The following is a 56,816-nucleotide window of genomic DNA, read 5'->3' as shown; positions in this document are numbered from 1 at the left end:
GTGGTCAAGGCTTGGCAAAGCCCCCAGATGGCCGAGGGGCCTTCTGTTGGAGAGGGGGGTGGGCAATGGCAGCAGGGAGCCAGGTTCTGCTGCTGGTGGTACCCAAAGGCTGCTGGAGCCCCCAGAGGACTTAGTGGGCATTTTGGGTGGCAGGGGGTGGTAAGGATCAATGGGGAACTGGGTTCTCCCATCTGAAGAGGACTCAGTGAGCCTATTGAGAGGTGAGGGGTTGGCAGTGGTAGTGGGGATGGTGTGCATGCTGCTTCCACCACCAAAGGGCCGCTGAAGCCATCAGAGTTCTCCGTGGCCTTCTCTTGGGGAGGGGGTTAGGTAGGAAGCGGCAGCAGGAAGCGGGATTCTGCCATCGCTGGTGCAAAAGGGCCACTAAAGGGCCCAGAGGGCTCAGCGGGGTTCTTCTGGGGCAAGGGGGGTGGGAAGCACTGGTGGGTGCTCGGCTTCTCCTGCTGCTGGCTGCAAAAGGGCCAGTGAGCCCTCTGTTGGCCACAGGGGCCATTTGGGTAGAAGCACGGGGGGGGGCAGGCTGACTTTTCTCCTGCAGCACTGAGCAGCTCAGGCCTCCTGGACCTTCGCAGCCCCACATCGCAGCTCTGGATGCCAAATGTCAATTCACGTGCATGTGACTACTACACAAAATACTCCTCCAGTCTCTCTTCCCATCCCTTGACGTTTTGTGTCCAGATATGCAATGTGGGCCTGCAAGTAGCTGGGCTATTTTCAAGACAGATTCTTGTAGCAATTGTTTCTTTTTCAGAAAATGTGTGTGTGTGTGTGTGTGTCTGTGTGTGTAGAAGATGAGCAAGTAAGAAAAAGTAGAAGGTACAAAGATAATCCTGGATGTAGGTGACACAGCCACGGTGGTTGCAAAAAGCAAGGGTTAAGTACCCCCCTCAAATCATGGAGGGAGCTTTCATGAGACACTGCTCACTTCTTCAGATCTGCTAAGAGTAAGAGTCATGAGCATCCTGCACACTAATGCCAATGCTGACAGGGTAGAAGCTCTAGTGTCTTCACATAATATCATGTGATAATTGGATCCCTACAATTTTCTTTTATATCAGCCCTCTAGTACTACTGTAGGCAAGGCTGAGTATCTGGTAAGAGGGAAAGTGCTTCTCTGTTTCCTGTTCCCAAGGTTATAGAGATAGGTGATTGAAGCTGTTACATATTTGTTCCCATCTGATGCTAGGAAACCAGAGGAATCACTTATATCCATAGGAAAGAACAGACTATTAAAAGGGATTTTCAAACCTGTCACAAAGCCTTCTCACAGGAAGGCCACTGGTTTTCTGTTTGGATAAACTACACAAAACGTTTCCAACAGTTTTAGGTGAACTATGGAATGTGCTAAAGCTAAACACAACCTTTCTGCATTAAAATCATTATTGTGAGCAGTTGGAAACATTGGGGCATGTACCAGAGCAAAACAACACCTTTTCCAAGAAAATATTATTTTGAGTCATTGGAAGCACTGGAATTATCTAATGCGGCCTCCTTTTTTCTGCTGCCATTAGAAAAAGACCGGGATGCTCAAAATGGCATTGTGAGAGCAAGACAGCTTTAGATGCAGCCCAAAACAGGCATGTTGTTGTTATGTGCGAAGTCGTGTCCGACCCATCGCGACCCCATGGACAATGATCCTCCAGGCCTTCCTGTCCTCTACCATTCCCTGGAGTCCTTTTAAGTTTGCACCTACTGCTTCAGTGACGCCATCCATCCACCTCATTCTCTGTCGTCCCCTTCTTCTTTTGCCCTCGATCACTCCCAGCATTAGGCTCTTCTCCAGGGAGTTCTTCCTTCTCATGAGGTGGCCAAAGTATTTGAGTTTCATCTTCAGGATCTGGCCTTCTAAAGAGCAGTCAGGGCTGATCTCCTCTAGGACTGACCGGTTTGTTCGCCTTGCAGCCCAAGGGACTTGCAAGAGTCTTCTCCAGCACCAGAGTTCAAAAGCCTCAATTCTTTGACGCTCGGCCTTCCTTATGGTCCAACTTTCGCAGCCATACATTGCAACTGGGAATACCATAGCCTTGACTAAACGCACTTTTGTTGGTAGGGTGATGTCTCTGCTTTTTAGGATGCTGTCTAGATTTGCCATAGCTTTCCTCCCAAGGAGCAAGCGTCTTTTAATTTCTTTGCTGCAGTCCCCATCTGCAGTGATCTTGGAGCCGAGGAAAATAAAATCTGTCACTATCTCCATTTCTTCGCCATCTATTTGCCAGGAATTGAGAGGGCCGGCTGCCATGATCTTTGTTTTCTTGATGTTGAGTTTCAAGCCAACTTTTGCACTCTCCTCCTTCACCCGCATCAACAGGCTCTTTAGTTCCTCTTCACTTTCTGCCATTAGAGTGGTATCATCTGCATATCTGAGGTTGTTGATATTTCTCCCTGCAATCTTGATCCCAATTTGTGACTCCTCTAATCCCGCCTTTCTCATGATGTGCTCTGCATACAAGTTAAATAGGCAAGGCGACAGTATACAGCCTTGCCGAACTCCTTTCTCAATTTTGAACCAATCCGTGATTCCATGTTCAGTTCTCACTGTTGCTTCTTGACCTGCATATAAATTTCTCAAGAGACAAATAAGATGTGACTTTATATTTTAAGTAAAGAAAAAACTTCAATGTAACACTGATATTGGTATCGATAGTAACAGTTTTATTAAGGGGAATTATGGGGTTTTATTGTATTTTATCTTTTTATCTTGTAAACCGCCATGAGCCCCATCGGGAATGGCGGTATAGAAGTGCAATAATAAATAAATAATAAATAAATAATCTCCATCCATGATATGCTCCTGGATCTCCCTAGGGTAGTGGTTTGCAAACTGGAGGTCGGGACCCCTTTGGGGGTCGAACGACCCTTTCACAGGGGTCATGGCAGGGCAAGCAGCTGGGCCAGGGGGGGGAACGCTGCCACTGTTGCCGCTCCTCCTGCCGGTGCCCTTGCTCAGCCGCCAGCTGCTCCAGCAGTGCCTCCAGTGCAGTGCAGTCTTCCGCCAGGGGCTCCAGGTGGCAGCACAGCTCTGATGGCCCAAGGCCTGGTCTGGGCATTTTGGGATCGTTTGCCTAGTGTGTAGTACCCAAACAGAGTGACCACTAGACTGGAAAACCTTTTATAATTTTATTCAACTGCAGAAGAACAAAATGACACAGGGGGGTTGTCCCAGAAAAGCTTGTGTGACACACAAAGGATTACATGAGATTTTATAATATTCCATTGAAGGCAGGGAAAGATGAGGCTTTTCAGGTCAAACCAATAATCTGGGGTCTCCACCCCTCTTGCATGTCCCACAGGACCACCCCATTGCCATTATGCTAAGTAACTGGAAAAAGGTTACAAAAGGCAATTTCCCATTCTTTCTCAATCTTCTGGTAACATAAACAATGGTATGATATAAACAATTGTCTCTGGCCTTGAGAATAGAACATATCAGCCTTGGTAACATTTCAAAATACAGTCAAGAATAAAAATAAGTTTCTGGGCTTTCTTTTACGAAACAGTCTGGTACACTAAACTTCTCTTTACAGAACAATAAAGAAAATATTCCTCCACATTCCCTATTGCAGGTCAGGGGGCCCAGGTCAGGCCAGGGCTCTGTGGCGCCTTGGGTGGCGGTAGCATAAGGTATAATCCCCAAAGCATTGCCATCACCATCTCAGGTGTTCCACCCCGTGCATAATCAGTCAAGGTCTGTAGTCCTCAGCTGCATGGGTGAATTATCCACCTGGGCTTCACTTATGACATTTCCAGGGATGGGCTTTTTTAGTCTTGGCATACCTAGACCTCCCTAGTGCTGGATTGCTTTATCACCTGGCCCCAGAAGTCACCAAAGCAGAACCAGATTTGTCCTGGTGTGAATTCTTGGCTAAATTGTTAACTGGCTTAGCTTTTGCAGGTATTCTCGGCAAGGTGCATACAAGTCCTCACTGCTTTTGCCTTGCTAGTGGAGGCTGTATTTTTAGAAGTCATCTTGCCAGAGGCTTAACACCAACTTAAAATGAAAGCAGTAAGGGAAGCAGACAAGGTACCTCTACTTGTTACACACAAATGATATTGCCTGCAGGAGTACTGCAATACAGCTAAAATTCCTCATGGTTCCTGTGGGCAGCTGTGTTCTGGACAAGTAGTAATTTCCAGGTAAAGGGTAAGAGTAAGCCCATATAGTGCAAGGTACAGAAGTCAGCTCTTGCAGTTTGTGGCCATTTTGTGTTAAGTCATGACTATGTTTCATGAGTATCACCAAATATATACAGAGACATCTAAATAGGAATTCTCAACTAAAAAAAAACAACCCCAAACTGATTTGTTTCCTTTTTTTACTATGAAAAACTGGATGCTATGGTGGAAGATGTATGGCAGTAACTGTAAGAATCAGTATTGATTGGGCAAAATGGATGCAGCTGAATTCACTCAAAAGTGTCCAAACTTGTCCCCTGTGACTGGCAAGCAGGACATGAGCTGAAACAGCAGGTGATCAAGCCTGTCCAACAGGGAGCTAGAGGGATACTAGGAAGTCAGAGTAAATAAATTTCTCTCTTATCTAGAATGTCTTGTGTTTTTTAAAGGTAAGAAATACACACATGCACACATATATATACATACATACCTAATTGAAGTGTACATGGAAATAGAAATGGATTACAAGCAAACTTCATCAATTTCTAAGTCAATTGAAATAAACTGTTTTGGAATAAATAATTTTTTACATATAGTTTGTTATTGCATCTATATGCAATTCTTTCAAACAGTCATATAATTTTAAGGTCCTCATTGTATGAATTTACCAGAGGTGGGCATTTATCTTTCCAGCATTGTAATACAAGCCTATTATTGTTGTTGTTATTATTATTATTATTTGAATTTATTGTCCACCACTCTCGGCAAAGCTGGCTGATGGCAGGTTACAAGGTAAAATAAGTAAAATACAAAACCCTTAAAAAAAAAACCCTTAAACAGAACAGTTAATAAAATACAAACCCAGCAAGAACACAATGGCAGACCAACCCCCCACCTCCTCCCGCTGGGGACCAGAGGGAAAGAGCTGGCCACCATTAGTAGAATATGGTGGGGTAATCTTCCCTCCTTACTCCTCCTTTGGAGGGGGGGCACAGATCTTCTCTTTGTCCTGGCCTCAACTGCAGACCTGGTGGAAGAGCTCCATTTTGCAGGCCCTGTGAAAAGCCGAAAACTCCTGTAGGGCTTTGGGGATCCATTGTAATTGACATCAATTAGGCTCCAAGAGATGGGCAGATTCTTTAATAGTGCACAAGCAGCTTTTAAAATCAATCAGCATTCTAATGTAAATTTGAGAACAGTTTTCAGATGCTGGGCATTGCATTGCTTTTCAAACTACCTATGCTGTTTCACACAGGGCTGTAATGTGGCTGGTTGCAGCAGCAATATGTTTAATCCAACAGACTACACCCTCAGAAGAAATAGGAAGACATTTGAATCCTCAAGGGTTCATGACAATAGTAAGTAATTCATATGCACTTTGAAACTGGTCATTATATTATTGTGAAAGCAAATTGTATAATTTCCTTTTCATCTGGGTTTCAAGAAGTAATTTCACATCTATACCCAGGATATCTGTTTTAGGAGGCTAATGTCAGAAGACCATTCTGCCATATGGTCTGTAACTGATTTTTTGTGATTGATGTTTGATGCTGTCTATCCTGCCTGGCCTGTGATGTTTTCCAGTTACTGTACCAGCTAGCACCTCAAGGCCGAATTCTCTAACTTGCAGTTTATTCTCTAACTTGCAGTTTATGGCTTGAGCTTCCCACCACAATGTTGTGCTGAGATAGCCTCCTCCCTTCCACTCCCTTATCCACCTGTGACTAGCGCCTTGAATGTAGGAATGTTTGGCCTCCTTTCAAACCTGAGTCATCACCTTCCCATGGGAGGGAGGGGGATGGGCCTGTGTTTTATATATGTGAATCCTTGTGTGTAAACTTAATTCTGCCTATGTTCATGAAGGAAGTCTTTGAATCGAGGTCGGTCTGCGGGCCTTTCCACACAAGTATTGGGAGCAGCCAGAGCATTCTGCACTCCCTCATGGAGTGAAAGTGTGGTCTTGAGGCATGTTACTGAATGGAGAGGACAGCGTTGTTTGACCCGGTACGATGAGGAGCCGGCTGGCTGGTCGTACGGGGGCCCCCGTGGTCAACCAGATGCAGAGACCAGGGCAGCCAAAGAGGTCATGGAACTATGTGGCCAGTTGAACCAAGTGACTGACTGGTTGTCAGCCATCATGGCAGGAGAGAATGATGGGGCCTAGAGAATTGCCTGTCAACTCCTCGCGGACGCGTGTAAGCCAATCCATGAGGGTACAGATTGCGATGATCAAGGACACAGTGCCCGAGAAGAGGAATTGGAGGAGGTGACCGCAGCATGTGATTCAGACTAAGGAGGCCAAGCCACATCCACTTCTCAGGCAGTGATGGGAGCAGGATGGGGAACCCCTCATTGGCTGATGCGTGAAAGGGCCCTGCCACTGGACCTGGACCCTGAACCATGGAGAAAGGTGTGCAAATTCCAAGTGAAGTTTGATGGCTTTCCTGATAAGCTGGCACATTTCCTGATTTCCAATTACAAGGATATATGATGAATCACAGCTACCTGTTTCTAGACAGGGCTGAATGGGCCTGCTTATTGGGGGATTTTCTGGAAGGCATAGCCGCAGAATAGTATGTGGACCTTTTTGATTTTGATGCCCCCGAACTGATGGACTATGATTTATTCTTACATGCCTTCTGCAACCAATTTGAGGATCCACTGGCAAGAGACTTGGCTTGAGAGGAACTCTACAGTCTCTGCCAGGGCACCAAGACTGTCTCCCAATAAGTATGAGAATTTTGGTGCCTTACAGCCCATGTTGGCGACTGGTCTGAAACCAATTGTGTCCATGCTTTCCGTGACGGGCTCTGTACAGATCTGCTGCAGCAGTGCCTGGGACAGTCCACCCAGCCACCTTGATGGGATTGATCCAGCTGGTGGGAGAAATAGAAGGGAGAATCTGAATCCTGGATCTAGTGGATGCCAGAGATGCGGTAGAGAAGGAGGCCAAGCGTGCCAACGCTCCCCGCAAGACCAGCACACTGAAGTTGGCCTCCTATGGTGCGGCAGAAAGGGCTCACGACCATTAAAAGGGTTTGTGCTTAGGCTGTGGGAGTCAGGGGCACTTTCTGGCTGAGTGTCCAATGAAAAAACTAAGGAGGCCTGCCTCAGACAACTCAGCGGAGGAGGCTGGACCCTGCAAGCCGGTGGGAAACGGGGCTGACCTGTTGTGAGACAGCCCTGCCGGCAGATCCGTGGTAGGGGTGAATGCTTGGTAAGTCCCATTCCCCTTCTGCGGATCCCAGTGACTCTTTAAGACCCACAGACTGGGTAGGGGTATGAGTGCAAGGAGTCTTAGACTGTGGGTGCACTAGAACACTGATAAACCCCAAAATGGTACGGATTTTAGGTGTGGGGTTAGTGCCGTTAAAGCACCCATTAAGATTTTCCCAGATGGATGGTGAATTCTCCAAAGGGGTGGGTAGCAGTGGATCGTACAGCCCCACTGAACTTAGACATAGAGGAACATTGGGAACATATCCAGCCCATAGTGGCCTCCTGGACTGGCTGAGAAAGCATGATCCTAGTGTGCAGTGGAGGGCCAGAGTACTCACAGTTAATGATCAGGGATGTCGGACCCACTGCCGGGGATTGGCCCCCCTTCCTGTGTGGGATGAGCAGCTGGAGCATGCTGCTGTGGGTGAGGAAACGATGGTGGGGCTCCCTGAGGAGTACTGGGACCTGCGATCTGCCTTTGAGGAGCACGATTGTGATAAGCTTCCCCCTCATTGGAAAGCGGATTGTGCCATTGAATTAAAGGCCGGGGAGCTGCTACCCAAAGCAAAGATTTAGTCCATGAGTCCGCGTGAGATGATGGAATTGAGAGCCTTCCTAGACAAGAATTTGGTGAGAGGTTTCATTCATCCCACGACCCCTCACATGGCAGCCCCGGCTCATTAAGGTTGTGCGTGGACCACCGGGGTTTAAATGCTCTGTCCAATGTATACTCCCTCCCCCTTATAAAGGATTAACTGAGACAGCTGGGGAAGGTGTTCACAAAGTTGGACTTGAGGGAAGCATACTATCGAGTGCGCATAAAAAGGGAGCATAAACCATTCATGGGTTTTAACAACACCCTCGGGCAGTTTGAGTACCTCATGATGCTGTTTGGGTTTTCCTGTCCACCCAGGGTGTTAATGAATTTAATTAATTAAGTGTTGCATGATTTGCTCTATAAAGGAGTCCTGGTTTATTTAGATTATATTTTGTTATACTCTGAATCCATGGAGGGGCATGTGGCTTTAGTGCAGAAAGTCCTGATGAGGCTGAGAGAAAACCATCTGCAATCTAAGCTTCCAAAATATGAATTTCACAAAGAATGTATAGACTTCTTGGGCCTCTGCATCTCACCACAGGGGTTGAGCATGGACCCTAACAAAGTTAAGGATCTATTGGGCTGGGAAGCACCACAGACCTGTAAACAATAGCAAAGCTTCCTGGGGTACACTAATTCCTACAGAACCTTTATTTCAAATTTCGCCAGGGTGGCGATCCCCCTCAGAGACTTGTTAAAGACCAAAGCGGGTAAGGCCAAGATGGCAAAACCAAGTGCCCTGCTACTGTGGATGGCAGAGTACCGACAGGCTTTTGATGAACTAACAAGGCTTTTCACCTTGGAACCAGTGCTACAACACATGGACCCAGCAAAGCCATTTATCCTGCAAGTAGATTCTAGTGATGTGGTCATGGGTGCGGTGATCCTACAGAAGGGGAAGGATGGGCATTTACTTACCCTGGCATGCATTTCTAAGAAATTTAATATACAAAGTAAAACTGGGCTATTTGGGAAAAAGAGGCTGCGCTATTAAACTGGCCCTGACTACATGGCGGTACTGGCTAGAGGGATCTCCCATCGCGTTCGAAGTGTGGTCCGACCATAAAAACCTGCAGGCACTGAGCCAGTCAAGCAAATATGGTGGGCTGAATTATTCTCCCATTTCTTGTTTACTTTAAAGCACTTGCTGGGGAAAATGAACTTTTTGGCTGATGCCCTTTCATGACTTCCCCAGCATGGAAGTAAATTGAACCATTGGTGTACTCGGTGTTTAGTCCCTCCCAGTTGGGACTGGCTGCAGTGATGCATAGCAAGACATCAGCTGCTGAATCTGCCCTGGGGGTTTGTCTCCAAAAGGATTTGGGAGGGGACAGTGAATTTCCTTGGCTCTGCCCCCCTTGCAGGAAAAGGAAGGTTCTTTTGTAAGGGGGATAAGATGTACGTTCCCACAGCGGCGCGGGGGAGGTTCTTCGGCTTTTCCATGATTCTAAACCTGATGGACACTTCGGCTTTGTAAAAACTTTACACCTGTTCAGGCGGCATAATTGGTGGCTTACTTTGTGTACCAATGTAGAGAATTATGTAAAGGAGTGTTCTGTTGGTATAACCGCAAAGAGCCCCGGAGGCAAACTGAAAGGCCTGTTACAACCCCACAAAATGCCCAAAGGCCCCTGGAGGGAAATTACCATGGACTTCATTACTGATTTACCTCCCAGTCAAGGGAAAACAGTAGTATGGGTGCTGGTGGATGCATTTTCTAAGCAAGCCCATTTCATTTCATGCACCACCATACCAATGACACCAAAACTGGCTGCGCTTTTTGTGCTACACGTGTACAAACTCCATAGTTTGCTGACTCTTTGCCTTTTGGATCAGAGCCCATAATTCATTGCTAATTTCTTGAAAGAACTTCTCAAGATGTTGGGGGTGGAGCAGGCTCTGACATCAGGCTACCATCCAGAGTCCAATGGAGTGGATTAACCAAGTGCTTTATTAACTATCAACAAATGGATTGGGTGTCCTTACTCCCCTTAGCTGAATTTGCATACAATAATGGGGGGTATTCTACAACGGGGAATTCTCCATACAGACTGGTGTACGACACAGATATTCTGGCCACACCTACATGGACACCGGTTTCAGGAAGCCCCCCAAAGTTAAAAGCATGGGCAGATCGTATTGCAGAAACCTGGCCCAGCATTGTTCAAGTGCTAGAGCCAGCAAAAGTGGATTACAAGAAACAAGCTGACAGAAAACAGAGCCCCGCACCTGAATGGAAGATGGGGGATGAAGTGAATTTATCCACAAAGAATCTCCGTTGCCAGCAGCCCTCATTCTGTTTCATTCTAGCCTGCTGTGAAAGGCCCCCACTCCAGACCAGTGGCACCCTACCCTTGCTACACCTAGCCCTGTCTTTGTGGATAAGCAGACACATTATGAAGTCAGGCAAATCCTGGATTCCCACTGGCACTGTGGCAAGCTTCAGTATCTCATGGACTGGAGAGAGTTTCCCATGAAGAATTTCCACTGAAACTGTTTCCCCCAGTGGGGGGATGAAGGGGGGGGGTGTTCTTGGGGCAGCAGGATGTCAGAATCCATGGTATTCTTCCATATGTCTGTAATTAATTTCTGATGTCTGATGCTGGCTATCCTGCCTGGTCTGTGATGTTTTCCAGTTACTGTCCCGGCTAGCACCTCAAGGCCAAATTCTCTAACTTGCAATTTATGGTTTGAGCTTCCACCACAATGTTGCCCTGAGATAGCCTCCTCCCTTCTGCTCCTTTATCCGCCTATGCCTAGCACCCTGAATGTAGGAATGTTTGGCCTCCTTTGAAACCTGTCATCACCTTCCCATGGGAGGGAGGGAGAGGGATGAGCCTGTGTTTTATATATGTAAATCCTTGTATGTAACCTTAATTCTGCCTATGTTCCTGAAGGAAGTATTCAAAATTTGGTGGATAAAGAGAGGAAAATGAAAAGCTAGCAGCAGATACAACAAAAAGAAAAAAAGAGTAGACTGGGTTATTTATATGCAATAGTCATCCAAGATGAAAGAAGATTTCAAAGAACCTTGAGAAAGCTTTTAAGCAGAGACTAGATAGAAATCTGACAGAAATGCAGATTTTATGAACTTAGGCAGATTGTGAGTGGATGGGCAGGAAGGGATGTGCCAGTGTTTACCTCTTGTGGCCCTTCCTTGCATGCCCAGGGAATTGCTAATTGCTGCTATGGGATGGTAGGTGAATTTCCTCCAGGCCATTCATGGTGTAAAAATGTAAAATTGATGCAATGTCAAGCATCGCATGAAAATTGGTATAAAATGTTTTATAGATGGCATTTGCCATCTAAAGTTGACTTGCAGGAGGGCATTCTGCTCAGAAAGGAGACGCACACTCCAAGTAACATTTGGCAAAACAGGCCACAGCTTTTATTAACACAACCAAAAAACACTAACATTGTGTTGGCCAGCAAGGGGAGAGGGAGCCTGACCCTGACCCAAAGGCTCTCTTCCCAGACCCCACAGCCTCTGGAGAACTCGACAGAATCCCCCTGGATCTGCGGGGAGCCCTGCTGCGAGGTTTTGACCCAAGGAATGGATGCCTGTGATGCCTCAGGAGGCGTGGACCTCCCTTGGCCCATCCCAGGTCATCCACTTCTGTATCCCGTTGAGCTTCCCAGCTGGGTTATCTCAACCCAATTTTGCCCCTCACTCCTGAGGCAGCATTACTTCCAGGGAGTCCCTTCTTCCTTCTAGACTCCCTGACCCATCTTCAGGCTCCATCCCCTTGCCATCCCCACCCAGCTGTGACATTTTATTTGTTTATCTTTCAACCACGTAAGTGCCAACATGGCAGCCCCAAAACTTAAGGGAGGGAGGGAGGGTCGTAGCTTGCTCAGCTGCCGGGGGAGAAAAGGCCGGGCTCGCAGCACGTGGCACCTTTTAAAGCGCCGCGAGCCCACGCCTTTCACGTGCTGCGGCTCCCTGAGCCGCACACGCCGCCCCGACGCTCCTGGGAGCGTCTTCCTTTCCCTCCCGCCCCGCCACCACGTCAATGGCGGCTTCTGGTGAGTCTTCGGCCGCTTTTTATCAGTAACGGATGGTGAATATTGGAAATGTCAAGATGCCATTGGATCCTTTTATCATATTTGGTGGAATTGTAAATTGATTTAAAAGTTTGGATAAAAGTTTATGACAAGCTGCAAACTATGTTTAAATGTAAATTTGCATTGGACCCCAAAATATGTTGTTAAGCATTCTACCCACAGGTATACCTAAACAGGAAGCCAAATTCTTCTTTCATGCAACAGCAGCAGCGAGACTCATCATCACCACCAGTTGGAAATTGAAAAAAATTAAGTTTCAAATACACTGGACCAAAAAGAATGGAACATGAGATGGGGACAGAATCCAAAGTCAGAGCCGGCTTACTGCTCTGAAAATCTGCAGTAAGGTGTCTGGGTATAATGGGCCTTGACGGGAAGAAGGTTTTATCATGGAATGGCTTCTTTATTAATTTAATTCAATTCAATATTCAGTCGATAACATTATGAGGGCCTAGGGTCAGTAAAGACCTTTATGAACCAGTTAGTTCTGGCAATTGCTCAAACAAGATAATAGTAAGGGTCTGATTTCTCCCTAAGGATTTTTTTTTTGTTTCCTTACAGCCTGAAATTATCCAGTTCTGGGGATATCCCAGCAAACAATATGAGGTGCAGACTGATGATGGTTATTTCCTGCAATTAAACAGAATTCCTTATGGATTACACAGTCCTGAGAAGAATGGTATTTGGTTTACTGTGATTCCAAAGATGATTGAGAGTATGGCTCAGTATCCTCTTTGCTGCTTTAGCCAGGAGAAAGGGCACAGAGTTCACATGCACACTGTCTCTGGTCTTCTATATCTGCTAATGAAAAGCTAAGGGTAAATGGAAAGAACAAAGCTACAGAACTAGCTTGAAATCAGGGGTAGTCAAACTGTGGCCCTTCAGATGGCAATGGACTACAATTCCCATGAGCCCCTGCCAGTGACTGCTGGCAGGGGCAAATGGTAATTGTAGTCCATGGACATATGGACGGCCACAGTTTGACTACCCCTGAGCTAGATTAATGAGGAAAGGGGCATAATCTTTTGTGTGTAGTCTTACTTCACCTTCCTTTTCTCATATGATTATGTGTCTGAGAATACTTGAGTTGGCATGGAAGGTCTATGCTAAGTTTACTCAGGAGTCTTGGGTGGGGTACCTTGTTAAAGCCTTTATAAAGTCCAAGTATATAACATCCACCAGGTCACATTTGTCTACATGTTTGTTCCTTTTCTCAAAGGACTCAAAAACTTTGATGGGTCAGGACTTCCCTTTGTGGAAACCAAACTGATGTTCCCTCAGTAGGCTTGTCTCTCTATGTGCCTAACAATTCTGTCTTTGATTACAGTGTCAACTAATTTGTCTGTGACTGACATTAGGCTGACTGGCTTGTAATTTCCTAGTTTTCCTCTTGAGCCCTTGTAAAAACTGGAAGGGTGAGGTTCCGCTGAGAGTTAGCTGCTGCTGCAAATAACTTATTCAGGTCAGGAGATCAGAAGTTCATGTCCCATCAACTCAGCGTCAGCTTTGGTCTCCCATCTAAGAAACTTCACACTATGCTCTAGCCTCACAGGGATGCAATACATTTCCCAGGAGGGGAGTGGGGTGGCAGAAAGCAGTTGTCAGATGATTCCCCAACCAGCTGAGAAACAGCTTCTGATCAATACCTCCCATTAAATATGTCACTATATCTGTGGGATGCTGGAGGGGAAACTGCACATGTTGGATTCAATGTGCTTTTGCAGCTGGATTTTGCTATGCAAATATACTTCTAAGGTGTATCGAAAGTGCATTATCTCGTGTGCTGAATGTGTGGGACAAATTTGGAAGAATAGGACACTACGAAGTTTCCAGTACTTGCTGTAGAAATACAAGTGGGCAACGAACAGCTGAGCAGTCAATAAATCAGATCTCTCATTGTCTCAGTTGACCATAAGAGCATTACTTGAACCAGCGGGTGCTTATACATCCCTAGCTGTGGCTACTCACTGGCTATCAGACATTCTTTGAGTTCTTCATGTTACTCCTGAGCTAGCTCCCCTTGCTCTTTAACAACGTGCATGCTAGCAGTATTTTACATCAGTGGTCCCCAACCCGCGGGCCGCAGCCCGACGCTGGGCCGTGAAGGCCTCGGTGCCGGGCTGCGGCTCCTTCTTCCCTCACCCCCCGAAGCGAGAAGCTCACCAGGCCGCTTCGGGAGGAGAGGGAAGAGAAGCTTGCCGAGCCGCAAGCTAATCAGCCGGAGGGGCTGGAAGGGGAAGCCGCGGCCGCTGGCATGGCGGCGGCGCAAACGCGCATGCGTGGACTGCTGCGCTCGTGCGTTTGCGCCCCTGTCGGGCGCAAACTCACGTGCACGGCAGTCCACGCATGCGCTGGGGCTGCCGTGCATGCGCGGGCCCCCGGGCCGCCCTCTCCCCCCACTATGCCGCAGCGGTCCGCAGCAAGCGGAAGCTTGCAAACCGCTGTTTTACATGGTACCTTTGCCTTGTGCAGTAGTAGACAGAAGTGAGTTAGACTTGAAAATTAAGAAGAAGAAGAAGAAGAAGAAGAAGAAGAAGAAGAAGAGTTGGTTATTAGATGCCACTTTTCTCTACCCGAAGGAGGCTCAAAGCAGCTTCCCTTTCCTTTCCGCACAACAGACACCCTATGAGGTAGGTGAGGCTGAGAGAGCCCTGATATCACTGCTCGATCAGAACAGCTTTATCAGTGCTGTGGTGAGCCCAAGGTCACCCAGCTGTCTGCATGTCGGTGAGTGCAGAATTGAACCTAGCATGCTAGATTAGAAGTCCACACTCCTAACGAGTACACCAAACTGGCCCTCTACACCAAACTGGCTCTCTAACCAATAATAAGAAATTATTTCTGGTTTAGAAAGCACAGTGCATTTTAAAGAGATGATGGTGACACCTCATTTATTCATCAAAAACTCTAATGACTGTTATAGCATTACATTGTTTTGTAATAAACTGAAGGGGATGGGATTTCCTAACCTCAAGGGGAGTCTGTGCTGAAGCCTAGGAATTCTTGAACTGGCTAGAGCAGATCTCACAGAACTGAGTAATAGTAGAACCAGTAAGAAGTGCTGAGACAACCCTTGCACAAGTTCATATAGAGATAGGCAGTCCTTTAAATGCAGAATTTTTTTGCATCCAGCCAAGCTCACCACTGGTTATGGAAGAATTTCTCCATCCTTGAGTTGGGTGTCTGCCAATTACATTTGGGAATTGTGTTCTAAATAATCCCATAATCCCAGGGCCCTCCGCATAAAGCCTTATATTCCCTCTTTTTGGTTTCCCAAACCCACTTAACTGGTAGCACCTGAAAAGGTCTTTCTGTCTTTCCTCTTCCCATCTCTCACTGTTTCATCCTAAATATGGAAGTGGTACCATATTTAGGATACCCCATCTGCCCCACTGCTTCCTGCATCCCCACAGGGGATGTTTTTGGATAGTGCACCAGATCCACCCCAGATTACTGCTTCTATATGAAGTTGGCTGGGGTGGAAAGATTCCACCAACCAGGGGGTGGCATTTTTTTAAAAAAATTGCATAAAGATGGGATTGAGCAACCCCACCTTCATGCAAATAAAAAAAATGACCCATTCAGCCCTGTGACACTGTGAAGCCCCGTGGAACTGAGTGAGGCATTTTTTGTCCTCTCTGGGCCACTGTAGGAAGGGAAGGAGATGAGCCTCAAAGGTCCAGCTCTTTCCCCTCCACATGGGCCTGTTGTTGGACAGGCCCCTTTGGCCCCTGTGGCAGACCAGAGAATGATTTATATTGTGGGTTTGTCAGGTGATATAAATATGGTGATCCGTGGTCCAAATATAGTGTTACTCATAGAGCATCACTGCAGGCCATTTTCCTGTCCCATACATGTAAAAAAAGTATTTGAGGAGATGCTTTGTTCAGATGGTTTCTATGCTCCCATTTCTGTCTCTTCTAGGACATAACCCAGCTGTGCTACTGGTACCTGGTGTCCTTGCTGACAGTAGGTGCTGGATTGCAAATCTTCCCAGCAACAGTATAGGATTTGTCCTAGCAGATGCAGGCTATGATGTTTGGCTGCTAAATAACAGAGGGACCACCTGGTCTAGAAGACACCAGAACTTGTCAATTGAGCAAGAAGAATTTTGGGATTTCAGGTGAGTTTGGAAAAAGAGTCTATAGGTTGGATAGACTGCAATCTTCTTTCTAACATCTATGGCAATCTTACATCATTTTATCTTGTGATGAAAATGCTTTGATGCAGAATGGGCCTTTGACTAAGTATTCTGGATGCTTTATTTTGACTTCAAATCACTTCCATTTGATATCACTTGCTGCTCAGTCCAGAATTTTCTGCTTTTGAAAACTGATGGATAAGAAATATTACCTATTTCACTCTTGTATTGCCTTACAGGTTTGTTCTGTTCAATGTTCTATTCCAGTTCAATCCTGGTTTCAGTTCTTCACATTCACTCCAGAATTTGGGATGTGTATAAATTATTGTAGTTTTTATTTATCACAGGCAATTTGATCTAAGTAGTTTAAAAATTATGCTAATATTACAGTTGCCTTAAACAGTATATTTTTCTCTCTGCTAGCAAGAGTAAATGTCACCAGTTAGTAAGATGAGGAGGAACATGATCTTGGACATACATGACCCCCACAGCCGTTTGCCTGCAATCACCCGGAGCCCAGAGGTGCCCTGGTACTGCCCCTCCCAGCCAGGAGGACAGACCTTGTTTCTGGAGTTCTCTATGTGGGAAGCAACCTTGCGGAGAGCCAATGGATGCCCATCTTATTTGGCTCCCCAGGACGTTTGGCTTTTGAGCCTTGGCCACCCAGCAGGATCAGCCGCGCTCCTTTCAGCCAACCCCTTAATGGGACCCCCAACCCCTCAGGGAGTCTGGTATACAAACCAGCTAACTGCCAAACAGGCTCCTCCTCGTGCCTCTAATCCGCTGCTGTGACAACAATAAGAACTCCTTAAGAACTTGAACGGCCAAACAGGGTAACTAGGGAGGGGGGGGGAGGCAAGCTGTCCTGATGGCGTTCTCTGGCAAAGAGCCCCCCCCCCGCCACACGTGGTGCCTTTTAAAGCACTGGTCGGCCCCTCCCACCTGCTCCATACATGCCGACAGCATGCACTCTCCAGCTGTCGTCCTTTCTTGGGCGGCCAGCTGCGGCTTCAACTGGTGGCCACCCTTAATGGCAGCCGCTCTTTGTTGTTTTTCTCCTTAGGTTACAATGGATAGGAAACATCAGTGCACTGATTATAAGTCAGAACTATACTGATGCAAATTAATCAAGTTCAGTTCTGTGATTTGTACCACCTCTTCTGCCACAAGGAACTTGCACATTCCCTGGCCAATTCACCCCTGGCCAATTCACTTCATTCACCCCACACAATTCCAATTCCAGTTCAAAATTCCAGCTTCCTTAGCTGGCCCCCATACCTTGAAAAATAAGGATTCTTCTATAACCAGCAACTTTCAAACTAATAGCCCACACAAGCTTTTTGATTACTGTGATTTTTGTAGTTTTGTGGGAGGCATTTCACCCCCACTATATCCTTTTCCTTTCTGAAAGCCCCATAACCTTTTTTCTGTTCCTGCAATCAACAGTGTGACATCATTGTGTTTCCCAAAGATTTCAGTAAAACTCTATGATAAAATGATTTTTTGCCCAAACCCTAAAGCTTTGTACTGATATTCCACCGGTGATGCGATATGATTACAAGGTATTAGTTGGAAGTGGCTTTGCACCATTGGTGTGGCAAATACCCCACTCTCCCTGCCACTCTGAATGACACCCCTAGCTTCCTTTCATACTGCATAAACTGCTAGTTGACATCCTTCTCTTAAGCCCAGCTCTCTCTACCTATGCCTGCAGCAGTAACATGCAGTAACATGCAGGGCAACAAGGCTTCTAATCTGACATGTGAATCCCTTTCCTTTGAGTCTTTCTTGGTGCTTACTTTACTTTAGGTGACATGAGAAAGCACAGCTTTACACCCAGACTTCGAACAAAGGAGTACCATATTTTTAGATGTATTATGGTCTGCTCCTAATTTGTGGATTGTGTTAATAATATCATTTTAGATTGCTTTCTTGTGCTTTTAGAAGAAGAAGAAGAAGAGTTGGTTCTTATATGCAGCTTTTCTCTATTCGAAGGAGGCTCAAAGTGGCTTATAGTTGCCTTTCCCCACAACAGACACCCTGTTAGGTAGGTGAGGATGGGAGAGCCCTGATATCACTGCTTGATCAGAACAGCTTTATCAGTGCTGTGGTGAGCCCAAGGTCACCCAGCTGGCTGCAAGTGAGGCAGTGCAGAACTGAACCCGGCATGCCAGATTAGAAGTCCACACTCCTAACCACTACACCAAACTGGCTTTCTCTTTTATGCCTTGGCTTGACCACCAAGGAAGATTCTGCGGTGAAAGGCAATAATAGAGCACCTCTGCTTTTCATTGCTCTTGAAAGCCCCTTGCTGGGTCCGCAAGTCAGTTGTGTTTTGATGGCACTTGTGTGTGTACGCCTTGGGTTGCTTTTAATAGTGGTTTTAATTTTTGAGAGGAAAGGGAAGGCGACTGTAAGCCACTTTGAGCCTCTTTCGGGTAGGGAAAAGCAGCATATAAGAACCAACTCTTCTTCTTCTTCTTCTTCTTCTTCTTCTTCTTTTTAAAAAATTGATTATATTGTTTTGTATTGCTATGATTTGCTTTGATTATTTGTTTTGTTTATAATTTTGTGCTGTTCCGAGTAGGTCCAGAGAGGTCCAGAGAGGTGGAATGTAACATACTTTCCCCCTTAATATACTGAAAGCATTAATACCTTTTGTGGACTCATGTTCCAAAAAGTTACCAAGCTCATTACTTACTTGAGCCAGTTTTGTAATTTGAAAAATCCTTAGAGTGGGTTAGAAATATTGGGTTTTATTTTGAAGTTCATTTTTTTTAAATTTAAACACGCTTTTGAGATGTTAGTCAAAAGACAAGTACAAATCATTTCAGCTGTCATTTGTTCATACCTGTGTTACAGTTTTCATGAAATGGGGATTTATGATATTCCAGCAACAATGAAATTTATTTTGATGCAAACTAAACAGGAAGCATTATATTATATTGGCCATTCTCAGGGTGCCTCAATGGGTAAGTTGAAAGGAATATAATTAAACTATAATTAAATTTTTCTTGATGAGTGGTGGGAAAACAATTCCCTTCTATCTCATCTAATAAAGTAGTGGTTGCATCTACTGTTTTTTACTTTTTATTCCTGAGAAATCATCAACCTAATGCCTGGTGGAAGAGCTCCATATTGCAGGCTCTGCAGATGACAACCCAGCTGTGCAAGCATCTCACTCTACTTTCTTTTAATTTCTCTGAAATCTTTTTTTACTGTGTTTAGCTATTGGGTCAAATCTAACCCTGACCCTCCGTTTAAGAAGTAAAGAATGTGAGATTTCCTTGCCCCTCATTTCTGTGTAAATTTTACTCCTTCCCTCCATAAATCTGTGGGCACAAATAAATTATTCTGTGCACATCTTGGATCCAAAAATCTAAACAAGTTCATTCAAAACTGAAGAGACACATCTCCACATCACACCCCTTTTGATAACGTGGAAATTTCTTTTGTTCCACTGAGGTAATTTCTACACTTGTCTAAGGAAGTAGCAATTCCTCCCTTAACCTAATTTCCTTCAACTTCTTATTATACATTCACTAGAGGCAAAGCCCATTGCACCCAGGGAAACAACAGGTGCTATGATGTATACCTGCATTGTGGACTCCCTGGGGGCTGGCTTCATAGGAAGAGCTCCTGCCCAACTCTGGAGTCTTGGGGCCCGCCTCCAAGCCTCAAGGAACATTCCTGACCTATGGGTCACCAACCTCGAGGTGCAGCCTGGAAATCTGTAACTTATGAATGTAACTATTTAAGAATATACTCTTTCTATCAGTTCCATGATCACAAGACCTTATCCGATATATATTGGAATGGAACGGAAAGGGGGATGGGGGGAAGAAGTCACAGATACCTGTAAATTGCATGGGATAGTTTAAACTTTGCAGAGTGGCTATTTTAAAGAATCATTTTAAAAAACTTTCTCTTTTGCAGGTATGATTGCCTTTTCACTCTTTCCGGAACTTGCTCAAAAAGTCAAGCTCCTAATGTCCTTTTCTCCTGCCTATACAATGTTGGGCATTGGTGGTCTTTTTAAATTAATATTTGTTCCTGATATATTAAAAAGGGTAGGTGTTTCTCATTTCCCCCTACTGTTTCTCATTCTGTTTCATTTTCATATAGCAGCCAAATCCAAATCAGTATTATCTAAGATCCATCTGGAAAAGAAAAAGATTGAAGATAGCAGTTGGTCACCCCAAAATTAATACTCTTATTAGTAGCCCATTATGCACCAGAAGATGTGCTTTTCTGTATGGGTCTGGCCCTTTACAACTTCAGCTTATCCCCGATTCCACATGCATATTTACTCCTTTTGTTTTCACTTTTTAAATTTTCCCTCAGGTTTTCCCAGCCCTTTTGGAACACTTTTACCCTCACATTTTTCTGGAAGCTGATTTTGAATTGGCTTTATCTTTGAGTGTAATATCAGTTATGGGACTGTTTGGAATCACAGAGTTTAGTGTAGCCATGTATTCACCAATTTAGTAACCTTCAGGAAAAGATACCTTGCGACTAAACACACTTTGATAAGCATTTAAAGAGAGTAATATTATGCATTTTTATTTTGCAGATTGTAATGGGCAAGAAAGAATTCTGCATTATTTCTAGGAAGATGAAACTTGCAAATGTTAAGCTATGCAGCCATGAAATAATAGACAAAATTTGTGTTCATATACTTTCTATGATCGCGGGATGGAATGAGAAGAATCAAAATACAGTAAATGGATTTATTCTGTATATTTTCACAGATTTATAGTTGAAAATATTTATACCCTGTGTTTCCTTGTGTTTCAAGACACCGTGAAACCAAAGAGAGAAGAGTGAGGTTGAAAAGAAATGTTCATTTCAGCTCTGTTACAATAACCATGCACATTCTGGTAATGCTAAATTGCAGCATCTACACATCACTGGACATTGCAGTAATGTTGTGTGGTAGCACTCATTCACAAGTGGATTATATCATACAAAAAAGATAATTCAGTTGCAAATAATTGCTGTACCACAACAAGAGCACAATGATGTGTGGGTCCTGTTCACATGGCAGCTAGATACAACAGTGACTAAGGAAGAAGATGCTGATTCTGAAAAAAACTGTAAGTCACCAGATCAATGATAAGAATCACACTGAGAATGGGGAAAGATACAGGTGAACATGCATCAGTAGCCATATCTGACTATTTCCACATGTAGATATCTTTTGCTGTATCCAGGGATTTGTATGTCACACAACACACAACACAATAAACTTTATTGGCCTGAGCATAATTACAAAATGTAAAATAAGACAGATCAGAATGCAATCAGTTAGTTCTTAAGTTCCTGCAGCTTAATCGTCATTTGTAAACATTTAGCCACTGTATCAATGATATCATGGTCTTGATTGGAAAGAAGGAAGCATACCTTGCAATGATCAGAATAACCATTACATTTCATTAGGCGTACATTAAAGTCTCTAGCCCGAATATTATCGTATATGGGGCAATAAAAGAAGATATTCTGTATGGTTTCTATGGAGCCTTGCTTGCATGGGCAATGTCTGTGTGTGTGTAAGGAAACTTCTGGAATCTCCCAGCCATTACTGCTGATGGTAGAATGTTAAACCTAGCAAGCTGAAGGCCCTGTGTTGCTGTGGATTAAACAAATGAAAAAATAAAACACTAATTTCTCAGGTAATGGAGAAATACATAAGAAAAGTGGAGAACAGGTTTTTCTAGCTGCTTCATTTAGAACTTGCAACTCAGTATCTAGAAGAAGAGTTGGTGCTGCTTTTCTCTACCAGAAGGAGTCTCAAAGCAGCTTACAGTCACCTTCCCTTTCCTCTCCCCACAACAGACACCCTGTGAGGTAGGTGAGGCTGAGAAAGCCCTGATATTCCTGTTCGTCAGAATAGCTTTATCATTCCTGTGGCGAGCTGAGAGTCACCCAGCTGGTTGCATGAGGGGGAGCGTGGAATCAAACCTAGCTCACTAGATTAGAATGCCATGCTCCTAACCACTACACCAAGCTGGCTCTCTGTGTTTTATAACTGCATATATAGATATAGACTAGCAGTAAAGAACAATGCATCCAGAAATGCAACGGGTGCTAGATGTGGGTTTGAATTGTATGTTATGTCATGTTGTACTGTATTGTTTGCTGAAGCATTAGCAGGATGGTAATCCTCCAAGGGCAAGAGATGTGGACTCCCTTCCAAGCTGTGAGCAAAGGGTATCCATCACAGGGGTATTTTATGGTGTATGTCATGGTTGTGAATGCTGAATTTGTGAGTTTGTGGTGCTGGATTGTTCTTTTAGTAGAATTATGTGTTGTGGTTTGGGGCATTACTTTTAAATACATAAATGTAGACATGAGTGGAAGTAACTGTGTGTGCTTGTGAGTTGTGTATGCTGTGGGGTGGTTGTGTTTTTCTGTGTTTCAGTGCTTAGGATTTAGCTCATCTTGGAAGGCTGACATGCATACAGATGTATCATGTTTTTCCCCATTCCCCACCCCCTCCATAGTGTAAGTGGATACTGTCCTGTGGCATTAATTCTTGTTATGGAGCATCATGTCTTGAACATCATGTCCAGTCCTCAAGTAATGCATTGTGTTCATGAGTGCAGCTAGGTCATGGATTGCAGCCCTACATCCTGCCTCAAACCCCCCTTTTGGCATGCTGCTGCCAACCTGGGCAAGCATTTCCACCATGGTCTCTTGCCTCCCTCTAACTCCACCTGTCCCCTGAGCAGAACTCTTAGGGAGAGTTCCGGAGGGGGAGGTCCCAGGGAGAATCTCCAGCCTTGTGCTGGTAGGTTGGGCCTGTGCAGGCACCCCACTGCCAGCCTGTCTCTCCCCCTGAATCAGGACAGTCTGGTGGTGCCTCTTCAGGTGGTTCCTGAGGCTGCTAGTCGTGTAGTGATGCTTCTGTCTTCCATGACTAACCCTCTGCCTACAGAGCTGGAACTCTGCAAAGTGTGTTCCATCCACTATCTGGAAGTAATTCCAGACTTTGGAGTCTTTGGACAACCCAGGCTGACTTGCAGCCTGGGAAATCCCCTGAGCTGCCTCCTGTGAGGAGCTCAGGCCAGACATACCGTGTCCTGAGGTAGGGACAGAAGGAGGTGAGAAAGGGGGAAGGGGTCGAGATGGCGGGGCAGGGGGTGCCACCTCCATCTCTCCCTCTTGCACCACCTCTTTCATCTGCTCCTGTCCCCCCCCCAACTGAAGCCTGCTGGATCCTGGAGGAGAAAGGGGAGTAGACTGGCGGGCTAGTCCCTCACCCATCTCCTCCAGGGCTCTCTGCACCCCCAAGGTGATGCCTGGGGACATGAAGGACAAGCCAGTCATGTCCCCAAGGCTCACCCCAAGGGAAAGATCAGGCAGCTCCTCCTGACGCCCCTATGCCTCATTAAAGGGAGCAACACGAGGGGCTGCCTGATCAGCTGGCCCCACAGTAGTGTGAGCAATCGCCCCTGCCTGATGCACCTTAGAATGGGGTGCCCCGGCAGCCACTTCAATAAAGAGACCCTTTCAGACGCTCTTTATTGCAGAGGTCGGAGTGGTGGAAGGTCAACGCAAGACAGGTCTCAGGTGGGGGGAAGGATTCTTCCTTTCCCCTCTCACTCCCCTCCACCACTCTAGTTTCTGTCCCCCTCTCACTCCCCTCCACCCCTCTCACTCCCCTCTACCCTTGCTTTAAGTACCCTCCTCCTGGGCAGGCTACAAAGCAAGGGGAATTAAAAAATAAAAAGTCTACCATGAGTGGCCAGAATGCCTGAGCTGAAAAGCTACAGGCATTCTGATTGGGCACTCACTGCCCCCTCCCCCAACCATTTTCAGTGGGGAAAAAACAGAAAAAAACCCACAGAGGGCAGGCTGCAAGCAAGGGCTGCCTGCCTCTCACTCAGCCAAATCGATTCGGATCCTAATCGATTTGGCTACCGAATCACCGAATCTTGCCGATTCGGACCATTTAAACCTATGGGGGGGGGGGCGATTCAGACCGTTTCCACTTCGGAAATGTCCGAATTGGGTCCAATTCGGGCAATTCAGACATTTCCGAATCTGAATCGCCCATGCCTAATCACAATTAATGTTGTGATTACCTAAAGTAAGTGATATTGGCTGCATTGAGTTTTTGAGTGGTTAATGAATTGTCTATCATGTGGTGTGTGTGGTTGAATCTAAGCACTGTCTTTGTGAGTGTTATGTGACTGCACTGTCATGTCATGTGTGTGATGTTCTGTGGGCCATTGTTTGTAAATTTGTCTTTCATTGCTGGCTGGTGGATACCAGATCCAGTGTCTATATAGGACTTGGGGATTGCCTGTAGTAGGATTTTATCTGATGAGGACAGAGAACAGTTCCCAGTGAGTAAATGGATGCTACTTTAACAGCAGACTTTGTGGCATAGGAGTGCAGTGAGGTGGTTGTGTTTTTCATGCATGAGGGTAGAATATTTCTTGGTTTGTGAAGATGGCTGCAGCATCCTTCCTCCTCCCATTCCATTGTGATTGCCAAATCGGACTCTTTGAAACTGTGTATGTAAAGGGGAATTTGTGAGTGTTTTTTTGGGGGGGGCTGTGACCATTGCTTTCGATGTTTTGATGTAGTGGACTTTTGAAATGGCTTCATGTTTCCACTCATCTCTCCCATCTCCAGCATTATCTGACTTTCTGAGGGGGGTGCACTTGAACTCTTTCACCCACCTTTTTTTCTTTGTGTGTGATGCTGGCGTCTTGATGTCCCCTTGTAAGGAAGGCATCCCTTGGCACATGTTAGAATTCATGAAGGTTTAGTTTTTGTAGTATTCTGTCTGTTTGTTGGGTTGGTAGGCTGCTCTCTGGTCTGTCAGTCAATGGTCCTACTCAGAGTCATATCCTGTATAGAGTGAGGGAGCGTTAGTTGAGTTTGTTGGGTACTTGCACATTAAGCTTCCATACAGATAAGAACTGTCATAGCAGAGACAGAGGTTGCAGTCAGCCTTTACTTTGTGGGTTCTCAAAGAATTAAAGTATCAAAAGAGAGTATCTACACTTGTCATCAGAAGTTGATCATCCAATTTTGCAACTTTAGCATCCTACTGCTTGCTGGGTGCCACTGAGGCATCCACGGTCTCAGTAGAATCAACCTTACAGGGTTGTTGTCATTGGGAAATGGTGTAGGGGAAAATGATATTGCAAGCTGATTTGTGTCCCCATTAGTGAGATAAATGAGATATACATAGCTAAAGAGTAGCCTGTAATAGTCCAAGCTCATCATTGCTAGAGCTAGGCCAGAGATTATCTATCCCCATGAGGGGGAACCCAAATTTCTTCATGAGCTCTTTAAAGACCATGCCATGTTATAAAAGGTGAAGAGGGTTTCCAGTTGCTGTACCAGTGCATTGTTTTCCTGTGATCTGATTTTCCATGGAAGTGAATAACAACTATTATCTCATAGGTGCTGGCATATGAAGGTAAACCTGGTCTGTTTCTCAGTGGAATCAGGCATTGTAAATCATACTTAAAAAAAATGGAAATAGCTCCCCTTTTTATTTGCTGGTGCCACTTTGCCAAGGCTGGGGCAGAAATGACCCACCCCTCTTTCCTGCGGGGATAAGGGAAAGGAGTGGAGAAGGGAGGAGCAGGATTCTGAGTGGTTGGGCAGGAAGGGATGTGCCAGTGTTTGTCTCTTGCGGCCCTTCCTTGCATATCCAGGAAACTGCTAACTGTGGCTGTGGAATGGTAGGTAAATTTCCTCCAGGCCGGCATGGATTCTAGAGATTTTTGGTGGGGGGATCATTTTGGCATGAAATTGGTGTCACTGTGGTAGGCATGTAGTTGTGAGTTTCTGAATTGTGCAGGAGATTGGACTAGATGACACTGGAGGTCCCTTCCAACTCTATGATTCTATTCTATGACCTCAAGTTTGCCTGCAAAGTGGTGTCTCCAGGGCAGGCTTTTTGTACAAGGCTTGTGAGGTCCACAAGGGTAAAAGCTCCTCCTCATCATGAGGGCAATCAAATCAGACTTGACGGGCTGGAGTTCCTGGCAAATTTCAATGGTGTGTCAGTTTGGCAGTCACCACATATCCTGGGAGCTGCTTTTCAGGTTTAATCAGACATGGCAGAGAATCTGGGGTTTGGGGTACTTTACAACAACTGCTGGTGTGACCAGCAGTGGCCAGAGTTGGAAAAAAAGGGGGCCTGCTTGAAATCTAACTTTTCTGGAGTTGTTTCCCATTTTAGTAGTGGTCAGCCTTTGGAGGAATTTGTTCTCCAGTCATAGAGTCCTACTTTGCTGCAACAACTAGGTTGCCTGGTTCATAAACAATTGCCTGGTTCATAAACAGGCAATCCTCTTGGCCCATGCCAGTAATGAAAGCGGTGTGCAAATTAGTTCTCATTTGCCTGGAATACAACATCACAGAGGTGCCCAACCCCCGGGCTCCGAACCGGTACCAGTCCGTGGATCATTTGGTACCGGGCCACAGCTCCTTCTCTTCCTCCTCCCCAGCTGCTGCCTTGGGAGCTGCCCTGCCACTCTGCCGCCGGCTCACCATTGGTGCTCTCTAGCAACCGCCATGGCTGGCACTCCCCTCGGTATGGCACTGTGCACCTGCTGCTGGCAGCCCCCCCCCCCCAGTGAGTGGTGGGAAGTCAGGGGTGCCCGCAGGAATGCAAGCGGAGCAGGGGCTCAGGTGGTGGTGGTGACATCCCTTGGCAAAACTTCCCCCTCTCCCCATGGCCTTCCTTCTCCTTGGCAAGCCAGCTCCTTCATGCCCGCCTCAAGCACGCTGCTCACCAGTCAGTCCTGAACTTGTCCCGAGGAGGTGGAAACATGCCTCTTCAGCAGCTGGCCAAGTGGTTCCCACAGAGGCCGGAAAGTTCTGCGATGAGCAAGTGCCTCGCCTGCCCAAACTTTCACCTGCACTGAGCTTGCAACGCTTATTCTGCCGCACTGGCACCTTTGCTCACTTGCCTCCCCAGCTTGCAAGGATCACTCTGCCACCGCGAAGGTGTGTGCACGGCTGCCACTGCCACTGCCCAGAGAATGATGCTCAGTGGGTCCACAGCAGATGGGTTCGGAGCCCGAGGCAGAGTGCCCTGCCAGGATGTGCGGGGGCAGTGGCAAACTACTTGCGCTGGGGGAGAGGGGGGGCGCTGCTGCTCAGAGTCGTCCAGCCAGGCAAGAGGCAGCCTTAGAGTGTTCCAGTGCTCTCTTTGGGCCCTGGGGCAGAAGTGCACGGTTGCGTTAGGCAAAAGACAAAAAAGGGATGTTTAAATGTTACCATAGTGACTAGAGTCAGAGAGCATTAGGACTGTGGTTAAAGGAGAGGAGGAGATTACCCCCCCCCCCCGGCCTCAGTAAAATTGTCAAGCGTTGACAGGTTCCCGGTGATAAAAATGTTGGGGACCACTGCAACATCATATTTTCTGCAAAGCACATAGCTGGAGTTGATAATCAAGTGGAAGATGCATTATCTCTCTTCCAGGAGCAGAGGTTTCAAATACTAATGCCGGGGGTGAGTCAGGATCCAGAGACCTTCCCTAAGGCTTGGCAACACCTGGAGACTTGGCAACACCTGGGATCGCTTTCTCCTTCCATGCAGAGCATTTATGAGAGGGCAATTGTCAGCTTTTCATCATTCGGGTGAGCGGTAGGGTGGCCATCACCATTGCAGGCTTCAGAACCTCTTGTCCTGCACCCTATCAGCACCTGCATAATAAGGGTTTGTACACCAAGACTACAAATGTACACTTGGCAGGTTTATTCTTTTATAATAGGGCACTAGGCTACTGGAACCCAAGCAGCTCATTCATGGCAAGAAAGGCTTTGGAGGGTTGGAGAATTCTGGTGCCACACTCAGCTGATGGCGGGAGAAGAAGAGTTGGTTCTTATATGCCATTTCTCTCTCCCTGAAGTAGTCTCTAAGTGGCTTACAATCCCCTTCCCTTTCCTCTTCCCACAACAGATACCCTGTGTGGTAGGTGAGGCTGAGAACCTGATATTACTGCTCAATCAGAATGGCTTTATCAGTGCTGTGGCAAGCCCAAGGTCTCCCAGCTGGCTGCATGTGGGGGAGCATGCAATAAAACCCATCTCACCAGATTAGATGTCTGCACTCCTAACCACTACACCAAGCTGCAATTGCTGCAGAAGCTGCTGGACCAATTACTGGCAGCATGCACATCACCTTTTAAGGAGGCTCTGTATTAAGCAACATTCACACTTGCCTGTTTTGGTGCCTTTTGGTGCAGGGAAATTCTGGCTGCTTCACACACTGACAAATCCAGTGCTGCACTGGCCAGGAGTGATACTGAGGTTTTTCCAACAATGCTGCATGTGTGGCTGTGCAGGTCTAAGTGTGATCAACAAGGGTGAGGTATTTCCATCACTCTGCCAGCATTGCTTATGCCATTGCATAGCATGTCTTGTTACCTTGAGTTCAGGCTGAACTTAGCAGGAGTTCTGTTTATACATGAAAATGGGAGTTGCCTCTCATGTTTTCAGTTCTCTGCTATCCTCAGGTCATGCCTCTACCTCCTTGGTTTAAACACTGGGCATTTGGGAATGCATTCATTCAGGATCAGAAAGGCCATTTTTGCCTCACAGATTGTCTCTACCCCACATCAGATAATGGTGCTAGGTCATTTGTAGTCCTTAGCATATGTGAGGCCTGACTTAGTATGCTAATGTTCACCTTTTTAGGTCCTGCTGGCTCGTTTCCAAAAGTTCTGGTGATAGTTCTGGTGGTGTTGTTTTTTGGCAGGTTGTTAAGCTTCAAGTTCCAGCTGGGACATGCACCTTGGTCTGGCAGACCACCTTTATATGAGATCTCCAGACCACTGAGGCACAAAGTGGAATGCACTTGCGGACACTGTGGCTGCTGAGTGGTTTTGCTGAGGGACCCTATCAGTAATTGTGGTACAGTTGGGCAAGAATGACCGGCCTGCTATCAAGGGCCTTCGACTGCAGCTCACTGTCCAGTCTTTTCTAGAGATTTTACATCAGTGTTTACTAGGAGTAATGGTTATATGTTCAGATCTGCTCCAGTGCTGCAGCTGGAGAGAGGCTGTGTTCCATGGGAAGGTGGACCTTGCAAGATGTAAAATTAAAAAGGCAATTGGTCGGCATGTGTTAAGTTGGGGTGGGCTAGTCATCAGTCATTCAGTCATTCAAATATATCACAGAGGCTTTCCCCTCTTTACTGCAATGATGGTGTTTATCTCTCTGAATGGGGCAATGATTTGTGGCTTCATGAACAGCAAGCTATCCTTGTGAATCGGCTTTCTATGCAGGGGTGTTGGTAGAAATGTATATAAATATAAATAAATGGATAAATAAATAACAGTGCTGCTGACATCAATCTCATAGAATGACAGAGGAATTTCAAAACATTGTCAAGAAGGGGGGGCAGTAATTAGAGGGGAGGATTGTCTTCCTGCTATGGTTGCCTTCCTCCTGCTCTGGTCCCAGTGGCTTTGGGGTGCCAAGAGCTGGGTCATGTCACTGGTGTCTGGGTTCCTCGCAGTCTGCTGATTGTGAGGTGGCACTGGTTCTTCCCGGGACGTGCCGACACTCTGGCTGGAGTAAATAAAGCTGTGGCCAATCCCATGCCAAATAAGATTTTGTGTGTGTGCATCCTTCTTGCTGCCCCCTAACTGCCCTCCTGTTAGGCAATGGCGAATTAGTCTGTCCAATATAATGAGCTAGGTCACAATAAATTACAAACCTGTCTCAGAGGCAGATAGCATTCCAAGCACACTTCAGTTTATTTGTTGAATAACGTATTATGGTCTGTTTCATCAGAGAGTAGGAATTAGGGATGATAACACTTCCAGAAGCAACAATATCTTATCAGTAAGTGAATGAAAGCAGTCAAAGATAGTGGCCGAACATATAAAGATAGCGTCAATGCACTTTAACCCCAGGCTGTTTTCACCAAGAGATGAGAACAACAGATAAAAATAAATAAAAACAGTTAACACCGGGGAGCTTTGCCGAGCTTCTCTGATCTGTATGTCTTCATTGCTACAAGCGGTACAAGAAATGCTATTTCTTTCATGTCCACCTTGACAGCTGCGAGAGGAACAGAATCAAAATGCCCTTAACTTTCCTACTTTTCTTATCCAGAGTCGAATAGACGTCGTTGCTGGAATATATCCTGATTACACTTCAGTAAAAACAGTGATTCATTGGAGCCAGGTAGAGTTGACCAATTTCTTTATTTAAACTGCAACCATCAATGTTTTCAACGTGGTTTAAAGCCAGGTAGTCTCTGCCTACATGGGTTCAACACTGCAGGGCACTTCCATGAATGGAAGTGATTTCCATAAGCCAAGTGTAAGTTCCTTCTTTCTCTCCTCTTGTGGTAGCATGAAATTCCCCCTGAAATGCTGTTCTTAGGAATCTCCAGTTCCCCAGGAATAACACTGGGAAGGCATTGTGGGTTGGAGCCAGAAAAGTCCTTCTTTTCGAACAAGAATCCTTCTGCCACTGGAAGCAGGTCATGGGATCTAGGGCCAATGTGTATGAATGTTCATGGTCTAATGCCAAAAAATTTAACTTATCTGTTGAAAAGCAGTTTTCAAAATTCAAATGTATATTTTCCTTAATTTTTGAAATGAGTGTCTAGGTTTCCAAAAAGTGCTGTAATGAGGTGTGAGGGAATTTTATATTAAATACTAGTATCAAAGCCCATTTTTAAAATGGGCTTTGAAAGGGGTGGCAGGCAGGAGGGCGTGAGAGGGTGGCCACGGCTCCCTTTGGCCTGGAAAGCGGGCTAAAGGGAGTGGAAGCCCCCCCCCCCGTTGGCAGCAACAGGGCTTTGCGGCCTGCAGGGAGGCTGCAAACTCCACCGGCTCCCTCCCAGCAGGAGCATACCTGCGGGTCTCAAAGTCCTGTTGCTGCCTGTCTCCTCATGGACGACAATGGAAGCCACAGCCCCAAGGCTTCTAGCAGGCAAGGAGGGAGGGTGGGAGCTGGAGGGGGAGGGACAATGAGGGTGGACCTGGATGGACAGGGCCCTGGACCGTGTCCTCCCAGGAGGCTGTTTCCCAAATATATAAGGGAGCAAAATAGTGTTAAGGATATCTGCATTTTTATTTTGCTTGTTGCATTTTCGAATATAAAGTTCTCCCACATCTCACAATCAATTATCACAAAAAAACCCCCAAAACCCTGCTGCCTACTGCAATGAACATGAAGAGATTCCAGTACAGAAATTTACTTAGGTCTATATATGAGGCATTAGACTAGAGGATTTTATCAGGAATGACCAGGCAAGTTAAAGCCAGCTTGTTAGTTTTCATATAACTCACTAGTTTTCACATACAGTTATTGAATGGTATGGGCAGTGAACACATCCTAGAAAAGAACAAGCTCCTAACTGTAGGAAGACTTTATATCACAGGAAGACTTTATATCAACAAAATTTAAAAAATAGTAACTGAAATAGCAGTGACGGTAACCAAATGGTAGAAGGACCAGCTGGAAGACATATGGGTAAATACAAACTTTACTGAATATACAACGATCCCTCTTGTGAGCACAGAAGGAGAAGGAGAAGGAGAAATGTGTGCATAGATTTCAAATCACAAATACCAAAGGTCTCAGATTAGATATTCCCAAAAACTAAGATTATAGCCACAATAACAATTTAAAGTTACTTCTTAGAGATCCAGTGTTTTAGTTTGAGGTTTGAGGGATGTTACAGGGAACATTGTTTTATAGTTGTAGTCTCCATTCTATGAATGTAGATCTCCCAGATCTCGGAACTGATATTCAGACTATGGGGATAATAATTGTTCTGGAAGGTAGACATACTTCTGGAAGGTCCTCATACTTCACCCCACAATCTGAAGTTGGCCAACCAATCAGTCTTCCAAAATGTTGAGAATTTACCAGATTTCTCATTATTACTCTTTCTCCTCCTTCTTTTAGGTGGCTAGATCCGGAGAATTTAAATATTTTGACTATGGCAGTAAGAACCAAGCTGTATATAATATGGTAAGCAAAAGGGCGATAGTGATGAGGACTTAAAAATGTGTAAATCATTTTATGTTAAGGCCTGATGGTTAGTAACCAGTAGAATCATACAATAGCACTCAGGAATAGCCTCATCTCAATGAATTCCCATTTTTCTGGTTATTACTGATCTTACAACAGATTCGGATATTGAAAGAGATGCAGATAAACCATAAGGGCAAACCATAATTTTCTAGGACAAGATGTCCTTCTGCATTCAAAAGGTTTTTCAGATGCTAGAAGATTAACTGGCTTTTAAAATATTTTTTTTAATCGCTCAATTTTTATTTATTTTTTCTGGTCTTTTCATCAACAGACCACTCCTCCTTTTTATAAAGTAGAAGATATGGCTGTTCCAACAGCTGTGTGGAGTGCTGGAAGAGATAAAATTGAAACTGTGAAAGATGTTCAACTGTTGCTCCCTCGAATCACTCACTTAACTTTCTATAAGAACATTCCTGATTGGAACCATTCAGACTATCTTTTCGGACTTGATGATCCAAAGTACTTATACCCAGACATTTTTGCATTGATGGAGCATTACAAATAAAGTGTTACTTAATATAAGGTATAAACTGCACATATTCCATATTAAACATGGAAACGCTTAAAACAAGTTTGTGTCTGATCCCTTCTGTAAATTACTTACATGTGGCAGTACATGTGGCTCTGGCCTGCAGGCCCTACAATGATTTTCAAATACCTAAAAGGGATTTTTCCTTTCTATTCACCACAACCTGGTCATTGCAAGAATTGTCCACTGAGAGGGCCAGGACTCTCAGCTTCCCTTTAAAGCTCTGAGGCCTAGAGAGGTAATCAACCAGTGGTCCTCCAGATGTTCATGGACTACAATTCCCATGAGCCCCTGCCAGCAAACACTGGCAGGAGCTCATAGGAATTGTAGTCCATGAACATCTGGAGGACCACAGGTTGACTACCCCTGCTCTATAATTCCTACTATTTGTTGGAATAGTCAATGTCTGGTGCACAAAGAAAAAGAAGACGTGCAAGGGGCTACAAGAAGACTATCAGATATGATCATGAGGTCAGGACTTTCTCTCCTATTAAGTATCATCGTTGTCTGTCTCCAGATTGCTACTCTTAGGGTCAATTTCCTGCATTTTGGAAGCCATTCAGTTTCTCTCTCTCAACCTATCTCTATCTCTAATCTACACTGTTTAGTATATTAATCCCTAATAAACATTTATCTACTCTTTAATCAGGTTGTGCACCTCCCTGTGTTATTTACCTTGCCAACACTATTCATCATCTGCTTATCATAAAGATAGCTTACTGCCTTAAATACTACTGGAAGGCAAATTCCACACGGTGGTGGCTGCACTGGGCCACCAGCAGTGTGCTGCATGTGCTGCAGCAGTCTGAGGCAGTCTGAGGCATGTGCTGCAGCAGTCTGAGGCCCCACACGGCGGACACAGTTCAGTGGGACACCTAGCATCCCATTGAAATGAGTCCCCCTGGGAAGCAAAGCAGTGGTGGATTAGTTCTACCATGTGAGGGGGCCCCATGGGGGAATTCTTTATTATGCAGGAGGATGGGATTGTGTTCCATGCAATTCCACCTTCCTGCAAAAGAAAAATGAATGTCCTAGTCCATCCTGCAGCACAGGAAAGCATTTTAAAGCCAACCAGGGCATTCTTTGCCCCCTGTTGGCCCCCGCAGCAGCTAAGGGAGGGCGAATTTTCCCGTGTTCAGTTAGCCCCGGCCAACTGAGGTTCTGATTCCTGGCAGGCCCAGGAGGGGCGATTTGCTCCGCTTTCATACAAGCTTTCATACAAGCACCCTCTTGGCCTTTTCCACCCATGCAGAATCAGCTGAAGTTAGCCACTTGCCAGCTGACTGCCTCTCCCCTTCCTCTTGGCACCCCTTTTAAAATAACTTGTCCAAGAGGATGTAGGTCTGGGTGGTATAGAGAACTACTAATAATATCAGTATCAGAATATATAAAGCATCTATTAAAAAGAAAATATTCCCAAGCACCGTCTTAGTGTACTACCAGATTAAGCAAGGGATCCAACAGAAAAGTGCAAATCACAATTCCTTCCTCCCTCCCTCTATACATGCCCTAGCAGCTGTTAAGTATAATGCAGTCTCCTTATCTTAGAAAGTTACAGATGTTTGTTCAGGCTTCTTTTACCTCCAAACCTCTTTATGGAATGCAGGCCAGCACATTTTGATTCATTAATTTTTATTTGTGTATATCTGCCTCCTACAGATCTCAGTTAAGAGTTCTTTCTGACTTGATGGGTCAGCACAAAAAAGATCTTCCTCCTTGTTCCCAGAGGTTTTATCATTTCTTGTTTTCAGGAGTTTCTTCCAGAAGCCATTTTAGTAGTTAACCCCCTCAAATGTCTGTTCCTTTTATATATCACCTGCCTAGCTAGAGGTGGAGGAAGCTGGACCACCATATTGTCTCTTGGCAGACATATTAGCATTTCTAAAAAGAGGTCTGAGGTGAGGCTGGATGGTTTTCCCCGCTTTCTTTCTTTCCTCTCTTTGGGCTCCAACTCTCAGCTACCTTCTCTTTTGTAATAAACAACTCTTGGCTGCCAACATCCTGTACCTTTCATAGGCAGGGCATTTACCAGGCCTAGACTATTGAGCCGCTATCAAGAATGAGCATGTGAGCAACCCACTATGGTGTTCCTCTATCTAATGTGTATCATGCATGGCTTATTTCTTATTATGTGATCCTGGATCATAATAAACTATGCTAGACATAATAAACTATGGTAGACAGGTAAGCATTTCATGAAATCCCTATTCCCTCTCCCAAAACAACCACACCCGGAGAAAGGATTGCAAGAGCAATATGCATGTTGTTGGGCTTCAGTTCTAATATCTGGGAAACCTGGATAAATTAAAAGCAGTAAAAACTTTAAAAATGCAATGATTAACTTACATGCACAGACGTACATTTTGGATAGCCTCTGCATTTTAAATACAGATCCTTCTTTCTTTTCTACTATACAATATCTAGCTCAAGATTTTAAGCTTTTCATGTAATTGTCTGCTGCCTTACACAAGACAGGGCAAAAGGAGGGTACTGATACTTCTTGATAAGAACATGTGTTATGATTTATTGTTAAATTTTAGATGAACTCATTGTTCTAGTATTTTTTGATGTGTTCTCCGATCAAACCAGCAATTGACTGGAGAATAGCTGTTCTCTGTGGAATGTGCTTACATGATGTGGGCACCTACATCCCTGCATCTATTATCAAATTCTGATCTATTTGATATGTAATAATTCAATGATAAGCAATTGAAGACCTGAGGGTATGGGGTTACTGCCAGTTGGCTCAGCCATACTCTTTGGAATTAGGCAAGATGCAAATAAATGAAGCAATACAGACACTGTCTTTACCTATCTTCAGGATACAGAAGAAACTTTGTAGTTTTGGATTCCTTTATAGAACAAACAACATGATGTCATGGGATTTTCAGTCCCACGTGGCTAGGGATATTTAGATGGCATCATGAAAGGGGAGAGGTTGGTTTCTTACATCTGTTCTAGCTCTCTAATCCTAAACATTGTGATGCCACCATGTCTATATATTTATTTCTCAAGTGTGGTCTTTATTTGTTTATGTTATATATTATTTCATTCCATGTATCCCCCATGTTATATGTAAACCGCCCTGAGCTATATGGAAGAGTGGTATAGAAATAAAATAAATAAAATAAAATAAAATAAATATCAGCAACTATTGAAACCTGCAGCTTGGGGCCACATTACTAAACAGATTTTCCTGGAAACATAGGAACCCCACAGTTTGCAGGAAAATATGAAAACTAAAAATGGGGGGGGGTAAATTCCACCAATTTTTATTTTTAAATGTCTGTGTATGCACAGAAAACTCACATACCTCCTTCAGGTGGGAGTAGTGGTAACAGTGAATGAGGGGGTGCCTATTAACTATGGAAGACCTGGCAATGACTCTGGTATTTGGGGGGCAGAGGTTGCAAGAGCCCAGCAAAAGAGTTTGGGAAACATGCCAGGCAATTGTGGTAAGTTACAATGGCAAGCAGGAGTTCCCTCCCATAAGTATTGTGGGTCACCACTTGTCACTATATTAGTTACTCAGATGCCAGATTTGTTCCTCCTCTGCTGAGAGCAACAGGAAGATGGCGGCGGCGGCAGTAGTGAGATAACAACGCACAGCTGTGCCTGGCTTATTTTTGTTTTTCTATCTCTACTGGTCTCTGTTTCGCGTTTAGAGGAGTTTCAATATATGCTCCTTATCTGAACAAGAAGCATAATACAAGAAAATAAAGAAAATAAGGACAAGAAACTCCCTGTTAAAACAAGAACTCCTGCAGTCTAAACAAATGGGAGCGAAAAAGAGGCTACATTCACCTGCTGATCAACCTGGGTGCAGTGCCGAGAAACAACTAAAGCTTGATTACTACTTGAAAACAAAGAATTCGGATCCTACACTAGAAACTGCTCTATTTAGCAACAGATATTCTATCTTGGAGGAAGACTCCCCCACTCTGGTAGTTGAAAGAAGACTTTCAAGTCCACCAAAGTTGTCTTCACCAATTGAGAAAGATACGGGGGTGCAATCACCGTGTAACAAGCAGGCAAGTAACTTTGAGCTCCTTTTTAAACAATCAATTCTGATAACTGAGACAGTAGTTAATTTGTTTACAAAAATTGACCAAATAAACCTTCATTTGACTGAATTGAAGGAAGCAGTATACAACCTTAAGGAATTTCACTTAAAGGGACAGAGGAACAGTGTTGAGAAAGCAAATTACCCAAAAATTAAAACAAAATCTCAAGATATCCTCCCCAAAGGAAATGCTAATCAGAAAACCATTCCCCCAGTGCTCCCTCCCAGTAACCTGCAATTGCATATAAATAATACAAAAAACACTCGCAGGCTCCAACGAAATCAGCTGGCTATTCTGGTGGGAAACCTCAGAGTAAATTACAATAAGTGGAATTCTAAAAGAGCCGTGCTTAATTCCTTGACACAAATTCTCCAATGCAAAATAATGGAGGTTAATATAGACAACCTCCACTGGTTGCCAAGTGAGAACTTTTATAAAAGGCTGGTCATTACATTCAGACATAACAGGACTGTAACCATGCTTACGCGCAGGAGGGAACTGTTTGTCAAGCATCAGATTTTCTTAACCAGAGTGTTTAAAGACTCTGTCTGTTCCCCTCTATGCAAAGTAAAGTCTAATCAACAGGAGCCAAGGAATTTGGTACCAACTTCAAGGGCATCAATGAGAAAGGGTAAAGAATTACAAAACAGTTCTGGGCATATGACCTTGTTTACCAAAATAAATAATAAAGAGGCAAGCTCACAACCAGGTCCCCAAGCTTTTCGAAAGCATGACCAGACCTATAGCCAGAAAAGCTTGGAAAAGAGCCAAATAATGTTAAGAAGTAAAATCCGGACAGTCATCAATCAAGTGACAACGGGAGATGACAAAGGTGGGGCACGAGGAAATCAGAATCAAGATTCACCGGCAAGAAGTCACCTTTCTGCATCCTTCGACTCAATGCCCCCACTGGAAACATCTTACTGTTCAGAAATGGAAGTAAACCAGGAGGAAACAATACCTCCAACAGATACAGAAGCTGCTGGAGTATCTATAGTACATCCCTCCCTTTCTCCTAGGGACAAAATAATTCAGGAACCATCAGTAGTTAAATCCCAAGGAATGTTGCTCCTCCAGGAAGTGGAGTTGGATTCTCCTGCCCTACACAAAGTGTTTCAGGAGAGGCAAGCACAATCTATGCCTAATCCAAAATACTTGGCACAAGAACTGCTTGAGCTGCAAGAACGGAATGAATCGGGAGCGCACGACCAAATAAATCCACAATCTATCTTTGAAGGAGAAAGTAGACAGGTACCACTTTTGATTGATCTGGACTCTACGAGCTCCTGACGCCAAGATAGGCACATCTCCCACAGACCAACCAACCCACTTAAGCTATTATCTTGGAATATAGCTGGCTGGTCTAGGGTCCTCCATAGGGTAGAAGAAATTCCCTTTTTACACCATCCCTGTGACATTATAGCTCTCCAGGAAACGTGGACAAAAGCCGATCTTGATTTTGATGGATATTACTCCTTCAAGCTGGAAGCAGCGCAAGGACAAGGCCTGGGAGACTGAAAGGTGGCTTGGGTTTCTTGGTATCCACTAAACTAAAGGCAACATGCACTCCCCTAAATCCTTTAAGCAATCTGGCCTTTGGTATTCTGGTAAGCTGGGGAGCCAGCAAAACTTTGATCTATAATGTCTATCTCCCTCCCCAAAAGAGGGTTATGGACACCAAAGCTGCCTGGAAAGCTCTAGAAGAATACATACTTGATACCAGTCTGGATCATCCATCAGCAGGAGTCTTGGTCGTAGGGGATCTAAATGCACGTATTGGACCAGATGATCAAACTTTGCGAACCAAACACAAAATAACTTGGATCAGCAATGAGGAGGGCTCAGTAAGCCACTTCCTTACCCGTGCTTCTAAAGATAAACGCTCCAACCAAGCGGGGGTTCAACTTGCCTCGATGGCTCATAAATTAAACCTATTTGTATTAAACGGGTCAACACCCGGAGACCACCCTGGAGAATTTACATACTTGGCAGGAACAAGAGCTAGCACTATTGACTATATGCTGACCGATGCAATTTTTGGCAGGTCAGTTAGTGACTTTCAAGTGCTTCCATACTTAGAAGGGGATCATCTCCCTCTTCTCCTTCATTTCTCTCCCCCTGACCAACACTTCCAATATGAACCTGCGTACTTTCCCCAAATTGCTCTAATGGAAAACACTGGTTGTCGGATAAGATGGTCCCCTCAACTAGATGATTCGGTAAAAAGAATGTTAGTCTCGGACAACTTAAAGGAACTGCGCAAGAAGCTTCTTGAGCCCAGTTCTTGCCAGATCCTTCTTTCCTTGTATGCTGAACTCACTGACAAGTTGAAGCCTGTCCTAACCAAAAAAAACATCCCACATAGTCCGACAACGGGCTATTTTGGTTAACCTTGGTTCGATAAAGACTGCATCAAATCAAAGAAAGATCTAACAGCCGCTTACAAACGGTATAATGAAAACGGAGCTGGGTCTTTGAATAACAAGCCTTTACAAATTTTAAATCTTAAGAAAAAGTATAAAAATCTAATAGCTCGCAAGAAGAAAAAATACAGTCTTGAGCTCTGGCAGTCCTTAATACAGTCTGTGAAAAATAAGAACACCACTCTGTTTTGGAAACTGACCTCAGGGGTGAAGTCAAGTGGCAGAATGACTACTGACCTATGCATCCCCCCACAAAAGTGGGTCACTCACTTTCAAAACCTTTATAACGATTCTTCAGAAATGAACCAACCAGGCACATTGGAGGGGCTTCCTGAGTGGCCTCCAGTCACTCAAAATGAAGTAAAATCACTTATTAATCAGTTAAAGGGAGGCAAGGCCCCGGGGCTGGATGGGATCCCCCCTGAACTTCTAAAGAATAATGAGGAATGGTGGAGCCCAATATTAGCAACTCTTTTTACATCTATTAATTCCTCAGGTCATATTCCCAGTAGTTGGCTGACAGCAGTGGTTGTACCTTTATATAAACTAAAATGTACCCGTCTTCTCACCCTCTCCTCATATTGAAGGTGCTTGAACTCCCCTAATAATCTTGCTTGTCATCCTCCATACTTTTTCCAAGCTCTGCAGTGTCCTTTTGGTGATATGATTGACCAGAACTGAACATAGGATTCCAAATGAAACCATATCATAGGGGCATTATTATCAGTTAGGCATGTGTGATTCGATCTGGATAAAAAGTACTCGACTCAGTCTTGATTTTGGCACAAATTGATCAAATTCAGTCTGAATTGCCATTTCCCGATAACTTTGAAATGGCCCAACAACCTTGCTTGAATTGCAGAATTGAGATTCGAGCAAGTGACTGTTTAAACTTTAAAGGGAAAGAGAAAGGGGAATAAGTTCACCTTTTTTCCTTTCCTGTGTTCTGGGTGAGAGTAGGGGTTTAAGGTAAAGGCACCTAACTTGCAGCATAGCTGCAGGAGCCTCTCCTCAAAAGAACACCCAAGTTGCAAAAAGATTGGACTAGATCTCCATTATCTCCTATGGTCTATTCTCACTATTGGAAATAATGAAGGTTAAATGGGAACTGGATTGCCGATGAGGCTAGAGCACAGTGTGTATGACAGGGCTCTGTCCCTCTGCTTGGAGAAGCAAGGGGGTAAGCTGACAGGTCCCCTGGGGAACATCATTGGGAGACTGGAGGTGCTTACCATGAGATCTCACTAAGCCCCACAGAGGAGGAGATAGGCAGAATGAGCTGCAGCCTGCTTGGACAGTGGTGAAATGGCCAGACACTTGGGGAATGGGGAGGCCAAACTCCAAAGTGGCAGGAATGGTGAGCTAACAGTTACACGGTGACAGGCAGCCCCATGGAAAAGAGAGAGGACACAAGCCATCTAGTGGCAGCAGACAGAGAGAGGCAACACAAATTTGACAGAATACAGAATACTCAGGGAAAGAAGCAAGCCAAGAACATCCAAAAGGTCTGAAAGGCAGAGCTTGGTTCATTCAGAGGACACTATACCCTCACCTGCTGGAAGGAAGAAAGTGGCTGGCAGATCTGAGTGATGGTAGAACCAGTAGGAAATGCTGAGACAATTCTTGCATATGTTCATACAGAGAAAGGCAGTCCTTTAAATGTGGAAATTGGTTTGCATCCAGCTGAAGTCATTATTGCTGATGGAAGAACTTCTCCATCCTTGAGTTGGGTTGTGGTTTCTGTGAATTACATTTGGGAATGGTGTTTTAACAGCAGGAGCCTTAAATTTCTTCCTTTTGAGTTCCCAAACTCACTTACTGGATGGCACCTGCTTCTTTGGAAGAGGTCTTTCTATCTTTCCTCTTCCCATCTCCCACTATTTCATCCTAAATATGTTAGTGATTCCAAGGCACTGCCATAGGATGAAATAGGTTAATGATGTCATTCACACAAATTTAGGTTTTGAATAAAGGAATTTTGAATTTCAGTGACAATGTTAGTCACAGAAAATCACTGCAGGTCATCTTCTTGTCTGAGAAATGTAAATAAAAGTATTGGGAGAGACACTTTCCTCAGATTGTTTCATGCTCCCATTCTGTCTTTTCCAGGACATAACCCAGCTGTGCTACTGGTAGCTGGTGTGATTTCTGACAGTAAATGTTGGGTTGTAAATCTTCCCAACAACAGTATAGGATTTGTCCTAGCAGATGCTGGTTATGATGTTTGGATGCTAAATTGCAGAGGGACCACCTGGTCTAGAAGACACCAGAATTTGTCAATTGAGCAAGAAGAATTTTGGGATTTCAGGTGAGTTTGGAAAACAGTCTGTAGGTTGAATAGATTGCAGTCTTCTTTCTGGCAGCCAAGGCAGTTTTACATTATCTTCAAATGGGTAGCTGAGTTGGTCAGAAGCAACAGAGTGGACCCCATTGAAAGGGGCTGCAGTTTGTTTCAATGGGGTTTGCGGAGTCAAAAACTGTTTAGGTTCACAAACCAGCTTCCTGGTTTGGTTCATGGTTTAGTCTGTGATTTTATGAATTGAACCACATTTTCCAGGTTCATGTCCATACCTCCTAGTCTTCCTGTTCATTGCCTGCCAGCCCACTAAGGACTGGCAGGAGATCTTTTTTTCTCAGTGGAATTTCACTGGAACTGCAGCATCATTTCTGGAAGATACTCAGAAGTGCCATCACCAGAGTGACCTCAATGTGTCTCTCTAAGACTCTGGTAAAACTCTATGATAAAACAATTGATTTTTTCCTAATACTAAAGTTTTGCATTGATGTTTCACTAGCGGTATGAAGTCACCTCCAGGTACTAGTCGGAAGTGGCTTTTGCACCATTGCTATGGTGCTATGGCACCATTGCTATTGCCACCCAGACTGGCATTTGCAGCCTCCTCTCATACTGTTGCCATCCCTCTCTCAAGCCCTGCTCTCCTGACCTAGGCCTGCAGTGGTAACATGCATGGCAATAGGATATATGGCTTTTTCGGGGCTGTCACCTTGGCATGTGAATGCCTTCCCCCCTTGAGGCTTGCTTGGTGCTAGGCCAAAACACTGCTTTTTACCCAGACTTTTAACAAAGGAGTATCATCTTTTTAGTTGAATTATGGTCCTCATTTCAATGTTGAATTATGAATATAATTTTAGACTGCTTTTTTGGGTGCTTTTATTATTAGTTTAGCCTGTTGCTGTTTCGAGTAGGTTTGGAGAAGTGGCATGCAACATACTCTCCTTTTTTTTTCTTTTTCTTTTTTTACAATATATTAAAAGCATTAATTCATTTTGTGGACTTGTGGTCCAAAAAGCAGCCAAACTTATTTCTTTCTTGAGCCAGTTTTGCAGTTTGAGAAGTCCTTGGAATAGGTTAGAAACTTTAGATTTTTCTTTTAAGTCCAATTACTAATGAGAGACTACTGAGATGTTAGTGAAAAGACCAGAAAAGTACAAGTCATTTCAGCTATCATTTTTGCACACCTGTGTTACAGTTTTCATGAAATAGGGATTTATGACATTCCAGCAGCGATTAAATTTATCTTAACGAAAACGAAGCAGAAGGCATTATATTATACTAGGGGCAAAGCCCGTTGTATCCAAGAATACAACGGGCGCTAGACCTTGGCAGTGGGAAGAGGAAGGGGAGGAGTTGTCCAGTCTGTAAGGGCATGGGGTTGTCATGTGTGTTGTGTGGGAGGTTGTGGTGGCATGGTGGCAAATGAGGGCATGGGTGTGGAGATATGGGTGTCAAGAACCTGTGGTGTGGAATGTTCGGTGATTGTGGGAGAGGACTGACCTTTGGGAATTGTGGCATAGTGGTTACAGATGAGCTTTCCAGAGCCATGTCCTCAGATATGTGAAGGGAAAATCAGACTGGAGACTCTTCTTAGGGGAAGATTACATGGCAACCAATTCCCCCCAGTTCTGCATCATTTCCTTTCTTGTGTGAATTAGGCCACATTCACCGAAATGCCCCTCTGCCCTAATACACATAGGGTAGTCACAGTACACAGGTGTCCACCCTGTTCCTTCTGTCTCCCCTATTTTCACTGTTGGTAAAATGTTATGTGCCCACATGCTTCTTTCATGGTTGCTCCTTAGAAGAACGGATTTTTGTACCCTATTGCTGACTACCCAAAGGAGTCTCAAAGTGGTTTACAAACACCTTTTCCATTTGTCTCCTCACAATAGTCAACCTGTGAGGTATGTAGGGTTGTGAGAGATCTGAGAGAACTGGGAATGGGCCGCAGTGACCCAGCAGGCCTCAGGTGTCTCAAAGCATTTTCCAATCGTCTTCCCTTCCTCTCCCTCTCACTATTTACAGTTTCAGGCTGTAAGTATTTATTTAGATCTTCCTGCACTTTCCAGACTCACAGGACTGATGATGGTCTGCCTGTCTGCGCCCCAGAATACAAACAGTTGCTGGTAAGGGCTGGCCATAGCCCATAGCCCAGGAGGGACACTCCTGCACCACTCCCTACCAACTGCAGGCAAAAATGGCTCATTTGAAGGCTGGACTCTGAAGCATTGTACGATTTTGAAGTCCCACCTCCAAACCTCCAGGAATATTTCCAACCTTGGGGTAGCTAACCGCCAGGTGGAGCCTGGAGAGCTCCTGGAATTACAGCTCACCTACAGAGTATAAAGATCAGCTCCCCAGGCAGAAAGGGCTACTTTGGACAGGGTTGTGGTAGAGAAGAAACATTTAAGGCTTCCCACACAGGTTGTTGTTGAATTGAAAGACTTGAGGCCTACTGCACAGGGTTGTTGTGCAGATGAAACAGAAGACAAAAGAGCCAGCTTCCTCTGCAGAATAACGCTGTACAGTGGCCTCAAATCTGCAGAGAGTTGCAAAGAAGAAAGACACATGGCTTGGCTGTGTCTAGCCTCTGGGCAGAGCAGTATTTTAAGTGAGAAGGGGCTTTTCTGTGGCCTCCCTGTCAGGCAACTGTTTGGCAGAAGGGGAAAGCCCCCCCCCCTCAAAAGGAAGGCCCTCAGTCTCCCCTGCGTTGCTCTTGGAAAGGCCTCCCTCCCCTCAGTCAGGGGCTGTCAGAGGCTCCTTCGCAGCAGGCCTGAAGGGGGGGAGGGGGAGCACTCTGCAGCCTCCTGCCAGCTCTGTCAGGGTTCTGAGGCCATTTGCAGTTGGACATGACAGTCAGGACAGCCTTGGGGCAAAAAGGGATGGCACAGCCGCTCCAAGCCTCTGTTCTCACCCCCCTTGGCAGCCCTACTGACCTCCTCTCCCTTTGGTGGTCAGGAGCAGACTGGCAGCCCGACTGGGCTGGGTGAATGGAATTTTGGTCTGTCCTGGTGAGGGGCCAATAGGAAGGCACTTTGCACGCCTCCCCATTGGCTGCTTGGCCCTGGATGGACACTCGGAGGGCCCAATCAGGAGCCGCTTCGCGGCTCCTGATTGGGCCCTCTGAGTTTTTATCCTGGACAGGGCCCGCCCTAACTCCTCCCCAGGTGGCCTTACTCTTTTATTTAATAGGACCCTGTCCTATTTAAAGATTGGCCATTCCCAGGGTGCCACATTGGGTAAGTTGAAAGGAATCTAATGAAATGGGTTTCATATTCTATGCTTAACATCCTAGTGTGTTAAATCCTGCCATTTAAGAAATTATGGAAAAGAAAAATAAAGCTTATGCTCAAAAAAGGTCGAAAGTGACCAACTTCTGGCTGTGTTTGTGGAAATATCTCTAAATTATACCTGCTGTCTGGATGGTGAAGATCAGTTTCCCTGGAGAAAATGGTTGGTATGGAGGACAGATTTCATGACATTATACCTTCTCCTTCCCAAAATCCTTCCCAGGTTCTGCCCTGACAATCCCCAGGAATTTCCCAATTCAGATATGGCAAGGAGCTGATTATAAAATAGGAAGGTTTAAGTTTTGAGACTATCTCTCATAAGAGATTTCCTTTTGATGGAGGTTCCAATTCATCTTTCTGAAATACTGTGTAGGAATTGCAGTTTGAAAGGATTGAACTACAATTAATCTAAAATGGAATTTTCCAAGGACTAGTACTTCATGTAGGCAAAAATACAAAGTTATCCAGAAATAGATTTGGGAACATGAAGCCAACACCAATAATTAGCCTGTATGAAATTTTACAGCAGGCTGTTGCATGTCTGCTGAATATTATAGTAGGAGAAAAATGGGGGAAACAAAATGGCATCCATTGACAGCCCATTGACTTCCTGCTATTTATAAAACTATTTTTTTAAAAAAGCAAACCTGTTGTCCAGGTGGTATGCTTAGGACAGGTTAAGCATAGGATAGTACTCAGTTGCCGACCTCCAGATAGGCTAATTAAAGAATTCAATCCTTAGAATAAATATAGGCCTAGCAATTAAAGACGACACAAATATCTAATAATTAAACCCCAATGATCTAATCTACATGAAGCAATACAAATAGTAGCATGAACACAGTAATACAGTTACATAAAAAGTGACAAACATAGAAACACTGCTTTCAATAGACAATAATTCCTAGTCCCATACAGGGAATCAATATAAGTAGAAGAGAATCAATCTGAATAGCATACATGTGCTAAAATACTCAGAACATGAATTTTCACTGTAGTACAGATTCTTGAACATAACGCTTGCATTATAGCTTCATATAGCTTTGTGGTGAAACTGAAGCATTCTATTCAATCTAAGTTTGGCATCCACATGGTGACAGACATCCCAGGTATTACATCTATTTCGAGTTTCTTTTTCTGTCAGCCACCGAGAAGCCAAATAGAAATGTGCTATTCCCAATGTTCTTGAACCTTGCACCAGAAAAATATTAAAGCAGGCTCACCAGTCTCAGCAAGCCAAAGCATACATAGCCAGTCTCGACTGGTTACCATGCTTTAATACTATTCTCATGAGGTAGCCATTGTAAAAAATCATTTTTGTAAACACAAAATCATTAAAGGCCTTTCTCTCTTGCAGGTCTGATTGCCTTGTCACTCATACCAGAACTTGTTCCAAAGGTCAAGCTCTTAATGCTCCTTGTTCCTACCTGCACAATGGTGGATACGACAAGTGTTGTTAAGTTCTTTCTGTTAATTCCTGATGGTTTCAAAAGGGTAGGCATTTCTAATTTCCCCCCTACCATTCTATTTTCCCCCTTATACAAGCGCCCTATCCCAGTGATAGTATTGTGGTTCATTTGGGTGGGGTAAAAGAATGATTCAGAAGATGACACTTGTTCAACCCCAGATTAATACACTTACCAGTAGCCCTTCATGCACCAGAGGATATCTTAACGATGCACAAGGACCCTGAATAGATTTGGACTTTCTCTTCTCTTTCATTTTACTGGCAAGAGGTAGGAGAAATCAGAAAATATTAGTATAAGAATGTTAGAAGAAGAATTAGTATAAGAATGGGAAGGTGTGGACAGTGGTGACCTATATAGACACTGTTGTATGGGGGTGGGGATAGGAGGTCCAGTGCCCCTCCAAAGCAGCTGTTTTCTTCAGGAGAACTGATGCCTTCCTTCACTTCTCCCTTCCCTCCCCCCTCTTTCTTTGTCTCTTTATCTCTTTGTTTTACTGTCTCTTTCTCTCTCTTTCATCCTCTCTTTCTCTCTTTCACCCCCCTGAAGGCTTCCAGGCCCCCACCTGGAATTTGGCAACCTAGCTGGCTGCATATGGAGGAGTCTGGAATCACACCCAGCTCTTGAGATTAGAGTCTGCGACTCTTTAACCGGTTCACCGCACTGGATCTCAAGATTGAGCGAGGAGCAGGAGGGCCAGAACCCAGGAAGGTCACAGTGCAGGTATATGTGTTAGCACCCATAGTATTCCTGGGTGCAATAGGCTTTGCCCCTAGGTAGTATAGGAATGTTGGGAATCACAGAGTTTAATGCAGCCACGGACTCACCAATCAAGTATAAGGACATCAATGTAACAGGAAAAGACCACTTACTAATAAACACAGATGAGTAAATAGAATAACATTATGCTTTTTATTTTACAGTTTATATTTGGCAAGAAAGAATTTCGTGCAATCTCTAGGAATATGAGAGCTCTGGATGCTAAGCTCTGCACCTTTCCAGTATTAGACAAAATTTGTCTCTCCATAATGTCCATGTGTTTTGGAAATAACGAGAAGAATATCAATTCGGTAGGTGGATTTATTCTGTATATTTTAACTTATTTCTTTATTAATTAAAACCGTTACACCCCATCTTTCCTTGTGATTCAAGGCAATGTGAAAGTAGAAACAAGCAGAAGATTAAAAAGAAATGTTAGTTTCAGTTCTATTACAATTACCATGTGAATCCATGTGAATTCTATTACAATTACCATGTAAATGGTAGCATCTAAATATCATTAGGCACAGCTGTTTTGCTGCACTGTAGCTCAGTCACAAGTTGATGATTTTATATAGACAATCCAATTCAGTTTCAAATGATAGCTATACTACAATGAGAGCCCAGTATCCAATGATCTGTTCTCGTGGCTATAAGATACAACAGTGTCAATGGAAGAATTGCAATCTGAGCTGTAAGAAAAGAAATGTAAGTTACCATTTTCATAGGGCTCATATAAGCATCTCCTTAAGAATGGGGGAACATATTGCTGGGTACTCATCTGTATCTACTTCAGCATGCTTCCATATGTTCCTGGATCCAGAAATGTGTATACCTTCATTGATACCAAACATTGGTGTGTACTCCAAACATATTATTTCATTCATTTCTGTCAGTCAGTAACCTTTTATTGGCATAAAATATGTATTGTTGTTGTTTGGTGCGAAGTCGTGACCGACCCATCGCAACCCCATGGACAATGATCCTCCAGGCCTTCCTGTCCTCTACCATTCCCCGGAGTCCATTTACGTTTGCACCCACTGCTTCAGTGACTCCATCCAGCCACCTCATTCTCTGTCGTCCCCTTCTTCTTTTGCCCTCGATCGCTCCCAGCATTAGGCTCTTCTCCAGGGAGTCCTTCTTTCTCATGAGGTGGCCAAAGTATTTGAGTTTCATCTTCAGGATCTGGCCTTCTAAGGAGCAGTCAGGGCTGATCTCCTCTAGGACTGACCGGTTTGTTCACCTTGCAGTCCAAGGGACTCGCAAGAGTCTTCTCCAGCACCAGCGTTCAAAAGTCTCAATTCTTTGACACTCGGTCTTCCTTATGGTCCAACTTTCGCAGCCATACATTGCAACTGGGAATACCATAGCCTTGACTAAACGCACTTTTGTTGGCAGGGTGATGTCTCTGCTTTTTAGGATGCTGTCTAGATTTGCCATAGCTTTCCTCCCCAGGAGCAAGCGTTTTTTAATTTCTTTGCTGCAGTCTCCATCTGCAGTGATCTTGGAGCCCAGGAAAATAAAATCTGTCACTATCTCCATTTCTTCTGTGAGGTCCCTGCCATTTTGGTCCCTTATCATACCCATCCTTGTATGAAACGTTTTCTTCATATCTCCAATTTTCTTAAAAAGATCTCTGGTCCTCCCCATTCTATTGATTTCTTCTATTTGTTTGCACTGTTCATTTAAGAAGGCATTCTTATCTCTTCTAGCTTTTCTCTGGAATTCTGCATTCAATTGGGTGTATCTTTCTCTTTCTCCCTTGCCTTTCATTTCCCTTCTCTCCTTAGCTATTTGTAAAGCTTCTTCAGACAGCCTTTTTGATTTCTTGCATTTCTTTTTCTTTGGGATGGTTTTAGTTGCTACCTCTTGTACAGTGTTGCGAACCTCCATCCATAGTTCTTCAGGCACTCTGTCTATCAGATCTAATTCCTTAAATCTATTTGTCACCTCTACTGTATATTCGTTGGGGATATGATTTAGTTCATACCTGAGTGGCCTAGTGCTTTTCCCTACTTTCTTCAATTTAAGCCTAAATTTTGCAACAAGAAGCTGATGATCTGAACCACAATCAGTTCCTGGTCTTGTTTTAATTGACTATATAGAACTTAAAATATGTATAAGACATATAAAAATAGGGTGTAAAATTTCAACAAAATAATAAAATAGGCCATGGGGTTACATAACCAAACAGATCTTAAAATGATTAAATAAACTATAAAAGATAAAATACAAGAGAGAGCTGTCGAAAACAAACCCACCACATTTCTCCTTTTCTTTCCCAGAGTCGAATGGATGTCTATGCTGGAATGTTTCCTGAGTATACGTCAGTAAAAACAATACTTCACTGGAGCCAGGTAAAGTTAACTAACTCTTTTCTACTGGTTAAAATGACTGAATATTCAATGTCTGTCTATGGGTTTGATGCTGCAGAGCATTTCCATGAATGTGATTTTTAACAGCCAAGTGCAAGTTAATTGCTTCCCTCCTCCTTCTGCAGCCCAAAATATCTCCTGAAATGCCATTCTTAGGAGTGCACAGTGCTCCAAGACCAACACTGGAGAGGCATTGTGGTCTGCAGAGGGAAAAGTCAAGTTCCACCAACATAAATCCTTCTGCCATTGCGAATGTCCCATGCAATCCAGGCCAATGTGTATGAATGTTCATGATTTGATGCCAAGATTTTTATTCCACCTGCTGAAAAGTGGTTTTCAAAACTCAAACATGGTTTTCTTTAATTTTTTGCAAATTTAGGTGGTGCAATTTTCCAAAAAGCACTGTAACGAATTTCATGGGGAATTTCACTTCTATAATTCATATTATCTAAAATTCATATAATTACATGCCAAAGATATGTTGTAATTTCAGATATATAGTTCTCCTGTATCTCACAATTATGAACAGATTTGCTCCCTACCATAATGAGCATGAATATACTGCAAGCCTGTTGATGGAGTAGCGAAGACTACTTTAGGACTTTATATGAGGCATCAGAGGTTCTCATGTCATCAGAAATGGTCAGGTGCATTAAAGTTCGTTTGTTATAGAACACTCTCAGTTTTCAGATAAAGTTATTGAATGGTATAGACTAGCGATCCCCAACCTGTGGGCCACGGACCACATGTGGTCCTTCGACTAATTGGAGGTGGGCCCCGAAGGACGCCTTCTCCCCCCCCCCCCCGGCCCTTTACAACACACTTTGGGTGTCATTGTCTCCCATCACTCCCAGATGGGACTATCTTGTTGCAGAGAAACAAGCTCAGGGTTCCCATTGATTTATCATTGTCATGAGTTAAAATTTCCATGAAAATAAAATGTTCCTTATGTTCATTGTTGTGGCGTGTCTGTATCTTATTTTGAAGGGATGTTTAAACATTGCCATAGCAATCAGAGAGTGTTAGGGCAGTGGTTGAGAGTAGAGGAGTAAACTACCCCCCCCCCACTGGGCCTCAGTAAAAGGTGTTGAGTGGTCCCCGGTGAGTGGTCCCCGGCGTTGAGTGGTCCCCGGTGATAAAAAGGTTGGGGACCACTGGTATAGACCAAGGGTAGTCAACCTGTGGTCCTCCAGATGTTCATGGACTACCATTCCCATGAGCCCCTGCCTGCAAATGCTGGCAGGGGCTCATGGGAATGGTAGTGCATGGACATCTGGAGGACCACAGGTTGACTAGACCATGAATACACCCTCAAAATGAACAAGCACCCCACTTACTATATGAGACACAGGAACACTTCATATCATCAAAATTTCAAAAACTGTCACAGAGGCAGCTGTGAACATAACCAAGTAGTAGTGGGATCAGCTGAAAGACATGTGAGGAAACACAAATTTTACTGAATTTATAATAATCACCCTTTTGAGTACAGAAGAGGAAAGATCTATGTTCAAGCTTCTCCAGGTTCGATATTAAAGATCTCAGATAAGAGCTTAAAAAAAAACTAGGATTCTAGTTAAAACAACAATTTAAAATAATCACTTTGGGATCCAATATTTTATGTCGTTATTTTATGAATATGATATAATTGCTATGTTATGAATTGCTATATTTTAAAATTATTAAAATATCAACCATTTTGGGCCTGGAGAGCTCCTGGAATTACAACTGATCTTCAGCCTAGAGAGATCAGTTTCATTGGAGAAAATAGCTGCTTTGGAGGGTAGACTCTACAGCAGGGGTAGTCAAACTGTGGCCCTCCAGATGTCCATGGACTACAATTCCCATGACAGCAGTCACTAACAGGGGCTCATGGGAATTGTAGTCCATGGACATCTGGAGGGCCGCAGTTTGACTACCCCTGCACAAAATAATAACCTCACACTGATTCTTCCTTTCCCCTCCTGAGAATCCACTCCAGATTCCACTTCCAAAATTTTGAGAATTTAGGAGATTTCACACCACTACCACCAAGGTCCTCATACTTCTAGGACTATCACTTTCTGAAGCTGGCAAACCAATCAGTCTTCCAAAATGTTGAGAATTTACCAGATTTCTCATTTATGCTCTTTCTCCTCCTTCTTTTAGGTGGCTAGATCAGGAGAATTTAAATATTTTGATTATGGCGATAAGAACAAAGCTGTATATAATATGGTAAGCAAAAGGTGCTTTGTGCTTCTTTTTAATTCACTTTCAGTCATTTCTCCCATTCTTTTATAAAATGGTCATATTCCTGCATCCTTAATGCACCTTCTACTTATTTTGACCTTTTTCTTCAAAAATTAATTATGATTATGGATCTTATTGCTGTATTTAGAATCCTTTCTCTTTTGTTATGCTGCTTCTTAAAATGTGGGCTCTTAAGTAAATAGTCATCCTCTGAGGTACTGTGATCCAAACTGGCATACATGTGAAGAACCCCTTTGCTTGCACAGAGCAAAAACTTGCATTTTGGGTCCTCCAATAGTTGAGACCTAGCCAGTAGTGAATAAAGGTAAAGATCCAGACCAAAACTTGAAAGAACGAGCAGGAATAAGCTTCTTAAACAGGAAATATTTTTATTTGAGTAAACAGAAAGGAGACCAGATTGAGTCAAATAATTTGTCGAGCTAAAAGGGAATTACAGAAACAAAAATCACGATGGGTAACTGTGTTAGTTTGTAGCAGTAGAAATAAAAGACTCAAGTAGCACCCTAAAGACTTAACAAAATTTGCGGCAGGGTATGAGCTTTCATAGAGCCTCTTGTGGCGCAGAGTGGTAAGGCAGCCGTCTGACAGCTTTGCCCATGAGGCTGGGAGTTCAATCCCAGCAGCCGGCTCAAGGTTGACTCAGCCTTCCATCCTTCTGAGGTCGGTAAAATGAGTACCCAGCTTGCTGGGGGGTAAATGGTAATGACTGGGGAAGGCACTGGCAAACCACCCCGTATTGAGTCTGCCAAGAAAACGCTAGAGGGCGTCACCCCAAGGGTCAGACATGACTCGGTGCTAGCACAGGGGATACCTTTACCTTTACCTTTATGAGCTTTCATGAGTCATTACTTGGTTCTTTGGAAAAGAAAAAAGATAATGAAAGATACAACACAAAACCTTTATCTAGAAAAATATCTAGAGCATAAAATGAAAAGGGAGGAACAAAATATATAAGCATGATCCTGAAGTGAAGAAGGGGTTTTTGTCCTCAATGGCAACAAGCCGCATCAGGTAAAGAAATTGACTGGGTTGCAGAAGGAAACACAGAGACAATTCAAAAAGTGAAAAACTAACCTCCTGCCTCAGGGAACAGGTGGTAATCAGGGAGTAGCAGTAGTTCTAGCCAATCCAGGAGGTGGGCCTAGGTCTATTTGCCCTGGCTTCACCCAAAGATCTGGCAGAATAGCTCCATTTTACAGGCTCCGCAGAACTGAGGAAGCCACGACAGGGCCCTCAGCTCTACCAGGAGGTAATTCCACCAGGTGGGAGGCATGACCAAAAAGGCCCTGGCCCATTTCAAGGCCAGGCATACCCCTCGTGGGCCATGGATCACCAACAAGTTTTCACCTGTAGAATGAAAAGCCCTGCAGGGGTCAGAGGAAAGTAGGTGGCCCTGCAGATATGTGGGGTCCAAACCGCAGATGGTCTTAAAGGTCAATACCAACATCTTGAACCTGATATGGGCTGAAACTGGTAACCATCAAGTTGCACTAGACTGGCTGGATATGGGCCCTCCATGGTGTACCTGTGAGGACCCTAGCAGCTGCATTTCGCACCAGCTACAATTTCCAAGTCAAGGCCAAGGGAAGGCCAGCATAGAGTGAAATATAGAACTCAATCCTGTCTGTTGCTTGGATCACTGTGGCCAATTGAGCTGTGAACAGATAGGGGGCTAGTAGCCTTGCCTGGTGAAGATGGGAAAATGCTAGGCAGACTACCCTTGTGAGAGCCAGTTTGGTGTAGTGGTTAGGAGTGTGAACTTCTAATCTGGCATGCCAGTTTCGATTCTGCACTCCCGCACATGCAGCCAGCTGGGTGACCTTGGGCTCGCCACGGCACTGATAAAACTGTTCTGTGATATCAGGGCTCTCTCGGCCTCACCCACCTCACAGGGTGTCTGTTGTGGGGAGAAGAAAGGGAAGGTGAACGTAAGCCACTTTGAGCCTCGTTCGGGTAGAGAAAAGCGGCATATAAGAACCAAGTCTTCTTCTTCTTTTTCTGATCTGGGCCTCCACTGATAGGTAAGCATCCAGAATCATGCCCAAGTTCCTGGCTTCAGGTGAGATGGTGAATTGCACCCTGGCCAGGGTGGGCAATTGTGCTTCCTGATCATTCCTTCGTAACTGGCCACCGGACCTCTATCTTGGAGAGGTTGAGTTTTAAGTGACTCTGCTTTAACCATCCATATACGACTTCAGGGAGCCTTCTATCTGCTGGTCACTCATTTTGAGCAGCCATGACAGACAGGGATCAAGGGGGCAAGTGGTAGCCCTGACCTTCCCTAGCAGCTTATCCACTTCGGCCAAAAAGAGCCAACTGAAGCCATCAAATGTTGTCCTCCCCAGACAGCCATGGCACTTCAACTTCTCATTCTGTATGAAGCATGGCAGGTAGGTCCCAGCAGAGTGACAAGACTTTATCTGCAAAAAAGCTCGCTAATGCCTCACAACCTAAAGTTTTGACATCCCTCCTCAAGATCAAACTACCCTAAACAATTGCACCAGGCAAGAGCTTACAGATGTGATTTCAGTGGTGAAAACTCCCTTTTTTCTGCCTTCACCACAAACTCATATGCCTTCATAAGCATGTGGTAGGATGTTTTTGCAGCTTTGTCATGAGTCTTCCCCCATACTCACTCTAGCTGTCTCACCTAGGAGCAACCTTGTCAATGGCAGCAGACAGTGGGACTGCCAGTCCTTCCATCAGTGCTGCCAGTGAGTTGCCTGGAGGCATTAGGTCCATCAAATTGCTACCTCTCCCCCCATACCATGGGGCCAAGACTGGTGGAGGACCAAGAACCCAGGCAGGGTCAGATCTTTCAGGGAAACTGTCTTGCCCTCCCACATCCATGTCTTGGTCACACATGCCAGGTCTGCCTCCAACCCTACAAAATAATTTTGCAGGGTGGCGGATTTGTTGATCAACCTTGCATTATACAGGAACAGTGTTGGCTCCACCCTTACCTTTCTGGGGATGGGTTAGAAGGACAGTGAGCATAACTGTATCTTACTGCCCTTCTCTTGTCCAACCTCCTCTCACTTGTAGGCACACTTTGAAAAGTACATGTTTACAGAAAAGGGGAAGACAAACCATACCAACAATGGGGGTCCCCAGGGGGTCATGGCTTCAGGGTCATCAGGAATTCAAGTATTATAAAGTATAAAATATAAAGCTATCAGATTTTCAGGTGCAAAGTTTCATATTCAGTTATAATCAGCTAATCAGTTATAATAAATGGCATCAGCATCTCTGTAGCAAGGATACCAGGCACTGCAGTAAATATGTGTATGGTAGAACAGGTGTAAAAAAACTTCCAAGGACTGAAAGTACATTGCTGCCTGGATACATTCAAAACACACCAGGCCAGGAACAGACAACATTGCCTGGAGAAGTCTGTTTTGATTGGTGCAAAAACCTAGGTTACCTCAAATGGAAGTTATTTCAGACAAGGGCCTACACTTAGTTACTCCAAGCAGGAGACTGTTCCAGGATCCAAAAGACATCAGAACTGAAACACATTATTAGTACATTGTTTTGTACATAAGCAATATAAAAAAGGAAGAAAAAAGAAACAGTGGCATTTGATGAGATAAGCCTGAGTGTGATGACCAGAATTGATATTTGACTTCTGGGTTGCTTGATAAAAGATACTCAATTACTACTTGTGAATCATGCAGATTATAAAGTATTTTCCTCCTTTCCTTGTTTTGGTTTTAAGCTTCTTAGACTTGACATATCATTATTTGTTGGATTATCATTAGATTTAGACCTCTTTTAGTGATTTTTGTCTTCTCTGATTCCACTGCTCTGGTACAGAGTTGACCATCCTGAAATAACTAGTGAAATTATAAAATGTAACTCAGGAATACAGTCGTCTTATTGAATCCTTTTTTTTTTTTTTTGCTGATTACTGATCTGGGAGAGATTCAGAGATTGAAAGAAAAATAGGTGGAACAATGGCAAAAAAAAAAAAAAAGATTTCCCAGAAAAGATTTTCCTCATTCAAGAGATTTTCAGATGTTAATAAATGAACTGTTCTTTTTTCCAAAGAAAATAATACATAATGAACTGATCACCAATGCTCCTTTTCATTTTTAAAAATCTTTTCATCAACAGACCACTCCTCCATTTTACAAATTGGAAGATATGACTGTGCCAACAGCTGTGTGGACTGGCGAACACGACAGAATCACTGATTTAAAAAATACCAAACTGCTGCTCTCTCAAATCACTCACTTAGTTTTCCATAAGCATATTCCCAAATGGCAACATGCAGACTTTGTTATAGGCCTTGACGCTCCAGAGTACTTATACCCGGATATGTTTTGGTTGATGGAGCAGTACAAATAAAGCCTTACTTAATAGGAGGTATAAATCACATATATTTCACCCTAAATAGATATGATCAAAACATTTGCTTCAGTGTACAATATCTGCAGAGTTCCTGATCCCTTCTGTAAATTATATATGTTTTTCGTTTGTATTGCTCATTACCAATTTTCATCTAGTTGGTTGAAGCAGAACTATGGCTAGAAGATTTAACAGAAATAGAAAATACTTTGTTATCACAACAAGTTAGGACCCAGGGTGGCCAACTCTAGATTGGGAAATTCCTAGAGATTTGGAGGCAGTGCCTGGGGAGGGAAGAGGGGGAAAAACCTCAACAGAGACATGATATCATCTAGGATTTCTGTTTTCATAACCTGTTCCACTATAATTAAATCTGTAACCTGTATAGTATTTTTCTGTCAGAAGATTTTCATTCACTCAGTTTCCATATTCTACTTCCCTCACCATCCCAAGCTAATGAACCCTGAGCGTTGCATCCATTCAAGCAACTTCTATCTGGAAAAAATTATTGACAATTTGGTTGGTAGGGAAGAATAAGCATGCGGTGTAGTGCCTCAATAATCACAGTAATCATGAATTAAAGAGTAACAGATTTTGAGACCAGTTTAGACTATATCTTGCCCACCTTTGGATCCTGCTCTCAGTTCTTATGAAATGCCTGTTGTGGTCCACTGGGTCTACCATATTTTCTATTGCTCTGTAGGCAGCCCATAGAATCATAGAATCATAGAGTTAGAAGGGTCATCCAGGGTCATCTATTAGTGAAGATAGACTTATAGATGCACAATGCAGGAACTCACAACTACCTGCCTACCCA

General features: G+C 44.2%; 2 protein-coding genes across 2 annotated transcripts; both read left to right on the top strand.

Annotated features, from left to right (window-relative positions):
• The first annotated feature begins 5,394 nt into the window (after positions 1 to 5,394).
• On the top strand, positions 5,395 to 32,699 carry LOC143843766 (lysosomal acid lipase/cholesteryl ester hydrolase-like). Its single transcript, XM_077350361.1, has 9 exons — positions 5,395 to 5,492; positions 12,578 to 12,695; positions 15,941 to 16,139; positions 19,020 to 19,129; positions 20,094 to 20,227; positions 20,731 to 20,877; positions 30,257 to 30,328; positions 32,066 to 32,131; positions 32,466 to 32,699. The coding sequence occupies exons 1-9, from the start codon at positions 5,397 to 5,399 to the stop codon at positions 32,697 to 32,699; spliced, it is 1,176 nt and encodes a 391-aa protein (XP_077206476.1). The 5' UTR covers positions 5,395 to 5,396.
• A 3,597-nt stretch (positions 32,700 to 36,296) lies between these two features.
• On the top strand, positions 36,297 to 56,297 carry LOC143843767 (lipase member M-like). Its single transcript, XM_077350362.1, has 7 exons — positions 36,297 to 36,754; positions 41,320 to 41,518; positions 46,157 to 46,293; positions 47,189 to 47,335; positions 49,310 to 49,381; positions 51,548 to 51,613; positions 55,766 to 56,297. The coding sequence occupies exons 3-7, from the start codon at positions 46,210 to 46,212 to the stop codon at positions 55,997 to 55,999; spliced, it is 603 nt and encodes a 200-aa protein (XP_077206477.1). The 5' UTR covers positions 36,297 to 36,754; positions 41,320 to 41,518; positions 46,157 to 46,209; the 3' UTR covers positions 56,000 to 56,297.
• Positions 56,298 to 56,816: the final 519 nt, after the last annotated feature.

Source organism: Paroedura picta, chromosome 8 (assembly GCF_049243985.1).
Source record: "Paroedura picta isolate Pp20150507F chromosome 8, Ppicta_v3.0, whole genome shotgun sequence".
NCBI classification, from domain to species: domain Eukaryota; kingdom Metazoa; phylum Chordata; class Lepidosauria; order Squamata; family Gekkonidae; genus Paroedura; species Paroedura picta.
This window is presented reverse-complemented; position numbering and strand designations above follow the sequence as displayed.

Coding starts and splice junctions, on each gene's coding strand:
- LOC143843767 (XM_077350362.1), top strand. CDS start 46,210: ATGCTCCTTGTTCCTACCTGCACAATGGTGGATACGACAAGTGTTGTT. Junction 46,294..47,188: donor TTCCTGATGGTTTCAAAAGG/GTAGGCATTTCT, acceptor TTTATTTTACAG/TTTATATTTGGCAAGAAAGA. Junction 49,382..51,547: donor CAATACTTCACTGGAGCCAG/GTAAAGTTAACT, acceptor TCCTTCTTTTAG/GTGGCTAGATCAGGAGAATT.
- LOC143843766 (XM_077350361.1), top strand. CDS start 5,397: ATGTGGCTGGTTGCAGCAGCAATATGTTTAATCCAACAGACTACACCC. Junction 5,493..12,577: donor CTCAAGGGTTCATGACAATA/GTAAGTAATTCA, acceptor GTTTCCTTACAG/CCTGAAATTATCCAGTTCTG. Junction 20,228..20,730: donor TTCCTGATATATTAAAAAGG/GTAGGTGTTTCT, acceptor TTTATTTTGCAG/ATTGTAATGGGCAAGAAAGA.